The following is a 57,264-nucleotide window of genomic DNA, read 5'->3' as shown; positions in this document are numbered from 1 at the left end:
TCCTACCGGGACACAAGACGGCAGCAACTGGCGAGAAATGTTCGAGCGGCTGACGTCGACACCGAAGGATGGCAAAATATCCTACGATATTTCCTTAGCGGTGGCCGAAGTATCGAGCGCCTTATCGTTGGAGGTATGTATTTTTAAAAATAATTATTAAAAATTTTATATTCATAAAAACATACCACTGGCTATAGGTAGAACCAGAAGACCTCCTATGGAAAATGAAATGTTATCGCAGACGGGACGTCAAGGGTCNTATCGCAGACGGGACGTCAGGGGACTAGACAAGAGCGAATGGTGGAAGAGAGCGCACATCAAAATGACGGGGACGTGTACGGAGAGCCTTTCGGAGCAAGGGAAACTAATCGACCGTCTCGTTGCCTCGGTGACACGCCAGTTGTCGAACAATCCTGCAACACGTCGGAAAAAAATTATGAAATACGAAAGGAAATAATTGATTTGCTGTTAAAAACCGGTGGCTCTGCTGACAATACGTTTTTAAAAGGTAGAAAACGAAAACAACGAGAAATCGAAATTTTAATACGAATGTACCCGACATGTCCCATAAACGCGGTTAACAAAACAATCGAATTTATAAATAATAACCACACTAAGTATATTAACGGAAATGATCGCGATCTTATTGTAATAGTTAAAAATTGGGCTATAATATTGAATCAATGGAGCGTTCAACAATTTTGGGACTATTATTGTTCACCTGGTGTTCGACCGTATTTCAATCTTTACGCGTTTACAAATTGTAAATCTTTTTTTATTATACACCGGAGGAATCTCTCGATATAGCCGTCGAACTGTTAGTGTATCAGTTCGACGACGATTTCGAGAGAATACATAAATTTATTTACGATTTGTACGATGTGGTCGAAAAGAACGTCCCAAAACGCAATACATTATCGGTACTGTCTCCTCCTAATGCCGGGAAGAACTTTTTTTTTGATACTGTCTGCTCCTATTTTTTAAATTATGGCATAATTTCTACGCTAAACAAACATTCACCGTTTGGTTATCAGGACATGGATAACAGGCGGTTAGTGTTGTGGAACGAACCCAATTACGAATCGAACGAAACGGAAACATTGAAAATGTTGTTGGGTGGAGACAGTGCCAAAATACGCGTTAAATATATGAGAGATCNGTCTCCTCCTAATGCCGGGAAGAACTTTTTTTTTGACGCCGTCTGCTCCTATTTTTTAAATTATGGCATAATTTCTACGCTTAACAAACATTCACCGTTTGGTTATCAGGACATGGATAACAGACGGTTAGTGTTGTGGAACGAACCAAATTACGAATCGAACGAAACGGAAACATTGAAAATGTTGTTGGGTGGAGACAGTGCAAAAATACGCGTTAAATATATGGGAGATCAAGATATTCAGGGCCCACCAATTATAATTTTAACTAACCATTTTATACCGTTATTTTCTGATCCTGCCTTTGAAACTCGTATATGCCAGTATGAGTGGAAAGCTGCGCCTTTCCTAAAAAACTATAAGGGAAAATTAAATCCCAAAATGTTTTATTTATTGTTAGAAAAATATAAAATACTGTAAATAAAAACAAATTGTACATAAAAATTATGGCTTTTTATTTTTTAATAAATTATACAAAGGATTATACATTCCTTTTCTATTTACAAAATTATATTTATCGGCTAACTGATCGCCTGTCTGTTCGTTTGTCGAATACAGGGCAAATATTTTGTTAACCTCTTCCTGAGTGGCTTTTCTGTCATCCTTTTCCAGTCTTTTGCTTTTCCATTGACTTTCTGTATACATTCCCGCGTTTGATGGTATTGTATTGTACACTGACAAATACATGCCTTTTGGTGGAGGTAGTTATTTACCGCTTCCTAAAGAAATCGAAAGTAAGCATGCAACTATCATTGAAAGAAATGAAGATAACTGATTGCGCCTAGCAAAGTCTATCTTTAATTTGTGGTCACACTGATTGGTCGTTTTGTGAAGTAATACTGTTATAACGTTTATAAATTTAAAAGCAAAAAATGGAATCGCTAAAGCAAAAACTTCAATGTCAAGTGAGAAATAACGTTAAATCTATCGGTGACCTATCAATCAATAGAAAATATGCTATACTTGAAATGTGGAGAGTAGATACAAAATTTGGTCTATCGNATCAATCAATAGAAAATATGCTATACTTGAAATGTGGAGAGTAGATACAAAATTTGGTCTATCGATAAAATGTCGTCTATCTGATACTGGTGTAAATATTAATGCAGGTACTTATACAATTTCAATATATTTCATGATAAAAAAGTTTAAATAACTATCTCATATTTATAATATAAATATAATATTTTCAAAAGGTAAAACGTCTCTGAAAAATTTGAAAACAATTATGGATGAAGTTTTCGTATATTTGCCTAAATGTATTAATATAACGGAAGAAGACATTCAAAGTTTTAACTTGACTGCAGACAAGAAATTACATTTGATATACAAGGGGAATACGGATAACAACAAATTTATAATTGATTTTATATAAGTATGATGTTAAATTATAAAATGAATTTGTGTAATATCCGAACATTTAAAATAAAAGGGAAAATAAAGAGATTTCTACTCAGAATTTAATAGTTGGTGAAACGTGAAACAGAACTAACTAGTTTCATAAAAAATGTTTTCATGTGGTAAATGTGAAAAAACTTTTTCTGTTAAAAGAAGTTTAGTGAGATATCAAATAATAATACATGATGATGTGAGATTTCCATGTCATTTATGTAGTTCAACATTTTCAGAAAAAAATGCAATCCTGCGTCACGTTCAAAAACAATACCGTGAGTATTACAAATACATCATTATTTTAAAAATTATAATTTTGTAAATAATAACGTACTTAAAATATAATAGATCTTACAAAGTATGAAATTGATTATACATAACATAACGATAGGAAATCATGCTGATTCAGGAACTTTAATGTCATGCGGTATATAGATACAATAATTAGGTTAATATATATTGAGTGATAAATATATGGTGTGTGTGTGTTTATTAGAGATTATGTATTTTTATTGTAGAAAACGAGAACATTGTCATACGACCTAGTACTATTGGGATGGTTAGGAAGCGTCATGCAAGTATTAATAATGATAATTCAATTAGGAATAGACGAACAAGACAAAAAAGGTTGGATGATATTACATTGAATGATTTTAATGTAACATTGATGGTTACCAATCATTTGTATTCTAAATAAAAAACATATAAATAGAAAAATTGAAAGAATGTTTAGTTGACTTTGAAGCTATAAAATTCAATTTGAAATTACCAGGTGACTTATGCGCACGAGTTCCAACTCGTACCAGCGAAAGTTTCATTTAGTAGTGTAGTGAAGTTCGTGTGAAACATGTCGAAGTTTGTGCCAGGAAAGTATGATTTGCGGACAGCGTTGATCTTCTGTTTCCATCCGAAGAAAACTGCGTCAAAATCGCATCAAATGCTTGTGGAAGCTTACGGTGAGCATGCTCTGGGGAAGTCACAGTGTTTTGAGTGGTTCAAGAAATTTAAAAGTGGCGATTTCGATGTGAGGGATGCAGAACGAAGTCGACCACCGAAAAAGTTTGAAGACAACGAGTTGCAAGCGTTGTTGGATGAGGATGCAACGCAAACCCAAAAACAACTTGCAGATCAATTGAATGTGACCCGGGAAGCCGTATCCATTCGTTTGAAAGCCATGGGAAAGATCCAAAAGGTGGGAAAATGGGTTCCACATCAACTGACGGAAAGGCAACGGGAAAACCGACAAACCACTTGTGAAATGCTGCTCGCCAGGCACAGAATAAAATCTTTTCTCCATCGCATTGTAACTGGCGATGAAAAATGGATATATTTTGATAATCCTAAGCGACAAAAATCATGGGTAGCTCCAGGAGAACCATCAAAGTCGAGTGCGAGGCCAAATCGCTTTGGAAAGAAAACAATGCTCTATGTTTGGTGGGATTAGAAGGGTGTTATCTATTATGAGCTTCTTAAACCTGGCGAAACTGTCAATACTGAACGTTACCTACAACAACTGTCAAATGTGTTTCAAGCTTTGGAAGACAAACGGCCGGAACTTCAACGACGGCAACACCAGGTGATTTTGCTTCACGACAATGCTCCGGCACACAGGGCTAAAGTGGTTTAGGAATTAATCGAGGCGTTTGGTTGGGAGACTTTATCGCATGCCGCTTATTCGCCAGACTTGGCTCCTTCAGACTACCATTTATTTGCATCTTTGGGACACGTACTCGCTGAGCAGCGCTTTTTTTCCTACGAAGATGTGCAAAAATAGCTCGACAATTGGTTTGCGTCAAAAGAGCAACAATTCTTCTGGCGTGGAATCCATAAATTGCCCGAAAGATGGGAAAAATGTATAAGTAGCGAAGGGCAATACTTCGAATAGGATGTATAGTATCAGTTTTGTACGATAAACTAGTATTTTATGTCAAATAATTCCGGTTTCATATTTACACACCTGGTAGAAGCCACCTATCATATACCTAATCAGGATAATACAAAGGAAAATCGTTCGTTTAAAACTAGCGCGGTGGAATTATTTGACGCCAGCAATATCGAGGAGATAGTAGATATAGGGTTCGAAAAATTATATGGCGAACATGAAAATTATGCAGACAAAGGGAACAATTATTCGTTTAGAAATATTGATGGATTACTTCTAGATGTATACAAAGATACTCCACTGTCTGCTAACTCATATATTAAATTGCCAAGGGATATAAAAAATAAAAAAGCCGTGATAAACCCACAAAATATTGACAATCTATATTTTAAATGGGCGGTATTAACAAAAAGCGTAAAGGGAAATAATAAAAATATTTTTGGTAATAATTATAAATTATTAAAACATGATTATGATTTTACCAGAATAAAATTTCCAACACCTTTACATGAAATTAAAACATTTGAAAAAAATAACAAAAGTACATTTGTTAATGTCTATGGGTTGAAGTCCAGAAATAATAGTTACAATGAATATAGAGCATTTAGTATATCCATTAAAAGTGGTGCATGAAGAACAAGATAATCATATAGATTTATTACTAATATCTAACACTGTTGGCGGTAATCATTAAGCATACATTTCGGATTTCGGTAGATTGGTTCAAAGTCAGACAACAAAAAATACATCAAAAATGATTTTTTTATAAAAAATGCTTTTTAGGCTTTTCATAGTTAAAAAATATAAATTATATGGATTTGAAGCTTTAAAAGAGAATAAAAAAATCTGTGGTGTTATTAAAACATTTTTACCGGTCATGCCAGAGGAGGGTTCATCATTAAAATTCGAAGCGTATGAAAAAATGCAGGAGCAATGATTTTCAATATACTCTGACTTTGAGAGTTTACTCGTAAAATCCGACAGAAAAATTGGCCATAACATAAATGTTATTCACGAACATATGCTTTGTTTTTCACGTACTTCAAGTTGTTTGGCGTTGGCTATGGAATTCAAAATATTACATTTCATTGGAAAAACGTAAAGTCTTGATGAAAGAATTTCTTAAATTAATTAATGAAAACAATGAATACCAGGTGTATGCATAAGTCTTTTCCGGTTTTACTAAGAGATGGCGCCAACGAATAATACACTGCGCATCGATTTGACACTACGTCAGTTTGTTTACCTGACATTAACCTACAAACACGCAAAAGTTGAGTCCACCAAACAATAGCGTCTATGTTTTATCGTTCAGTGATCATGTCTACGTTTGTGCCTGAAAAAGAACATTTGCGGCACAAATTGCTTTTCCTGTTTAATCGAAAGAAAAAGGCTGTGGAAAGTCATCGTTTGCTGGTAGAAACATATGGTGAACACGCTCCATCGATTAGAACATGTGAGACATGGTTTCGCCAATTTAAAAGTGGTGATTTTAATATAAAAGACAGTACGCGCTCCGGTAGACCACAAAAGTGCGATGACGAGGAAGTGCAGGCGTTACTGGACGAGGACCCAACTCGTACAAACCGTTAATGCACAACGCTATCGTCAACAAATGAATAATCTGAACCACGCATTGATCGAAAAACGACCGGAATGGGCCAGAAGACATGGCAAGGTGATTTTGTTACACGGCAATGCGCTGTCTCACGCATCAAAACTAGTGAAAGAAACTTTGAAATCGCTTGGATGGGACATCCTTCAGCACCCGCCGTATTCCCCTGACCTGGCACCATCTGACTATCACCTCTTCGCATCAATGGGGCACGCGCTTGCAGAGCAACACTTCAGCAATTTCGAAGAAGTTGGAAAATGGCTCAACGAATGGTTTGCCGCAAAAAAGAAACAGTTTTTCTGGCAAGGTATTCATAATTTACCTGAAAGATGGGCGAAGTGTGTACAAGCAGATGGCCAATATTTTGAATAAACAAAAAATGATTTTCCTTTGAAATTATTTGTTTTTTTTTTACCACAAAAACCGGCAAAACTTATGCATACACCTGGTATTCTAATTGGATTAATTATGTTCAAAATTATTGGAGTTATAATGAGAAATGGTGCCTATGTTTTAGAGTTTACATGCAAGAGGTCATATTACAAATAATTATTGTGAAGTTGCGGTAAAGCTATTTAAAGACCATATTTTATGTCGGGTAAAAGCCTATAATGTGTTAGCTTTAATTGATTTGACTAGTACAGCATTAAAAAAATATTACAAACATAGGTTAAGAGAGTTTGCAGTTAGCAAAAATGTATCCTTTAGACTATTTTTACAAAAAATTGTTAAAAAAAATATATGATTATTCAAGAAAGTAATCACGAATTTTTAGTGTCAAGCGAACATGAAAAAAGCTTAATGTATTATGTGGATACTAATAATGGACTTTGTTCTAGTTCTGCTGCTTTAACAGGAAAATTTTGTAAACATAAATGTGCGATTTATCAACTTTTCGATGTTAAATCTAAATATTGTCTTGTTATAAAAGCATTAAATAAATCATTTTATAAACCATTCATTCCCCAAAATATTTTTGAAAATAGTCCAATATTTAGTGTTGAAGTTGAAAAAGTAAATTTATGCACAGAAGATAAAAATATGTTGAATGTAAAGTATACAACTGAAAATGAGAATTCTACCATTGAGAGTATAGTTGATGTAAACAAAAATACGAATCTATTCCAAAATGTAGTACAAATAATGAGTACTTGTAATGAAAAGTTTGGTTCATCTTCAAGTGGCCTAAAAAAATTAGGAGAATGTCTTAAAACATAATTGGTTCACACTGCATCATTCATAGACAGGCTTTAGCTTGCAAGACTTTACCTGANTTGGTTCACACTGCATCATTCATAGACAGGCTTAAGCTTGCAAGACTTTACCTGAATCACTAAACTCCGTTTTGAATTTGGCAATAAAAATTGTTAACTGTGTAAAATCTAGTGCTTTAAACACTAGAATTTTTAATGTTTTGTGTAATGAGTTGCAAAGTGACCATATAACTCTTATTTATCACACAAAAGTTCGTTGGCTGTCTAAAGGTAATATGCTTGATAGAATGTACAGTTTAAAGTCTGAGCTTGAAATATTTTTAATGAGTGCTGGGAAATTAGTTCTTTACTATAAGTTTACAGATGAAAAATGTATGTTTTATATAGCATATTTAGCAGACTTTTTTGGATTCCTAAATGTTCTAAATTTAAAACTTCAAGGACATACAAATATTCTGAAGTCGTACGATACAATTCAAGCTTTTTTAGAAAAAATATCATTGTGGCAACGCCGTCTTTGTGCGACCCAAACCTAATTTCTCATCTTTTCCACGGCTTAATGAACTTCTTGATGATACCGAAAATCGCATATTAAATATCGAGAATGAGTTTAAGGAATTGATTTCAGCACATCTGGTAACTTTAAAAGACCAACTATCAAAGTATTTTCCTGATATTTCTACAGAAAACTGGCAATTTAAATTAGTATTAGATCCATTCAAAATTGATGTGAACATACTTCCAGATTATCTTCAAGAGCAAACTATCGACCTTAAAAATGATTCACAAGCAAATGAAGACTTTAAAAATAAGACTGTTGAAGATTTTTGGCTGTGTTATCTCTCTATATATCCGGAAGTTGCCAATGAAGCTGCGAAGTTATTGGTTCAGTTTTCTTCCACCTACCTCTGCGAGTCTGGCTTTACGGCGCTTGCTTATATAAAATCAAAATATCGAGCACGATTGGACGTGGAGAGTGATTTGAGATGCGCATTATCACAGATGTCACCAAACATAAAAAAATTGATTAAAAATAAACAGGGGCAACCCTCTCATTAATTGTATATTATTAATAGTTAATATTAAAAAAACGTCATTTAAGTTGTATTCATATGAATCCAATAACCAACATTAAAGTATAGTTTACATATAAATGTTATGCATATATCAATCAATCTTATAGTAGTGTAGCGACCAAAACATACGCAACGAATATTCTCGAATGTTCTCGTTATCAAAAAACCTTCGAGAAACTTCGATAACGCCATAAGATAACCTACGCGGGTATAGAATATTCTAGAATTAGCGAGAGCCTTATCGGAGCTATATATATATCGGAAGAATCAGTCAGTTAGTTAGTTCAGTTCAGACTGTCTAGTCCGCGATACGCTACACGACCGCTACACCCCGCCGCTGTTGTCATCGTGTATTATGTTTACTTCGATTATTTTATTTTTCCTTACTGTATATACATATATTTTCTTTTAGTGTTTATACGTCTATTTTAGTGTTATAATTTTGTTTAATAAAAGTCTACCGCCATTTAAATAATTGTGTGTTGTAAGATATAACCCACAGTAGTGAGGAGGGAGGCGTGAACATATAAAATAGTTTGAAAGGGGGCGTGGACCTCAAAAGCTTGAGAACCCATGTTGTAATAGAACATATAATAGTCAAAGTCAGAATCTTTAAATTATTATTGAAATCATTCACTAGAGTTCAAATATTCCTTTGTGGTGGGTGGTTAAAACCCAACATATGATATCAAATATTAGACACTTTCCTTTAACACTTGATACAATGTAAATTTTATTTTATACTGGTCTATTATCTGTGTATAAATATACTATAATGTTATCTATCTACGTTATATATTGTATATTAGGACCAATTACAAAAAGGTGAACATTCGGCTGACAATAGGCAATAGAGTAATATTAACCCACATTTTTGCGTGTAACACAAGTGTTAGTCGATGTGCACTAATGTTGGGGGGATGTTGTGATCGGTCACAACGTAAAAAGAGGTATTTAGACATGAAAATACTTTGCTTGAAATATGTGACTTTAAAAGGGGTGGTGTTTACTACTACAAGAGATTACATATTTGGGTAAACTTCCATGATAAGCAAATTATGACACAGCATGTTATTAGACCTGATAACAATAACGATGATAATTATTATATAGAAATGTTGTTTAATTATTTATTTTCGTTAAATGAATAATATTAATATTTATAATTTTTATTTTTATTTTTAATATCATTACAATAATAAATTTTTGTGCATAAAAATAATTATGGTATAAGTACTCTAATTTATAATGACGGTAAGCTTAGATAGTAATACAGCCTATTAGATGCACTAATTAATAATGGACTTTTAATTTTCTTACTATAGCATTGTTAATAGTACATTCCAATTCATGTAGTTTTTTTTTTAATTTTCTGTATTTAATAAGACTCTGCACTCATCCTCCGTTCTGGATTCCAACACTAAATGGTTATTATTGCGAAACAGCGCTTAAAATATTTTTAATTCAGCGTCGTTGGTATAATATACTATTGGGTTTGGTTTTGATTCGCTAAATCACATATCCCTGTATACTAACCCTCACTTTAATATCTTAATAACTGAATTCACATGAAATAACAAACAAATATATATATATACCTATAATCGAGATTTATCAGGATTATGAAAATTGGTTCAGATAGCTTTCTGTTCTAACCGTCGCTCAATAGCATAATATGTCTAGTTATACTCTATTTAAACACGGCTGTATATTATAGATGTGTAATAGAACAATTATTAAATATTATCAGTAAATAATGTTTTGGACACTTGTAGTGTTTATACTGTTCATTCTCAATAATGTATATAGGCATACATATAGTAAGACAATTGCTAATAAATCAACACTGATCACACTTCATACAGCTAGGTGATGTTATCGTAGATACTTATGGTATGTCATAAGTATAATATACTAAAATGACTCGTATGTAAAACATATACTATATATGTGATTACATATTTTAGTATATTGATTTCGGTTGATCGATTCGATCTAACCCTATCGTGATCGATAGAGATAGAGTAATTAATTTTATAGATTAAATCTACGTTAGATATAAGAACTAAATAAATTAGTACAGGACATACATTTCTAAATATTAGACACTTTTTTTTATCATTTGTGTATTTTCACTTTAATATCTTAATAATCGCCTGATTATATGTATGTTTATTCACTTATAGAAGTTGAGATGTCCACTTTTTTTTCTGCTGATAGTATAGCATAAGCCTTGTAATATAAGACCAAGTATTTTTATTCAAGAAAATCATATATAGATATTTACATTATTATAAAATGTATATGTTAAGAAATTGGTATATTAGTAATTGTCAAGTAATGTGACTATTAAGAAAATATTGTTATACTACCCGTTACTATTAATAATGTAATCAAGTTTTTAAAAAATATTTGACTTTGACGTGATGCCGAGAAGGTATTAATGTTACTATGATGCGTTTGTTGTTTTATTTAGCTAAAAATTCATATATAATTACTGAATGTGTCATAGATTATTGTATATAACATTATACATTTGAGAGGGTGAAGTATAAGCTATGAACAGGTATAGATGAATCATTTGTTCAATTGTAACACTATGCTGAACAAGTACGCATACAAACTAACATTTAATCAATTAACCTGCGTATTCAATCATAAACAAAAAAGAAAATGAGTACGATCGAAAATTTGTACAAGAAATGTATTATGGATTTCAATGTCATAAGTGAGTAAAATAAATTGATAATAGTATTCTTCATACATCGCTAACATATATTTTTAATTTAAAAATAGGAGATTACAATTTTAAATATTGTAATTGTGAAATCAATAAATGTTATGATCATAGGGCATTATTAAGAGATGTCTACCATATCAGCCGAAATATCGACATTAGGGCTGATGTGGTAATCAATTATTTCGTTAATAATGCTGAATATGAAAAATATGTGNTATTAAGAGATGTCTACCATATCAGCCGAAATATCGACATTAGGGCTGATGTGGTAATCAATTATTTCGTTAATAATGCTGAGTATGAAAAATATGTGGCGATTATTAATGAATTAATTGAACGCTCATCGGCCGATCTGGAGATTTATTTGCGTGAATTATATGAAAGACTATTTATCGCAAAATCTGATTATGGACACCAACGTTGGCTTGATGGTAGAAAATTTATTAGTAATACTTATAATAATAAAATTAAAACTAAAAGTTATTGGACTAAACAAATTTTTTTTATAAAGGTTGAAAATTATGTTTACATAGATTATTTTAATTTTACAGAAAAACAAAACTTATTAGCAGGTATCAGTCAAAAGTTACGGATTGAATTTAAAAATCTTCGTGTGATATATCTTGTTTGCATAAACAACTTAATTGGATGGCGAGACTGTAGATGCATATTCAGAGTGGTATTTATAATTTGTAAATAATAATTTTATTTATTCAAAATGTATACAAATAGCATGCATCACTTCAGTAAAATCTTACCCAGGTATGGACATTATGTCTGATCACACATTCTTGGTGAGTATCATAAAATTAAGACTCAAAAAGTTAAAAAGGAAGACGAAGACATTTTTAACATGAGTGCTTTAAAAGATCCTTTAGTAAAACGGAAAAAGGAAGTAAAAATTAATGAACAAACCTATTAATTAAAACAACAGGTTAATAGTTTTCAAGAAGACATTACTTAGTTTGGAGAAATGGTTCAGAACATAAAGAAAAGAATTTTAAAATCAAGTAGAGAAATTTTGGACCTAATAAAAGAAAGAAGAAAACATAAAAACAACTAAATGGAGCTAGAGTCAACATTAGGTAAGCGGATGCACCATAATTCTAGCCGACAATAGTGCTGGACTACAAAACTTAATGGATCACATAGTACAGCACAGTCATCAGTTTGGACTCAGCATAAATGTACACAAAACAAAACAAATGGTCATTAGCAAGAACACTATAACTGGAACTCACCTGTAAATCAACATTTGGGCCGATGTATTGATCAATTATTTCGTTAATAATGCTGAGTATGAAAAATATGAGGCGATTATTAATGAATTAATTGAACGCTCATCGGCCGATCTGGAGATTTATTTGCGTGAATTATATGAAAGACTATTTATCGCAAAATCTGATTATGGACACCAACGTTGGCTTGATGGTAGAAAATTTATTAGTAATACTTAAAATAATAAAATTAAAACTAAAAGTTATTGGACTAAACAATTTTTTTTTTATAAAGGTTGAAAATTATGTTTACATAGATTATTTTATTATATAGATTCATTACCTATCGAAATTTTAATTTGGGTGGCGAGACTGAAGATGAATATTCAGAGTGGTATTTATAATTTGTAAATAATAAGTTTATTTATTTAAAATGTATACAAATAGCATCACTTCAGTAAAAACTTACTGATATAGATCTTTAAACATAAATTTTTTTATTATATAAAATATTTATTAAATAACACCCGGGACGGGTGTTGACNATGTATACAAATAGCATCACTTCAGTAAAAACTTACTGATATAGATCTTTAAACATAAATTTTTTTATTATATAAAATATTTATTAAATAACACCCGGGACGGGTGTTGACGCAATGTGATTTCTGTCCAGTGCTCTGAATGTCAACATGAAGAAATTCAAGCAAGCGCGGGTAAACGTGTCCAAGTTTCCCTCCTAGCTGGTGGTCGTCGACGTCCTTTGCCTGGATGACCGATTTTCCTTGCCGTTGTATGCGTCACCCCGAAAAGGTTAGCCCTGCCGGAGCGCGTGACAACAACAGGTGTATGGATTGCCGCAATGAAAGGTTCTGGCCGTGGCTCTAGCGAAGAGGTGGTCAAATAGCATTTGCTGGTCAATAAATTGGATTTGTTTCGGCCCTCGGCCTCCGTGGTTTACCATGGACGTCGGGGCCGGAAAAAGATCACCATATGACATAAATCTTTTTCTACTTGCTTTAGTATAGCCGCTGTGCATTTAGTACTTATAGCCCTACACACACTAGACTATAGATCCTAAACTGTTTAAACAAAATACTAATATAATAGAAGCTTATCAAGCGCACTATAACGTCGTCTGACCATATACGTGCTACGCCTTATCGAATCCGGTCGATGAGAAGTTCTCTATTTGTGACATCGAGATCAAAGTCACACTCCGACCAAAGCGTCTCCAACCGCTTCAGAAAAACGTCGGTCGATCCTTGCGAACCATTACCTTGCCCTAATTGTGGAAAGTATCATGGCAGAAGCAATCAACGTCCCAGCGTCATCAGCCCCCCAGGCTCCAGCGCCAGTGCCTCGAGCCACCCAGCCCAGTGGTCACACCCCGTCCCCTTCCCACGCCAGACCAGGCCTCAGCATCCCCTCGCTACGCGGCCAAGTCTTAAGCGACCGTGGTAGATTAGACTCTACGTATAGAAAAGTCGACCTAATTAATGGCCAAGAGACAATCGCTACGCAGACATACCACCAAATCATGTCGCTATGCCCCATCGGCCTCCCTATAGAGTTGGATACGAATGTGGAAGTCGAAAATACTTAAACGTGTACAAGATGTATACGAACAAGAAAAGGGTCGTAGACCCGATAATTTTATACGCATGGGCAGAACTTTACCAGTCCCTGCACCACTTGCTGACTTGTTGTATTCCCTCGGCCAATTTCACTCTCGCTCGATTGGGACCATTTATGATATTACCCAGCCGATCCGTCCCGCTAATCCTGAACCCTGGTGGACCATCTCTACTCAAATTCAAGATTCATGGGCCCTTACCCTATATAGGACTCAAACTCTTTATACGATGAGAGAATTTCCCGCGCCATCCGAGTTTAAGGATCGTAGTATCGTTGTCACTACCATTAATGATAGTGGCCCATTCCGCTCCGTTAGAAGTAGAACGAATGAACCCACACCAGTAGATGGGTATCTAAGATTAGACAATGACGAACTCTTCGTCTCGCCTATCCCATATGCAGACTGTGATATACGTATTGTTGAATCGTTAGAACGAGCCTCAATTGTACAGTCTTACGTCGGTTCTTACGTTATTTCGACACTTGCATAGTTTATTAATTTATTCGTTATATTTGTTATGTTTATTTGTGTTTTAAAATGAAATGTAGTACTTACTACATTTGTTTTGTTTTGTGAGTTAATGTTTATTTGACCACTTTCTTTTCTTTGTTATTTTTTAATAACAAAGTTTCACTTTACCGGTTTCCCAAAATTAACGCAAGATTTGAATTTGCCGCCATTTGTGCAGTGAAGTGTTGGCAACCCTGATAAAAAAGCAATTTGACAGCTAACAGTATAGGGTTATTAAAAATAGAGCGTTACACGATAGAACAACGTGTCTTCTTTATTAAAGAATATTTCAAAAATAGTGAAAGCTTGGCGGCTGTAGTTCGAAAATTTCATACAAAATATGGTCGGAATAGTGTTTTAACTTCGTCAACTGTGAAGAGATTAATTGAAAAATTCATGGAGACTGGATCCGTTGGAGACGCCAAACACACTGGTCGTCCAAAAACAAGCCGTTCAAATGTGAATATCGAAGCAGTGCGTGAGAGTGTTGCTGAAAATCCAGGAACCTCAATTCGACGTCGTGGACAAGAATTGCAAATTTCAAGAAGCTCTCTACAGCGTATACTCACCAAAGATCTGTGTCTTCATGCTTACAAAATTCAATTAACACAACAATTGAAGCCTAATGACCATGCACAGAGAAGAGAGTTCGTTGAATGGATAATTGAACATCAACAAATGGACCCTGATTTTTCGAGCAAAATCATCCTAAGCGATGAAAGCACATTTTCATCTTGATGGCTTTGTTAATCGCCAAAATTGCCGCATTTGGGGTTCGGAGAACCCACATGTGATTGTCGAAAAACAAATGCACCCACAACGCGTGACTGTATGGTATGGATTTTGGGCTGGAGGCATAATTGGGCCATATTTTTTTGAAAATGATGCTGGTCAAGCAGTGACTGTTACTGGTGCTCGATATCGTGACATGATTACACAGTTCTTTCTGCCAAAATTGGATGATATTGATGTGTCCAATATGTGGTTTCAACAAGACGGTGCCACATGTCATACAGCCTGTGAAACAATTCAATTACTGCAAGAGACATTTCCAGGTCGTGTACTCTCTCGTTTCGGTGATCAAAATTGGCCCCCTAGATCGTGTGATTTAACACCATTAGACTTCTTTTTATGGGGTTATTTGAAATCACAAGTCTATGTCAACAAGCCCACAATCACCCGTGCATTAAAGGAGGAGATTCAACGTTGCATCAACGAAATTCAGCCACATTTATGCAGAATGGTCATGGAAAATTTCGACAAAAGAGTGCGCATGTGCATGCAAAGCCGTGGAGGCCATTTGCCCGATGTGTTATTCCATACATAACCCTATCCTATGTACTTTATGAGTCAATAAAAATATAACTATCAAAAGACTAAAAACGGTTTTTTCTATTTAATTCAAACAGAGGTCAACAGGAACAACAGCTCAGTCAAGCAGCCACAATGTGGCAATGTTGGAAGGGACAATAGTATAAAGACCAGAAAAGCGTTGAAGGCCAAAGAGTATAAGCGTAATGTCTCTGAATGGAAACGTGAGCAAAAACGCGTAGTCGAGCGTATACTAACGGGGATTGATTCGGGAGCAGCAATGCTTCCGTTCGACGAGATGGTCAAATACAATACTGGGCACCTATTATCGAAAGTGCTCCAGCCCCTCCTCTGCTGCACTCAATGAGAACAGAGTCTCGGATACGCAATATGTTTGACCCTGTTTCGCCGGGGGATGTCGTTAAATCCTTCCCTTTGGCAAATACAAGTCCGGGCCCAGATGGGTTTAAGGCTCGGCTATGGAGATCATTAACCATACCTCTTATAACTGGCTTGTTCAACTTGCTTATCACCACGGGAAATCTTCCGGATATTTTTGTCCATTCCCGTACGATTTTCGTTCCCAAAAAGGGAAATGCCGGATGCCCGGGTTAACTATAGGCCGATTTCGATCGCGTCGATAGCCTTAAGGCATTTCCATAGGATTCTGGCTAGAAGGTTTGAAGGTCTGTCCATAATCGACGACAGGCAGCGGGCATTTAAATGCGCGGACGGGGTGGCGGAGAATCTCTTCCTCCTCGATTCGTTGGTGACGAATTCCCGCTCGTCTTGCCGGGGACTGTGTCTGGCGTTTTTGGATTTGTCCAAGGCGTTTGATTCGGTATCCCACGGTTCGATCTCTGGGGCGATGCGTGGCGTTGGGCTTGATCCTCGCTTTGTCGATTACATCGACCGCGTGTACAAACAGAGTAAGACTTTCATTCAAGTCGGTAAGAATTCCTTCCGGTCCTTGAGGGCAACGAATGGCGTTAGGTAAGGCAATCCTTTATCGCCGTTTTTGTTCAACCTGGTAAGACTTCAGGTCTGCGAGCAATCCCAGGCGCGGTTGGCTATATGCTGGGCAACGAGCGTGTGAATGCTCTAGCGTTCGCGGACGATGTTATTCTCGTGTCGGAGACGGCGCGGGGATTGCAGATGTCATGCGAAAAAAAGTTCACCGCACGATTAGCATTAGCTGGTTTGAGGCTTAACCCAACAAAGTCTGCTACTCTTACCCTGGTTCCTTCGGGGCGCGATCGCAAACTAAAGGTGGCCGCCACTTCTTATTCCCTCGGGGGTTCGTCGTTGACGGCGACTAAGGTAGGCGAGTTCTGGAGGTATCTCGGCATAGAGTTTCAGGGAAATTACCTATATGGATTCAAATGCGCGTCTCTTGTCAGCGCTCTGGAGGCGGTTTCGACCGCCCCTATGACGCCGCAAATGAGAATTGCAATCGCACGGGACTATGTGATACCAAAGTTTGTCCATGGGCTCACTTTCACAAAGCTCTCCGATTGTAAGTTGAAACAATTAAGTCACGAGACTAGACGCGCGATTCGGAGATGATTAGATCTACCGACTTCGTGCCCCAACTCGTACATCCACGTCTCCACGTCATCTGGGGGCCTAGGGATCGCTGACTTTGAAAGATTCGTCCCTAAAAATCGGTTCGCTAGGTTGACTAAGCTCGAACATTCGCAGGTTCCGGCGGTGCGTGAAGCATTTCGTCTCTTTGGAGCGAGTGTGGTAGCAACCCTAAGGCGCCATTTGTATAGGGTCGCAGCGATGACTAGTCACCAGGAACTTCACCATAGTTCGGTGGATGGAGCTGATCTTAAGCTTTGTCCTGGTAGCTGGGAATCGACAACGTACATGCGCAGGCCGGATGGTATAACCGGCCGTGACTTCAAGCAGTACGCCAAGATTAGGATTAACGCCCAAGCCAGCCGCAAGCGAGTTGGACGGGGGCGCAACATTCCGGTGTCATGCCGGGGTTGTGCTGCGCCCTCTGAGACCCTTGCAAGTGTGCCCTAGTGTTCTCCGACACGATCATATCGTGAAGCGCATAGCTGGAGCGCTTACCGAAAAAGGGTTTCGAGTAGAACGTGAGCACTTCTACGCCTTAAGGGATGGTAATCTCAAACCGGACCTCGTCGCGACTATCGATGACGAGACAAGAGGTACGAGATCCGTTATCCTGGATGTGCAGGTTGTTTCGGCCACCAACACCAAAGACTGGCACGAAGAGAAAGTACGAAAGTACGCCAGCCGCCAAGATTAAAAGTCCGAAATCATGGCGAGACATCAATCGACTGTAGTACACACAGTCGCTGCGACCATTACATGGCATGCCGAGGGGTATGGCTACCTAGCTCACTTGAGAGCCTCAAAACTCTTGGGCTAAGCCGTCAGCTCTTGGGTGGACTTGTAAGGTCAGTCCTCCGCGGTACACTGTTTGGGCGGGTTGGCGTTGGGTGAAAATCGCCGTCCCCCCGCGACACGGGAGCTTCCTCGTCTCTCAGGTGTGGGTCCCTTAGGCTCAGACCACTTTCCTTTCACTTGTTCCATATCCTGCTTCTCCGGGTCTAGGCTATTGAATGATGAGTAGCATCGGCCTACCTCCTTTTCCACTGGTTTCCACGGAATAAAGCCGCCTCATCCAAGGCGACCCGAGTAACTATGAGGTCTTGGGCCGTTGGGGCGTCTTTCTGATAAATATCACGTAAACAAGATGAATGTTCATTACCTATCGTAAATTTTAATTTGGATGGCGAGACTGTAGATGAATATCCAGATTTATAATTTGTAAATAATAAGTTTATTTATTCAAAATGTATACAAATAGCATCACTTCAGTAAAAACTTACTGATATAGATCTTTAAACATAGTTTTTTTTTATTATATAAAATATTTATCATGAAATTTACACATTTTTAACATATGATAATAAATACTGTACAAGTATGTGCAGTCCAAATCCATCATACAAATGACTTGTTATTTAGTCAACAAGTGTATAGACTTTACTTTATTTAAAATACCTTACAAAGGTTTTCGAGTCAGAAAAAAATGTTAAACTTATTTAATTTTTATCTCATTTAGATACAAGAACTTTAATGAATATCAAGCATTCCACCACCACTGCAGTCTCCCATCGTTATTCTTATTAAAAAAATTATATTCTGAAATTTCTTATTCATATTAATATTATAATACTATTTATTATTTTTTGACTCTCATTTATATTCTCAGCTCTTACTTGACCAAATGTTTTTAACGATACATCAAATGATCTCAACTATTATTTAGTTAAAGATACTTTAACCAAAATACACTGGAAAAATGATAATCCAAACTGAACATCCTTAACTGTATACACTCATAAATGAAAATTACATTGAAAAATTCAAATCAAAATCAATAGCAGCTTAAACACAGATTTAATGGCATATGTCAACACAAAATTTGTATAGGTGGATTATCATATTTCAAGATCACTATTGAACATTATTTTGAAACAATTTCCCCTTTAAAGAAAATTACTATTAGAAAAACTATAGCTACTATAGTAAATAGCTGAGGAAGTATTGAATAACGTCGATTTTAGTATAATACAAAATTTACAACAGTAGTAAGCAATTTTTGAATTCTTAAGCAATATAATAATGTCATATAAAAGGGAAATGCAGGGTAAGAAAATTAATAATGGTGGGAAAAAAATATAAAAGGGAAACATGAAAAGGATAGGGGAACTGGACGTTTTAACGAAGAAACGTTGAGTTACGGGTCAGAACGTTTGAAACGAGTAACTTTGTATTTTGTACGACTTAATTTATTTTGAGTTATATTTTTATATTACATTTTGACTTTGTGTTCATTTCGTTTCTTAAATAAAATAACTATTTAAAAACCTGCACTTTGCGTTTCAATGTTTGTCAGTTATTTGTTAACCCTCGTAAAGTCCTGCCTTCACCTCTACTGGTGTATCCTGGGCAACAGATCTCATTCTTATTCTGACCCGGTTAACGTTGTAAATTATATAGACCAGGTATGACCAACCTTTTTAATTTTGCGGGCTATTTGTCATTTTAGCAAAACTTAGACGGGTCACATATCTATGAAAATTTACATTATGGAAAATTTTTAATAATCTAAAATAAATCTATCCACATAATAAACATTATTAAATGTGGCTATCTATCTAAAATCTACCTTTATTGTAAACATTATCAAAAATCTAATTAGATTGTAAACATTATCAAAAACCTATTTAGATTGTAAACATTACCATATATGGTCATAAACGAGCTATCTATCTAAAATCTACCTTTATTGTAAACATTATCAAAAACCTATTTAGATTGTAAACATTACCATATATGGTCATAAACTATATAAACACAAACATTTGCCTACTATCAATTGATGCGTCCTTTTCACACTTCAGTCAGTTAGTTCCCTACTTATAAAGTGTGAGCGACTAGAGGTGGGCAAAAATCATCGATATTTATGGTCGATACACATCGATGTTTTAACATCGAGGTTTAGTCAATGATATATCGAAGAAAATATCGATGTTTTGAAATTTTTGTATTACAATTTTATCCTTTTTCCTTATCAATATTTACGAAAGCAGTAACAGCGGAATCTATAACAACAACTAGTGAAGAAAATGTTGAAATTGAAGAAGATCGCTCTGACTTTTATGACTTTGGTCCAGCAACACAAAATGACAGTACAAATACATCCACGTCTGCTGATATTGAATTATGTATATGAAATAAAATGTTTCAATTATAATTAATTTAACTATAGTTTTAAATGTATGTTCAAGATGTTAAAATATGTTGAGGATCCACGTCAACGTCTTGAATGTTTAAACAGATATCCTACTGTCAAAAAAATTTTCCTTGGTACAATACTCGTGTGGCGTCTTCAGATCCGGTAGTCTTTTCTCTTTTGCGACGATGACGATTTTACCAAAGTCAAATAGGTTGTCAGATGATTTATTTGAGTATAAAGTTATAATAAAATCAAATTTAAATTATGAATTACAAAATAGAAACTAAAAATTAAAATTAATTATTATTTTTGTCATGATTATTGTTACTATTATGTAAATTATTGTTATTGTTGTTATAATTATTTGATTTGTTATGTATATTATATTTTTATCATAATTTTGTTACACAAAAATTGGATATTATTCACAATTTATTTAACTAATTTATTCATAATAATCAATTTATTCACAAGTTACATTATTCAGAATAATTTTTATTTTTTATTTACAACTAAAATTATTTAAAATAAAATATTGTTCTTTATTCACAAATTAATTAGTTATTCATACTTTTAGTTTTTATTCATTAGTTTGATTTGTTTTTGCCTAACTCTGACAATACAGACAACACAAGTATAAACAGTATACAATTTATCATATACAAAATAAACCTGTGTTTTAGATGTATATATAATATTTTTCAGCAGTAGATGAACCTCAGGCGTTCAATTTGTGGCAAGATCATGCAAAATATGTTCAACAATCTACCAGCCGTAAATCTCATGGAGGACAGTTACATGATAGTGGCTTTCCCTCCAAATTAAATTTATACTTGAAAAGCAATCATGCCCGACAATCAGATGATATCCTTTACTAATATGGAAGGATATATGCAAAGTGTATCCTATACTATCAAAAGTGGCCGTTAAATATCTAGTACCTGTTGCGATGTCTGTCCCAAGCGAAAGATTATTTTCTAAGGCAGGATTGACATTAAATAAACAAAGGGATCGTCTAACTTCTAAACATGACACGGTACCGTATATTTTGCGATACGTTTAATACACGGTCACCTCGTCTCTTCCATCAGACGCCCTATTACATCGCGAGCCCAGCCTGATTAAAGTACTCCCGCTATCTAGCTAGGGTGCAAAGTCTATCTACTAGAGCGCGATCGACCACCGAGCGCCGGCGGTGAACGATCTATCTTGCCTTCGACGTCTTACGTGAACTAATGCCACCCGCCAATTACTTGTGACGTACTTGAAAGTAATTTTTTATATATATATATATTTTTTTTTTCTATTGCAGTAGTGTATACATTCTCAGTTTTTATTTTTCTACTTAATTTTTAAATAAATAAATATTCATATATATATATATATTTCTTATTTAACATTTTCTTGTATTTTTTTCTCTCTCTCAGCTAGTGCCACTACATCATTTGTTTAGACGGATTTTTTTTTTTTGTTTCCTAAAAGGAATAAATTTATTGGCACTTTTAACAATTCCGTGTCAAACATTTAAATCAACAATTATTTTTACAAACTTTAGACGATACTTTATGGTTAGGTTAGTCAGTGAACTTCAATTTTAAGAAATACATGTTACATATAATTATAATAAAATTAAATTAAATATTAGTTTAAGCATTGGGAAATTGATGTGTTAAAATTGAAAGTGATTATTGTATTACTATTACATTGTTAACCATTTTATAATTTATGCTACTCGTATATTAATTTTTATAATAAAGTTTCTATTGTACAAAAAGAACTTTTATTATGTTCCTAAAATAACCCACAAAATGAACCAAACCATTGAGAAAATTCCCAATTTCCCAATAAGCCAATCCACCACTAGCCATAACTGTAATTAAAGAACCATAAATTGGTGTACAAGGCACTGTATGACTGAAATACTGAATTAATAAAAAAAAGGATAGAAACTTAACCTTTAAAGAACTTTATTTCATTTAAATTTTTCCATGTTCTGAAAAAATTCTATGTTAAAACATCGATATTTTTCTCGAAAATTCGACGTAACGACAACATCGATGTTTTAAGTTTCGATATAACATCAATGTTTGAACAATTTAGCCCATCTCTAAAAAGCAACTGTATTATTCCAGTAAAAATGATATTTAATACGTGCATTGAATTATTGGTAATTAAGTTCGAAATCTAAATTTTAAATTAAACTATTAATATAACTGTGTGAATTCTTGTAATCCGCAGCATTAAGCATCTTGTAGTGCATCGTCGGGCAAACGAACTTCAATTGGGGTTCGGCTGTGTACTTCAACCAATGGGTCGAAGAGACACGTGCCCACTATCTTGCACAGCAAAGAAAAGCCGTTTGCGAACCGACTAAAATCATTGACTTGGGCTGGTTCGTCGATCGCGTTGATCTGATCGGTGCTGCCCTCAGCAGGGAGCCTAGAACTCATGTCCGTGGTCTCCGGTAGCGTATGCAAGCCGAGCCAAACGACCTTGGAATTAAAGGCATTTGATAAAATTGTGGAAACCTAGCTAATTTAAAAATACAATATTTAAAGAGCGGAGCAGTTAGAATTATTATGTTACGTTGATAATTTTAAAAATTTAAAACTTCATCAATAATAATATATCATTTTCAACTTGTCATTTTTGGGTGTAAAATGTTTTTCTTAGTATTTCATGAAGTATATTAACTATATTGAATGTATATTAAAATAAAGCTTAAATATATTAAGACAAGAAATAATTAATTTAAATAAATGTACTCTAAGAAACATTACTCTATATTATTTTTTTTGTGTGTAATTTGTAAATACGAGAAAAACGAGAGCTGATGAAAGTGATTGAATCAAGAAAAATAAAGTTAATCGAATTACATAATTATTAATTTGTTTTCGTAATACATTAAATCAATATTTTAGCGAGAAAATAATTGACACTCAAATAAAAAATATTATTAATAGTAACGTATTACTATAGAAATTAAATTCATATTGTTAAGTATTCTTATATAGTATTTCTCAAAAAAAAAAAAAAGTAACAATAATAAAATATTATTTTTGAATAATAATCTTATTCATTATGGATGTTTACAGATTAAATACCAAAAACTTAACAGACTACATAAATTTAATAAATCAAAATACAAAATTAAGATCGTTTAATGAAAAATGTACTCAAGAAAACTTTCAAACCATTGGTGAGTTCAAATTTTCAAATTTTTATTCTTAACACGCCATTTCATATTTTCAGTAAATTTTTAGTTTTATTTAATATTAAAAATTATATTCTAAAACAAAATAGTTATAAAACAGAACTTTTAAAATAACGAGTCATCAAATAAATATTAAATGTACTATCTTCTTAATTCGACTACTTTATCAATTTTTGGTGGCTACTGATACAATATAAAGATTCTTTTACATATTCAGTGAACATTTTATTCTTTGTTATCAGTATCTATGGTGTAAATATATACGAAAGCCTTTCCAAGCATTAGCTTATATTTTTTAATTGATCTCTCAATTATTTCAGTAAATAATATCGCAGTAAAATTACTAAAAAATTTTCAGATAGTGCATATATATCAAAAATATGTTTTAAAGAAACTTTAGACATAGAAGATGAAAGTGGTACACATATTGGTGAATTTTCTGGTAAAATACGAGAATCTTTTTCAAATTGCAATACCAAATCGTTTACAATTAGTATTCACTCATCAAAAAGTACCGAAAGTCACAAAGAGATCGAAATGAGTCTCTTTAGTAATTGCACCACTAACTTTCAATCTTTTGATGAGAAATGGTCACAGTATGTATTTGTTTTAAGGTTGTATGTAATTTGTAGGATATAATATTTGATTACTATTACACTTCATATTCAATATTTTAGAATATTCGTAGAAAAATGTTGTGGCATATAACAATATACAGGGTAAGTTTTTAATTACGCCTCGCGAAAGATATAAGAGATTATTTTTGTTTTATTTTTTAACAATAATGGTTATTTGTTGAGCTAGTTTACACAAAAAATTAATTGTCTGCTACCATCTAATACTAAAAACTCATATTAACTTTCAAATAGAAAGCTCAATTTTTTGATATTAGATTTTAAAAAATATTCGTTAAAAAATTATATTATTCCATTTTCAAAAATTTTTAGGAAGTCAAATACAAATAAAACAGCTTAAAAGATAAATATTAATAAAAGTTTTAATTAGTATCTCATATTATTTTAGATATTACTAATCGTCTGTTATTTTTAAACAACTCTGTATGTAAAAAATCCAGCAAGCGGTATTAGAAATATTTAATTTTAAATTCAAAAGGCACCAGTAGTCCTTCTTAAAAAATAATTCTCAGGCGTTATTGTCAATTAAAACATATAGAATTAAAAATTATATGAATACATAAAAACTACTCTTTTAGTTTATCGATGATAAAATTCAAAAATAATTAGCTGAATTATCTTACATTATAGATAGCATTTAAAATCATAATCAAGTTTTTTATAGAAAAAATAATACTTAGGGATAATTTTTAAAAGTAAAATGAGGAAGTAGGTATTATTGGAGTATTCATTCATAACAGTATGAATAAACTTAAAAATTAGTTATTAAAAAATGTACAAATAAAGAAAACATGAAATTTTGTTAATTTTTTTTTTTTTTTTTACCAAAAATTTAATTTAAATTTATAAAAATAAATTTTTGTAGTTGAAGACCAAAATTATAATATAATGTTATGTAAACATGTAAGTTAGTCATTTTAAATGAATAATTTTGTACTGCAAGTGTTAACTTAAACATAATTGTTTTTACGATTACTTTGATACTAATTTAATTTTTATCGAATACAAAAAAATATAGTTTCATAAAAGAATTCTTTGTAATAAATATTAGGCCTCTTAAAATGAAAAATAATGTTTAAACAATTTTTTTTTAAATATGCTGTTAGAAAAAAATTTTTATTTTCTTTTAAGGATATTCTATTTATTATATACAGTAGAGCCTCGATAGTCCGGACCCCCGATAATCCGGTGAGCGCGGTAATCCGGACGCCATAATTCCATTTGTTCTGTGTATAGATTTTAAGAGAATTCCCGTGACTTATTTATCTATGTGTAAGATATTGCTATCGACAATTTTGTTATTTTTATTACCAACTATTCCTAGCAAAGACTGATAGTAATAAATTGATGGTTAGTTCGTTTACTTCTCTTTTATCGAGTGGTGTGTTGTTACGATGACTCCGCGAAAACATATAACGTTAAGTTTAGCTCAAAAAGTTAAAATAATTAACCTTATAGATAGTGGCCATAACTATGGTATGATTGCGGAGAAATACGGGATAGGAAAATCGACAGTTGGTGATATTAAAAAAAATAAAGAAAAAATTTTGAAGTTTGTTAGTACAACTGAGAGTGGTTCGGGCAGACGTAAANTTTTTTTTTTACCAAAAATTTAATTTAAATTTATAAAAATAAATTTTTGTAGTTGAAGACCAAAATTATAATATAATGTTATGTAAACATGTAAGTTAGTCATTTTAAATGAATAATTTTGTACTGCAAGTGTTAACTTAAACATAATTGTTTTTACGATTACTTTGATACTAATTTAATTTTTATCGAATACAAAAAAATATAGTTTCATAAAAGAATTCTTTGTAATAAATATTAGGCCTCTTAAAATGAAAAATAATGTTTAAACAATTTTTTTTTAAATATGCTGTTAGAAAAAAATTTTTATTTTCTTTTAAGGATATTCTATTTATTATATATATATATATTTAAATTTTAAACAATCAACTTTTTTTATGTTGGTGAGTAATGGACCAACACAAACTATTTGTTATTTTAAATCTTAAATTGTTCCCATAATAAATTAAATAGTTATTTATGAGCCATTGGATTTATTAAATTATATTCTATATTTTAAATCAAATAATTAAATATCCAAATAATATACTTATTTTTGTTATTAAGTAATATTAAGTAAAATTAGCACATCATCAATATTTTTAAAAAATATTGATATAGCTGCAACAGTTTATATGCGATTCTATCTTTAAATTGTATTATTATTATTATTATTATTATTATATTTATAACTTTAATACTGTTAAGAACATCTGTATTATTAATAATTAATTATTTTTTTATTAATTTTCATTAATTATTAAATTGTATTTTTTTTTAATGCTTTAATAAAATAAATAAATCACCCATTAGTAATATAATTAGACATTAAAACATATGATAAATTACATACTAGAAATTTAGAATTTATTTATTTTTTCAATTATTTCTAGTAATTATACATGTTATAAGATCTCTCAAATAAATGAGTCAGTGCTTAAAAAAATAATTTATCGCAAATTGATTTTAGTTATTATAAAAATTAACTTTTTTAACATGATGTTTAGAGTCATACCTTATTCATAGAAAGACATCGGGGGAGGGCATTATGAAGGCCAGCCCTCTAGTATTGAAGCAGTACTCGAAATGTTATAGTAACTGTTATTTATTTTTACCCTACATATTTTTAATTAATTTTGTTATCTATTCTGATTTAATTTTTAAGTTTTAAAATATTCCGCCACAGATATCGATAAAAATTGCACAATGCCTGGGGTTAATTTGGACCAAGTACTCTTAACGAGTTACCTTACCAAGAATTATTCAAGCCTATGTAAAAATGGTTTTCTTATTGAATTTTACGTATTCTACAAATTATAAGATTTTTCACAACTTAATTATCTTTGAGAAATAATGTACTATACAAATTTATGAATATTAGTTTTAATTGAAAATTAATGTAAGCATTATAAATGTTTTAATAAAAAAAATCTTATCAAAATAAATTTTATTTCAAATCCTTTTCAATAATTCCTAAAAAGAAAAAAATTAATATTAATTACATTATTATTACGTATAGTATAAGTAAATACATTTTTCTTTTAGAAAATCAGACGAAAAATACAAAACTATTATTATTTCTCGCGAAAATAATGATAACATAACTAACGTTAATATCACATCGAATGAAGAAAAATTGAACCAGTCAATAAAATTTTCTTCTAGTGATACTCAGGTTTGAATTTTCGTTGAAAAATGTTTATGCCTGCAACGAACATCTAATGTGAAAATATTCCATACCCATCTATATAACCCACCTATATAGTTGACACCGTAAAATATACACAACAAATTTTTAATTTTTGCCCAAATTTGACACTTTTGTACCAGAAAAGGAGGTAGAGTGCAGTCAAGAAATGTTTTATAACATAAATAGTTATACTTGCGCCTCTCTCTTATCTAAATTAAAAAATCGTATCTTATCATGTCGTATCACTCTATAATCACTCTTCTCTAATTTATAGAACTTTAAATCACACAATAACATAATATTGTTTTACTTTATGAGAATAATTATTTTTTTATCTAATAGAATTTACTCACAGAAGGAATGAACTATGCTTATATGCGTTATCTAGCTATCATAAGATACAAAGGTGTAATCAATAACTACTCAGCTATTTCTATTAATGGAATACTTTACAAAACAACTTATGTAAAAATTTAACTATATTTATTTCAGTGACATAACTTTGAACTAACTTGTAATATTTTTATAGATATGTTCAGTAGAAGAAAAACATAAGGTTAGAAATATGAACATAGCAGTGTCAATCATCAAGAGAATATTGCAAAGACATGATTCACCTCAATCTCCAAGCATTAAAATGACTTCGTTGTTTACTCAAGCAGGTTATTTGTTAGAACACACGTGGGATGATAATAGCAGTAGAAAGTTGGTTATCAAACATTGTATGGTGGTTTTGGAAAACGGACAAGTATACACAGATTCGGCATTACGTTTACGGAAGTACTGGGATGAAGATATTAGATTAAAGTCAATGTTCCTAATGAAAGTTGTAAGTTATAAAATCTTTATGATTGATCTCATTCAATATTATTATTTTTCAACTAAGAGGTTTAATTTTTTAGTCAGAATTAAAACTTGAATATAAAAGCTATTTAAAAAATAATAGTGAAGTAAAAGATATGATTTTGGACTACATAAAGGAAATATTAATATTCAAACCTGAAGATGTATTGGCATTTTCTATTAAATACTTTGAAGAGATATTGTGAAATCTAAAAAAAGAATAAATATTTTCAAAAAAACATTATTTTTTTTACCCGCCGTTTTGTTGCGAACTGCGGCTAAATGATAATAAATATTATATTTTTATATCATTTATTTGGAAATTTTGTATTCATGTCAAAGGCTCAGAGCCTGGTGTAGTCGCACCTATTGTACCTCCCTTCCGCCGACTCCACTTGTTTGGGAAAGGAAGGCACAGTAAGAGAAATGAGATTTAAAGTTCTCTTCTTAATTAAATTAGTTTTTAACAATACTCCCTTATGAAATATTTAAACATTTAACTAATAAAAATTTGATAACACTGATAGTTAATGTTATACTATATAACATTTATTTAAATGTGTGTTATTGTGTTATAAATAATGCGATGTCAATTTGATTAGGAAAAGAATTGTCGTAATTTACATATAGTAATAGTAGATGGGTTATTTAATTATTATAAGAGTAATTGTAATAGTATTAGAGTATGGTGATTTTACACACAAAATATAATATATTATCAAGTATTCCTATTATCTACGGAATTTGTAAATATTTAATAGTTTATACAAGAAAAAATATTCGTGTTGTTTAGTATAATGATGCATAGTTGTTAGATAATATCTCACAATACTAATAAATAGCCATGAAAAAAGAACGTGAGAAAAGTAAAAGATGAATATTTATCGTTGCTCTTAATAATCTTCTCATTACGCTATACCGACATCCCTTTTTTTAAGAATTTTTGTTAGGGTTGTTTGATTTGTTATTAAAGTATTATATAGGATGGATTGTGACATTCAAATTATTAGGTCAGTCTTGAGTTTACATTCGTATGCATAGTTACGCAGTTACGAGTCATGTTAAACGTGTGATGTAATTGACAATTATGTCGTCATATAGAGATCGGTGAATAGTGGTTATTAAAAGATCCTATTCTCGAGCGCACGTGATCTTAGAAGCCAGAGATGACAATGCAACAAGCTCTAGAGTTTAGGTTCCCTGTCGGACAGGAAAATGGCGAACGGACGTTTTCTGTCCACGGACAGCTTCGAGCGGCCTCATTTATTCCTCTTACGGAAGACGACATGATTACCGCCCTGAAGTAATACCTAACGGTAGTTCCAGGGCGGTCCACACTTATGCCGGTCGGAGAAAAATAAAATAAAAGATCGGTGAATAGTGAAAGACGGATTAGACTTAGTTATCCACCTGTGGTACCTAACCATTTGAATGTTGGTGAAGGATCGGGATGGAGAAAAATACCTGGTAAGCCGATCTTGAAATCGAGCAATTCTGGTAGAAAGTTTACCCTAATATGGAAACTCAAGTTAACGACACAGCATGCAAGTATAGATCACTATGAGCTTTATTGTTGTAAAGAGACAGGAGCAATAGCTGATGTTACTTCATGGCGAAAGATATGTAATATTTTGCCGTTGAACTTGCCACAAGCTTGTGATGGAATATTGTGCGCTACAAGTGGCATGTATTATTTTGCATTACGAGCTACAGATGAATACGGAAGGAGCTCTCTTTTTGGAGAAACGCAATTACACCTCAATAGCATAGATTGTGATGAGATCTTGTAAGTTATAATAGTTTTGTTTGTTTTTGTGTAACAAATAATATTTTTTTATTATAGATAACCACTCTATTCATGCATGGGGATAATGTTAAATTAAAAAATTATCATATTTTAAAGAGAAAAATAAGGTGAATAAAGAGAGAAAAAATGAAATAAAAGTATATAATTATAATAATTGTATGAATTTATTATCTATATACTTTTAATAAATATATAGTTAATATAAATAGATATATATTTTTCATCTAGATGAATGTAAATTGTCAGACCGTGACAGTTTTTACAGTTCTTTGACAATGTCCACGATTTCCAAAGAAGAATATGATCACGAAAGAAAAGTGTGGAATTACTTGAGTGTAAAACATTGGGAGAATATAGTGATAAATACTTAATGGTAAACGGTTATTATTAAAACTCTTAGTAACATCTAGTTATACAATTATAATATAAAAAATTATTAATGATTTTTCAGATACTAACAGACTTATTTCAAAAATTCCGTTCACAGTGTATGATAAATTACAAACTCGATCCTGCTCATTATTACACGTGTCCCGGCCTTACGTTCGACGCAATGTTAAAGTATACTGGTGTTAAACTTGAACTTATTACGGACAACGATATTTTGTTAATGTTTCAATCGACTATTCGTGGTGGTCTTTGTCAGGTTGTTCAACGCTATAGTAAAACCAATCAGCCGAGATTAAATGACTACGATTCGAACAAGCCTCACAAGTATTTACAGTATTTGGAAGCCACTAATCTCTATGGTACAGCAACTCTTGTTATGGTAATAAAACAAAACACTTCTCGTTTTATTTTTATATATATATATATTAAACTATAAATTTTGAGTTTTCAGGTAAAAGCGTAACAATTTTTACGGATAATCTCGTAGCTGTACACATGTATAAAGAAAAAATACAATTTTTCAAACCGATATAAATTGGGCAAGCTGTATTGGACATTAGCAAGTGTATAATGTACCAATTCCATTATGAAACCTTGTTAAAATTATACAGTCCAGAAAAAATTTAATTAATATATGTGGATACTGATGGTTTGATATACGAAATTGAAACATAAAAATTCCAAGATGATGTACAAAACCATTTGTTACCATACTTTGACACATCAAATTACGATAAAAGTCATCCATGTTACAGTAACGCCAAAACCAAACAACCGGGTACGTTTACCGATGAAGCTGGCGGCAAGCATATAGAAGAAATTGTTGCGTTATCACCAAAAGTGTATGCTTACACTATAAAATCTGATGGCGATGAAAAAAACTTATGCGAAGTGAAGAGACTGAAGGGAGTGTCAATGGGTGTCGTTGCGCGTACAATTGGAATAAAACATTATTCAAAGTGTTTGAAAGAGCAATTATCAATTAATCGTAGAATGTCAATCAACCATTAGATCCAAAAATCACATTCTAAAAACAATAGAAATGGAAAAAGTTGCTTTAACCTGTAAATATGACAAACGTGCACTAGTCGGTGGTGATGAAAAATATCCGTATACATAAAAGCTTGGGGACATTATTATTCTTTTAAAAAAAAAAGTGAACAATGAATGAGTTAAAATAATTTTTTTTTTTTTGTTTAATATAATAATTTAATTTAAATTGTTATTATATATATATACATATATTTAATTTAGATTTACTAGAGAGCACGAGTCAAATTTTTGTGTACGATCTCCTGATTCACTAGTTTCAACCGTATGAAAAGTTATTACTATATAACGAGATCTGTCTATGTTAGAGGTTGATTTAACCATCCAACTTGTTCTTTCTGAATTCGGCAACTCTGGAAAAACCTCCCCAGGCTGAAGACAAAAGACAACGGATTTAGTCTTATATTGACATCGATCACGCGTGCGCTAAATGGTTTTCATGTGACATCCTTCCCAAATTTCTGTATGCGTGCTGTTCAAGATCAATTAACAATGGGATTGTACTGGGCCAGGACTCTATACAACACACTTTCTATGCGGGACGTCGTCAGCTCACTTGTAACCCTCCAAAGAAAATCGGAGATAGAACCTCTAACCACACCACTTCAATCCGAGCACTACCTACGAGACATGATAAAGAAACATCTGCCCCAAATCATCTAGATCAAGGCAGTAAAAACCCTCTTTGATTTAAGTGTCGATATTCAGAAGCAATTGCTCATTCGTGATCTGACAAAGATAAAGTCTTTCACCTACGTCTCGCGAGTAAATTATACTCTCTCTCGAACTTTGGTTTACAGGAGATATACAGGGTGGCCCACCACTCACTGACAACTTAAATAACTTTTGATCCAGTTAATATTTTTAGTTGATTTTTTTTTTAAATAATAGTTATACGTTAGGTCTATAGCTATATCTCAATAATTAATTTTTTTACATTTTATTAAAAATATTAATTATTTTTAAATTTTAAATAAAATGTAAAAAAAAAATCTAAGATAGCTATTTTGTAGAGTAGAATTTAAGAAAAATTTTAGTAAAAAAATATCTTATTAATATTCAGTAGTAAATATTCTGTAGCGTTTTGAAGTTTGTGAAAATTTGAATTTTCATGTACTATTTTACGGTATTAAACATTGAAATACGTATTGAGAAAAGGACAGAAGAAAACGCTATCTTTTCATGATTACTGTGTATACATATGATGATAGTGTGTATACATTACAAACTTGGCATTAATACCATGATAAGAAATTAGATAAGGCAATTATTACTTATCACTCTCATTCAAAAGTATATTGAAAAGATAGCGTTTTCTTCTGTCCTTTTCTCAATACGTATTTCAATGTTTAATACCGTAAAATAGTACATGAAAATTGAAATTTTCACAAACTTCAAAACGCTACAGAATATTTACTACTGAATATTAATAAGATATTTTTTTACTAAAATTTTTCTTAAATTCTACTCTACAAAATAGCTATCTTAGATTTTTTTTTTACATTTTATTTAAAATTTAAAAATAATTAATATTTTTAATAAAATGTAAAAAAATTAATTATTGAGATATAGCTATAGACCTAACGTATAACTATTATTTAAAAAAAAAATCAACTAAAAATATTAACTGGATCAAAAGTTATTTAAGTTGTCAGTGAGTGGTGGGCCACCCTGTATATAAACAAGTTTTCTGGTGTTCGATTTATTCAACAGGCCACAATAGACTAATAGGAGAACGAAGCGTCTGTACTTAGTTGTGAAAAGTCTGTGGAAAGAGCGAATTGTGTTGTTCTTGCAGAGAAGTGCAAGAGTGCGGGTCTTGTATGCAGCATTAGAACTAACCCTGTAATACACGCCTTGCGCAGAACTAACATGTTATAGAAATAGAAATAGAAATTTATCTACAGTTGGCACTGTTGTATTATAATTAAAAATTAAATAAAATATAAGAAAAGCATATTCAAAATGAATAATAATAAGTAACATTCAATCAAAATATTCAATGAATATCGAGGACCCTACATTGTAATCTCCAATTATGAGAAGAAATTTCTTATTCATAATAAAATATTTTACTATATGATTTTTGTGACTGTCATCCATTGTTTCAGCTTTCACTAGACAAATTTTAATGGCTAATATGTCAAAAGAACACGATTTTAATATTGTTTTATATATAATTATAAAAACATATAATTGCCGATTTGAAATTAATACGAAAAAATAATAATAAAAGTATCTCTTTTACTCTGATGAAAATTTTTTTGCAGACCATTTATTCATAATTAACAACAAATTATTATCTAAAAAGTTCTGTGTCAAACCCTTAAATTTTTATGTACGTTTATACAAGTAATAACTACTTAATATTTTTTTATAAATTCTCCAAAAAAATTACAATACTAAATTATTAAATATCAATCTCACACTAACTTAATTGCTATAATAAATATTTATTCATACACTACTAGGAATAGGATGCAATAGGAATGCATTTTGCTGTTGGTATAATCCACCCAACTTCTTAAAATTAAATACTATCTACAGATTTGAATCGAAGCGTTTCTTATGATAACTATTTTAATCACTCTCAGATATGATCTATAATTGTACCAATTATCCCACGTACATACTGTTCTACCATTTTTATATTTATTAATAAGTATATAAAAATAAATTATTCTCAGTAAATGAGTTTATTTAATTTTAGATTAAATTCTATTAATAAACTTAAAGTTACCATATCAATAGAAATGTATAATTTCAATTTACATACACATAATTATAATTTAAATAGTATTAGATCAAAATATATATAAATAATTATAACACATATACTCTGATACAATTCAATTTTATTTAGTTATCTCCGATTTAAAACTAACATGGCATTTAGTAAGGGTTCATCAACAATGAAAAAAAATTCTTCATTAGAACTTTTGAAATTATTTAAAGCACAACCTAATAACAATATTGTTACTGTAAATGATTTATCCAAAAGTTATGAAAAACCTGTCACTCGGCAATCAATCTCCAGCTCTAATATCAACCATTATTACACTTGGAATTCTACCAGGACTAATGCATCATTCCATAGGTGACATAGAGCAATTAACTTTCGTTCATGTTTTATAATTATCTAATTCATTTCACAAACATTAAGACACATTATTTTTAAAGTTTAAAAATATTGATTATAGTTCAATAATCTATAAAAAAAATTATTATAAATATTTAATTTGGATTGTTTCAAAGTTTAAATTAAATTTTGATAGTGGTTAAAACATTTCTCCATTTAAAGAAACATATAATGTATTTATATATTATATTTTTCTGAAAATATAGAAATAATAACAGTTATAAATAAGATCTTGATCTTTGTAACAATTAGAAAAATAAATATTGGCAAATAAACCGATAATTTCAGACTTTTAACTATTTTTTTTTTTTTTATAAGAGAAAGATCAGAAATTATAACGGGCTTACATTCATCGCCGCCTGTATCTCGATCCAACAGTTTTACCAAGTCCCACAGAGTGCGAGACATAGTTATGATGTGCTCAGACGCGGACACATCTTGGGCTTTGGAAGATTATATCAGCGAAAGCAGATGTCAAAACGAATATATTAAATCTCATAACATATCACGAGAATCGTCCAACAATTGGTTAATTTCTGGAATAACATCTGACTCTATTTCCCTTTCTAATGGTCAAAAAGCAATTAGATGTGTATCTTGTGTGGCCGTCAATAGTGTTTCGAATTTAAGTAATATCGTAGATGAAGTCATTAGTCTAAAACATTCTAGTAAAACACATCCTAAGTGGAAAAAAATATTCAAAAAAATATTCAAGAAAAAAAAGGAAATTAACACCGTTTAATATACCCACCAAAATATTTCTACAAAAATTTAAATACTAATTTAACTAGAAGATAAATTTTATTACAAATTATAAAATACTCAGAACTATTATTGAATTCACAAAAATATATAATTTATAATCATGGTATACTATCGAGTGATGATGATGTGAAAAAAAGGAAGAAAGAGTATTTTGTAAATTTTCGAATGAGTATCTGGTAGATTTAATTAGTGAGAAAGAGGTATGGGAGGCTGTGGCATAAATGAAAAAGAATAAAGCAGTAGGACCAGATGAAATGCCAGTAGAAGTATGGAAAATATTAGGCGATGTTGGCATAAGGTAGTAGGAGGAATCTTATTAGAAAGGAAAATTCCAAATGAATGAGGTATAGTATTGTGGTGCCGATATTAAAACTAAAGGGACATACAAGAGTATGTAAATTAACGGGCACACACACAGCTTATGATTTTTCAAATTTGTGAATTATAACGGTCATGGCATTCATAAGTCAAATTAATTTTTAATTTTATTCGAGTAATTTATTTTATTTAATATGTTTTTTTTTAATTTTAAGGTAATGTTTTTTTTTTACATTTGTGAAATTTTGTTACATTTATTCATTATAATTAATATATTACACATTTTAAATAAAAATAAATAATTAATTAATTGGGCTTAGGTAATATTTTTTACCTAAAATTATATTTCCAACTAATATATTTAATTAATAAAATAGTTTAAAAATAATTTATTCACCAAAATCACAATCGAAGTGGAATAAAAATTTAATAAGTTTTTTTTTTATCTAACAATGATACGGGCTCAATTCATAAATGAGTATTACATAGATAGTATTTTTAGGCTAATAAGCATAAGTGACATTTATATTAACTAATTTTTTTTCTGAAAACATGTGATTAACTTATAAATATTCAAATCAACCTAGTCTGTAAACTTTTGGTAAAATGTTACTTATGTCAATTAGCCTGCAATGGATATATTCTTGATATTTTTCACAAAGTCTAAATAAAATATAATTTTAAATCCATTATCGCGCGACTGTATAGTGATTTCAATTTAATAATCTGTCGGCAACCATAAATTTTAAATTATTACTTTCCGATAATGTGTATTATACCTTATAATACAACAGTCCACAAGGTAGGTAATCACTGTTTGATAAGAATTTGAACAAAAACCTATTGATTATAATAAGTATATTGTAAAGTGAATTAAGTATGTATATTTATACATATTTTAATAATATTTTTTATAATAATCAAACTGAAAAACAAATTACAGATGATTATAAATAAAGGTGGCATTATTATAAGGTGATTTTTACCAAATCATCTCCTAAAGCCGGATTCCCACGACTGGTGAACTTGCCAAGTATACCAATAATTGTATACTTACCAAATCATCCAATTATTAACAAGTAGAGCATTCCCATGATTGGTATACTTGACAAGTATACCAGTACCTGTACATTTGTACAAGTAATAAATAAAAGCCAAGTATACTATTCCTACGACTGGATCAAATGACAAATAATTGTATTGGCGGTGGGACCTGAAAATTATTAAGTCATGTATCATTTGCTTTTTTAGCATTGCAGTGTTTGTACGTTTCAGTGAGTGATTTAAAATACATTTTTTAGTATTGCTAGTTTTGATACTTTTTAGATTATTTTTTTTTTAGTTAAAATAGTTCTTTAACTTTAACTATAATTTTTAGTTTTTATTTATCTAATTAACCTTAAGTTAATTTAAATGGCTAGTGATAATGATAAAATGGCTATTTATGCTTCATACATAACTATGTGTGGAGAGTACTTAAAGTACAAACAATTAATTGCAAAAAAAAATGTAAAAATATGTTACCCTAAAATTAGACGAAGGTTTTACTAAACTTCACCAAACAATTGAACAGCCACCACTTCAAAATAGAGTTTTGATAGCGAAATGCATTCAATTTATATCATTAATACACTTATCTACTTTTTTTAGTAATTTGGCATTTCCAGTAAAAAAGCCTTTTATTTATTTACTACCTATATTCATTTTTCGCTTGCATTCTTATTATGATTACTTACAGGTGATACTTACTGATATAAACGTCAAGAGTTATCAGTATACTTAATTTCTATGAGCAGTGTTGGTTGCAAAAACAAAAAATTGGCCCATTAATTCATTTTTATTTAATTATAGCCATCGAAGTTTGAAAAAGAATTATTTTTACACACATAGTTCTAATATAACTTTATAAAATAGAAAATGCTATTAATAATATTATATAATAGGAAATTACAGCTGCCAATCTTATAGCCATTTAGCTACAAAAAATCAAAAAATCATAAATAATCATAAAATATCTTACACATAACAAAATTATTAATTCATTAATAAATTCTGATTCAATGAAGTACATTTGAATATTAAGTTGAAAATAAAGCAAAAGTTCAAATAATTCGAATGATAAATATACCAATAAATCTCATTATATAGTATATATATATATTTATACATATATTAAAATATTTTGAATTATAATCTAGTTTAAAAGAAAGTAATAGCAAATTTACAATATTAATAGTACACTTAATTTCCTAAATATTTAATATTCAGAAAAAATCAGAATCAATCAGAAAAAAAAAAAGTTACAGAAATGATGGTTAATAATCTAATCCAGTCAATACATATATAAAAACAATAACATGCATTAAAAAGAAATTTAATAGAAAACTAAATTTATAAAAAACCTCATTTTGACAAATTTAAGAATCACAATATACATATGCGCAGAAATGAGTCTATACATAAGCAAATATTTACTAAGGTGCACAGTACCGATATTCTGTACTGACATAACTCACAAATGATAACGCTTTCCTGTACAGACTGTCAGTACTGAGAAAGCATTGCCCCACTACCTCAGGTCAGTACGGATTCTATACTGGCTTAATAATAGTACAGATATACAATAGCTTAGTCCTGGTTTTAACCATAGTCGAGTACAGATTTGTGTATTACATTAGAACTACTAAACACTGTGCGTTTGTTAGATATTTTCCTTAGTTATTTATTTATATTATTATGTTCTTCTAAAAATATGAATATAATGTATAAATAGAAATATTGATAATCTTAAACGAAATAGTTAAATAAGAAACCACGATTGTTTGATAAAAACAATCGAACGGGGCGCATTATTTCACAGCATTACTACAAGATCGTTTGTCTAATTTGTGTGTGGGTGTACTACTACAAACCCATTTTTTTTTTTAACATAGCATTTGAAATACTATATACGGTTTTTATTGATGCGTACGTGTTGTACAGTACAAAATTTGTACTACAAATAGCCGTCGCCTGTTGATCTTGAAATGGATGAAACCAATACAAATACATATCTAAATCAAATGTGACACGTGTGACAATTATATGATAATAATATTATTGCACTGTCTTTCCGCGGTGGACGTCAATAGCACGAAATATTTACCACTGGGCTAAGGTATTTACAAGTGACCTGAAGACAACAAAAGTGACCTGAAGACAACAAAAGTGACCTACGTTTTGTACACCAAACACCACAATGGACAGTGATAGGGGCAACAGTACACAACCATCGAAACATTGTAGAGCATATATTCACAGATGGACCCTTCGCGTATCAGATTATTTTTTTGTATAACGACTGAAACAACCTTTTTGATTTTACTGCATTTTACACAAACCGTTGACAGAAGCAGATGTCAGATTTTGTGTTTTTATGGCGATTTCCATCATCTACTGTGTGTTCACGACCATTCCTGTATATTTAGCAGAAGTCATTTAATTGCAAGTATAATTTTTAATCGTCATAATGTCTGAACCCTTCAATGCATTTACTTATTTTTAATAATCGATAATACCAATAAATTTATAAATCGAAATAAATTAAAAAGGAATATATATTATAGTATACGCATATATTTTTTGTCACGTGATGCATTGAAGGGGTAAAATAGTGATTACAATTGTTGCCCAACTTTTGGATTCACCTAATAAATATATATATTAATATATGATTGTGTTAAACATATATTTTGCTACACGATTGTAGTCTGTACAACCAATGCTTGGTTAAAACTGAAATAATATTTTAAGTAATTTAAATACGAATTTTTAGGTTACTAGTACATTCAAAAACCAAAGCAAGTTATTATTCAGCCACCATTATTCGTTTCAAAATGAAATTACCAAAGAGTGAAAATAATGTCCAGCGCCTGGTTGAATACATGGAATTATTTGAAGTGTTGTTTTTTGGAAATAGCTAAAAATTTGAAAATTTTTAGGAACCACACAGCGTTTGACAGAGGAGTAATGAATGATGGGTTTATTATCCGCGATCTGGAAGCATTACGAACCGTTCGAAGCTGTGCCGATTGTACAAAAGAGATTCTGGCAGGTAACTTAATGATACTGTTCGGAGCAAAAATCTATTTTAAATTTATTTTTACAATGTTCACTATCCCGGCGGTATCTATTTGTCGTCGAGGCACTTGTTTTGTAAAATTTTCAAGTATTCAAAACCTGTACAGAAGATGATGGTGGTTAAGGAGTTTGTCCTCGACCCCTATTCTATGTACTATTTAATTTTCCATTTTCCATTTCACTGTTTGTGTAAATATTGCATTGAACAAATATTTACATGGACAGTGTAGATTAAATTTTGTAAATATATTTAAATATTATAAATAAATATTTTGAATTATTATTNGTAGATTAAATTTTGTAAATATATTTAAATATTATAAATAAATATTTTGAATTATTATGTTAAATAAATATGTAAATATGTTGTATTAATGGTGTGTGTGCACTTATTTTAACTGAAATATAAAAAAATGTATTTATTTCCTTATGAAATAATCTAATGGTAACAATGTATTTATAATCAGGTCGTTTGCCACATTTTTAGTCAGTATCATAAAAAGAAATGGTGATCGGGTTAGTATTTATTATGTTGTAAAGACTAAAAAATATCGTCTTGTGTAAACACGTGTGTATGTTGATACGCTCCACCACATACTCAATGATTTCTATAATAACTAATGGATTGTAAACAATTGTATTAAAAAAAAAAAACTCAGTTAATAAGTAATTAGAGGTGTACACATAGCTGTAGGAATTCATCGGCTGTATTGTAGTCCAGTAGTTGAACTTAAAAATATAATTATAATAAAATATACTTATATCTTTAGAACACCAATTTTACTAAAATACAGTTTAACCTAGTTAACATAAAAAAAATAATTATCTACGATTTTGATTTCTTTGATTCGCTGTTCTAATATTTAATACTCAAAAAAAATTTTACTCTACCTTTATCGTCATAACGCCAACGCATCCTCGAGAGAGCATAAATTCTAGAGGGTCTTGGTACACCCCACTTAACTTTTTTTTCTCAACCCCATGTTCTTGATGTCAACATCTCACTTTTTTGCATAATACACTCCCACTAAACGATCTAATTCTAACCATAGTATCAAAAATCAATATCGCCGATCATACAGCTTAATAAAATTAACTCTTGCAACTACCCTTAGCGATCAACAACCATCTACCTTTTAACAGTATTCAACATCTATCTACCTTCAGAATTCAGCCAGTTATTTAAAAAATTTCGATAAAATAAGTAAGTAAACAAAACTTCCTTTTATTTACTTTAAACTAAAATTTACTACATCTTGAATAAATTTGTTTTCTCTTTCTTGTATTTCAAATGAGTCTTCTCAAATTTTCAAAAATAGTTTTATTTTAAAATAATTTGGGACAACAATTTAAACGGTAATGCAATAGGGAACATAATTTATAATAATAAAAATAAAAAATCTATAATATTTTTCTATGGAGACGGATGTCACAAAAAAATGTTACATTTAATTGGACTGACCAAAATAAAGTCTTAATATTTTGGGTAAGCAACTTCCAAAAATTAGTTTGGATTTTTTTCTCCGCTTATTATATTTTAACGAGAAAATTATACTTAAAATACCACTACCTCCCATGGAAAGAATAGGAAACTTACTCAACCTAGTACATGATATCGTATGTCAGAGCACGCATACTGGATAGGCACATAACCACCCTAAACATGACGTACAAAAGGTCGAATGCGTATCAAAATTCGCATCCCGCACCATAGGATACGAACATTTTATAAACCTTATCACTTCTGAATTTTAAATTTAAACGCAATCATCTTCATGACACCTGAACTGTCTTCTTGTCGCTCCACACATCAACAGATACGTACGGTAATATACATTTTAGTTTTATCATTATTTTTCTACTATTGTCAATAAACGGCTCGATGCCATTCAAAACTATTCAAATGTGTCATTCAAGTAGTGTTTTCCACGCAAGAGTATATTCTATTGTGTTTTGCAAGAATCAAAACCCGATAACCATTTTTAAGGTAAGGAAATACTGCTGACATGTTTTTTACAAAAGACAGTGAAATTTTCTTTACTTTACCCCATACGCCGACGACCGAGTTGCAACAACGCCGTTAGCACACTCGTTGAACCTTTTCGATAAAACGGCTAAGCAGGTAGAATAATAAAACACCCTGTCATAATGCAACAATCGTTACATTTACAAACCTGGTCCAAAAAACCGTTAGGTTTATTATTCTCAATCACCACACGACAAACACATAAAAATTATCAACAATTGTATGTACCATAACGGTCCATCAAAACAGATAATAACACAAACGAGACGACATCTTTTGACGCTCATTGCGAGAATAGATAAACGTCTATTCTCGTAAACACGATAATCGTATTTCAAAATAAAAATACATCAGTTACCTTTATTAATCTAATTCTCTTGAAATACAATAGCGAAAAATAAAATAACCAACAAAACATTAGGTCAAATGAATCGGCGAAAATGTTTACGCTCCTTTAAGCAGCTTACTGGAGGTTAGATTAAGTCCACAGCGATCTTCGCTTAAGTCGCGTAGCTTTTGGGCTGCACAACACCACCTACGATATCACGACCCTATAGCAATGTCAGTCAGAGATCGAGGAACTCGAAGCACAAAATCTGAAACGACTTAATAGTGAAAATAAAAATATTTCACAATTAAGGAAATATTTCTATATTGTATAAACTACAAACTCGAGAATCGTGCAATCAAAACAAAAATTAAATAAATTAACTAAATTAATTAATTAACTAAACTATTTAAATTTAACTTCATCAGACACAAAGATGTCTTTCAATACTAGGGAATCTCATTACAACGATGCAACTATCAATGAGTTTATGAATCTCATTGTACGCAGAAGAGTGGGCAATATCTACGCTTTCGATACGTTCTTTATTCTATGCATTGAAATGAGAGGCACAGATATCATCAATGCCAAATTCAAACATGAAATCTTTACAAAAAGTTATTGATACAACCACTACATATCAACCACAATTATTGGAACATAACTATTGTAGATGTGCGCCAGAAAGAAATTGTTTGTTTTGATAGTTTGGTCTGTCACAAGTGCTAAGAATTTGAAAAATTACAATTTCGCGCGAACATGAACGCACAAAGTGTGGAACTACATCACCTTAATGTATTTTCAAAGGAGTAACTACAAACCAGGAAAACGAATATGATTTTGGACTATGGATTCTAGCCATAGCCGAAGAATATTCAGTGGTTACCCACCAATTCCAAATCCAGAACTAATGACAGGTATAAGAAGGCAACACGAAAAATCAGATAACATATTACACTACAACTATGATGCCAATCAATTTACTAACCCTCCACGACTATCACCGTTCACTACAACAAGCATACAAGTAATACATATTGACACCTGACCAATAAAAACAATAAAAAAACTCTAGAAAAAAAATTAACTTGGTTTAAAGAAAATTTTAAAACAAGAAAAACACTACAAAAAAGAAATCATCTTCACGTAAAACTGCAATAGTTACACAAGGTGAATTCATAAATACAAAAAATTCAATTAAAAGTCAATAGGCACACTAATATACGTGTTGTAAAAAGTTCGTATTCAAAATAAAAAAAAAAAGAAAACAGAAAACAAAAAAAAAATATGAAAAAATTTGTAATCCAAAATTAAAGGAAATCTTGTTAATTTAGAATTAGCTTTTCTTATTGAATCAATTAATCATATTATAAATATCAAAAATTTCAAAAAAAAAAAGGTTATTTTTTAATATTTTAAACATATAATCATGTTAATCAATCTATTCTAAAATTCGCTTTTAACGTAATTAAGTATTATTATTATTTTAAGAACTCAAATAGTGTACATTTATTAAATTAAATTAAAATAACCCGACCAGCTGTGGGACATGTGCAGTGATTATTACATGAATATTTTAAGTATTCAACAAAATACAGTTTATATGTACATAACAAACTGATTTGTTCTGTATAAAACAAAATTAAAAAAAAACTTTTAACTAGAAGCAAGGCAACATATAATCCTGAGTAAAAATTACTTAGTTAAAATAAAAATACATAATTTAAAAATTACTACATAATACATAATTAATACCTGATATTTTTTTATTTTTTATAGAAATCAAAATCAAGAACTTTGTTTATTACTGTAAAAGCTAATACATGCATTCATATTATGTGCAAAGTATAATATAATTTATAACTTTCACACAATACGCAGAATGCACATACTTGGAGCATGGTAATTTTATTTATAGTCAAATTATTCTTTCAAATTTTAAGGATACTGTTGAATATTGAAGACTTTGATAATAATTTAAACTTTAATTTTTACTAACATTAACAGTAAATGATAACACAATTCTTAAGTGTGCATTCATAAAGGATATTATAAACATATTACAATTAAATAACTATGATAAATGTACAAAGTACACATATAAATACACTATCATTCTTCTGAAGAATAATAGTGTATTTTTAGCTGTGAAGAATTTCTTCACAGCTATTAACACAATGAAGTAGCAATTTTCTTCTATTTAATTATTTAAATATTACTTTAACATTATTTTTCTTTTTATTAATATATTTCAATATATTATACCTTATCATTTTTCTTGGTTCTTATAATATTTAAAGTATTAATTAATGATTGGTAAATAAAGTGATGTTGTCTAGTAAACGATGAGAACAAGACAGAGTAAAAATGACTATTACTTGATTTATAATTGAGACATGTATACATATATATATACCTAAACAGTATGCCTTTGTTGATTATTTCTCTTAAATGTTTATTTAAATTTTTTTGTTTAAAAAGTATTATATTCTTCTAAAAATATGTATATAATGTAGAAATAGAAATGTTGATTATCTTAAACGAAAAAGTTAAATAAGAGACCATTATTGTGGACACAAGCAGGGTAGCTTGGAATTATCACATATTATGGTAGTGATGAGTAGAGATGAGTCTTTCGCCAACGAACGGATCGCATTGAACGGGTCAAAATAGTGAACAAAATGATTCAGATTGCCGAACCGTAATAATCCAGGTGCCCCAAATACCTAATTTTTTCCCGTATAAATCACACTGAACCGATTCGATCGCTTAACAAATATTAATGATAACATGATAACATATTCATATGTCATTTGTTTATACGACACATCCCTAATTCGAATCGCCAATCAAGAATCGTTAAATAACCAAGACTATACACTAAATGTTCAATCCAATTGACTCAAAATATCTTTTAGATCGTGAACAGGTCTTTGAACGGGATCTTCCAGTTGACCTGATTCGAATGAATCGGATAACCAAGGTGAACCATAATTCCTATCTCTAGTAACGAGCATATTACGACTCGTTTTTATGCTTATTTCAATGATACAAAAATTTTAATAACTACCGACACAGAATAGAACATTAGTTGTATAACAAAAAAAGTTGTTACCCGATGATCAAATAATCTATATAAATAATATTAAATTATGTGATCCAGATAACATCATTAATAATCTTAAGAACAACAACAACCAACATAGTAATAATTCACGTTAATATTGCTGTTTAATGTCTTTGTCTTGAATTTAAACTGTTAATTTGTTTTTATTTTATTTATTATTATTGGTAATGACTTTTTAGATAGAAATAATGAGATCTAAATTATGATTAACAATTTTTAATTTTATATAAAAATCAATTAGTACCTGATTATCATAAAAAAGAATTTAACGTCAATAAAATAAATTTACATTTTATCGAAAAAGCAATAGATTTGTTTATTGCTGATGATCATTACTCGTTTGCATTTCTATAAATTTAAAAAATCTATAGATGGAAAAAAGAACAAGAGCATAGCTTTACACAATCGCAATGTTTTAGTAATTCTTTTATGTCTTTTTGAATTTAATCATTTTTAGATTTAAATTAATAATATTTTTTATATAGTTTTATTTTAAATAATATTAGCCACAAGTAATCAATTTTAATTATATTGTAATAAATGTTCATAAACTTTATATTCCTTCGAAACTATTGGGTTGGCTAATGAGCATTTGAATTTTAACAATGATAAATTGTCAAACAAAATTTAAATTTCAATATTTAAATAATTAATTCATTAATCTTCATTGTAAAATTTTATCTCGTTAAAAGCGCGTACCAGCGGCATCAATTTCCTCTGATGCTAGCAAAGTACAGCCCGCTTATTTTTTCACAACAAACTTTGTAAAACGCGTACTGGTGACAAGACTTTTTGTACGAGTTAGCCAAGTACTGCCCGTTTATTATCTATGTTTAATGATAAATTCATCGTTGTTGCGTCATGAGGAGGTGCAGTGGATCATTCAATGGCGTTTCTCTCAACTATAATGAGATTGCGTCAGCTGTAAAATTCCGTTAAGTTTNCTGTTGAATATTGAAGACTTTGATAATAATTTAAACTTTAATTTTTACTAACATTAACAGTAAATGATAACACAATTCTTAAGTGTGCATTCATAAAGGATATTATAAACATATTACAATTAAATAACTATGATAAATGTACAAAGTACACATATAAATACACTATCATTCTTCTGAAGAATAATAGTGTATTTTTAGCTGTGAAGAATTTCTTCACAGCTATTAACACAATGAAGTAGCAATTTTCTTCTATTTAATTATTTAAATATTACTTTAACATTATTTTTCTTTTTATTAATATATTTCAATATATTATACCTTATCATTTTTCTTGGTTCTTATAATATTTAAAGTATTAATTAATGATTGGTAAATAAAGTGATGTTGTCTAGTAAACGATGAGAACAAGACAGAGTAAAAATGACTATTACTTGATTTATAATTGAGACATGTATACATATATATATACCTAAACAGTATGCCTTTGTTGATTATTTCTCTTAAATGTTTATTTAAATTTTTTTGTTTAAAAAGTATTATATTCTTCTAAAAATATGTATATAATGTAGAAATAGAAATGTTGATTATCTTAAACGAAAAAGTTAAATAAGAGACCATTATTGTGGACACAAGCAGGGTAGCTTGGAATTATCACATATTATGGTAGTGATGAGTAGAGATGAGTCTTTCGCCAACGAACGGATCGCATTGAACGGGTCAAAATAGTGAACAAAATGATTCAGATTGGCGAACCGTAATAATCCAGGTGCCCCAAATACCTAATTTTTTTACGTATAAATCACACTGAACCGATTCGATCGCTTACCAAATATTAATGATAACATGATAACATATTCATATGTCATTTGTTTATACGACACATCCCTAATTCGAATCGCCAATCAAGAATCGTTAAATAACCAAGACTATACACTAAATGTTCAATCCAATTGACTCAAAATATCTTTTAGATCGTGAACAGGTCTTTGAACGGGATCTTCCAGTTGACCTGATTCGAATGAATCGGATAACCAAGGTGAACCATAATTCCTATCTCTAGTAACGAGCATATTACGACTCGTTTTTATGCTTATTTCAATGATACAAAAATTTTAATAACTACCGACACAGAATAGAACATTAGTTGTATAACAAAAAAAGTTGTTACCCGATGATCAAATAATCTATATAAATAATATTAAATTATGTGATCCAGATAACATCATTAATAATCTTAAGAACAACAACAACCAACATAGTAATAATTCACGTTAATATTGCTGTTTAATGTCTTTGTCTTGAATTTAAACTGTTAATTTGTTTTTATTTTATTTATTATTATTGGTAATGACTTTTTAGATAGAAATAATGAGATCTAAATTATGATTAACAATTTTTAATTTTATATAAAAATCAATTAGTACCTGATTATCATAAAAAAGAATTTAACGTCAATAAAATAAATTTACATTTTATCGAAAAAGCAATAGATTTGTTTATTGCTGATGATCATTACTCGTTTGCATTTCTATAAATTTAAAAAATCTATAGATGGAAAAAAGAACAAGAGCATAGCTTTACACAATCGCAATGTTTTAGTAATTCTTTTATGTCTTTTTGAATTTAATCATTTTTAGATTTAAATTAATAATATTTTTTATATAGTTTTATTTTAAATAATATTAGCCACAAGTAATCAATTTTAATTATATTGTAATAAATGTTCATAAACTTTATATTCCTTCGAAACTATTGGGTTGGCTAATGAGCATTTGAATTTTAACAATGATAAATTGTCAAACAAAATTTAAATTTCAATATTTAAATAATTAATTCATTAATCTTCATTGTAAAATTTTATCTCGTTAAAAGCGCGTACCAGCGGCATCAATTTCCTCTGATGCTAGCAAAGTACAGCCCGCTTATTTTTTCACAACAAACTTTGTAAAACGCGTACTGGTGACAAGACTTTTTGTACGAGTTAGCCAAGTACTGCCCGTTTATTATCTATGTTTAATGATAAATTCATCGTTGTTGCGTCATGAGGAGGTGCAGTGGATCATTCAATGGCGTTTCTCTCAACTATAATGAGATTGCGTCAGCTGTAAAATTCCGTTAAGTTTCTAAAGCAGAGCCAACCCCACATAGTTGGATAGAAGGTTTATTAATATGATAACCCTGGATTAAAACGTTTGTATAAAATAATTTAAAACCTTAAAATACTATTTAAAAAGAAAATTATATTAATAATATTAATTTAAAACTAAAAAATATTAAAAATGTTAACTCAAAAAGCCATAAAAATATCTAAAAAATCAACGATACGTATTTCGGGAACAATGTTACCATTATCAACGTTAAACGCACATACTGTCATTACACATATTTTTTTGAAACGAAAATTCAATTTTATTCATTTAAAACTAAGAGGAATCATCAAATAAAAATATTTATTACTCGGTCACATAAAAGTGTACTACAAATTATGTATAAAATGCCTGGATGACTTGGTTGTCTTTAAATAAGTTATTTACAGATCAATATTACTTACATTGTAAATCCAAAAATTCTCCTAATTAAAACTATACATACAATATAATTTTCGGACCTTTTCCGTTAATTCACTACCACTTGTTTTATTTTGGTTTTTCCACACCATCCGTCCGGCCGATAATGGGATTGTGCGACGTCAAGCGTAGTTGTCGGATTGTTATTATTATAACAATAACGATCCTAATAATTTATTTGAAACAATGCTATAACATATTGCACACTTTATACCTCCAGAATAAAAATCGGAAAAAATAAGTTGTAGTGAATTAAGGGAAAAGGTCCACAGTGAACCGAACCACTGATCTATCTACCAAATGTTCGCCAACGAGATCCTACTAAAGCGGTTGGCCCATATAACTAATAATAAATAGAAAAAAATAAATAAATTCATAACCAAAAATTACTATTCGTACTGTTCTTATTCTTAAATATTATAAAATAATTCTTCAAATGTATAAATTTAAACCGGCCGCCGCCAAATACAAGAGTATTTAGATTTAATAATAAATAAATTTACATACATTAATATGAATTAATACAACCTGTTCAATCCACGGATTCGACTGTTACCACTGGATAAAGCTTCTAAATTTGAATATTGAGGTAATCATGGAATAAAACCGGAGTCTAATTATTCAATAGTTACACGGAATTCTGTNTGTTCAATCCACGGATTCGACTGTTACCACTGGATAAAGCTTCTAAATTTGAATATTGAGGTAATCATGGAATAAAACCGGATATTCAATAGTTACACGGAATTCTATNAACCGGAGTCTAATTATTCAATAGTTACACGGAATTCTGTAGGTTCGCAGCCTTCATCACAGTCTTGAGACGAATAATGTTCAAGGATAAAGTGTATATAAGTGCGGCTCACTGCAATGGGACTAAGAAGAACAATGCTCAATACAAGGCACACGCATCAACCACAACACGTCGACAATAACTAGTCAGCCGACAGACTGGTTACCGGCAATAATAACTGAATGCTGGTCGTTGACCACCTCCACTTCCATGACAAACCAACCAGCGTTAACATCAATTTTAAATAATGTTAGCCACCACCAGTGATCAAAATATAACTACAGCTCGACCTTTTTTTTTATGTTGGTGAAAAAATAAATAATTTATATTTTTGACCCCCCACTTCTACTAAAATCTACAAGGTGTTTTTTTTTTGCATCATTTTTCATACAATAATAGTTTAATAGAAAAAAATCATTAAATTTTTTTTTATGAACAAAATTCTAAGTGTAACTTTTGGCAGCTCAAGTTAGCGAAAGTGTTGCAGCTGGAATGGAGACGTATCTAGCCACCAATATATTACATACATTTTTCTGTGTTCACTAGATTTTATTAGAAATATGGATAAACTTTTTGATATTTTCAATTCTTCTAAACAACCGGCTTCAAAAAATTTCAATCGGCCACTTAAATTAAATTTGAACAAGATAATCATTTAAAATTAATGTTTAATTTTTTTCTAATTTAAAAGTAATTGATAAAAAAAGTGGTAATGATGTTACAAATCGTATGAAATTTATAAAAGGTTAGTTAATCTTCATATCTGGCTTGGTTTTACTATGGAAGGGTTTGAAATAGTCCAAACCAACATTTCAACAACAAACCTACGTGCTTTACACTGGAAGAATAAACCAAGATTACCTTGAAAACTTATTTTGTACTTTTCGACAGCAAAATGGAAACAATACAAATCAAACACCTTATCAGTTTTTATATTCCTTTAAAAAAATATTTTTACTTAATTACTTTTAACATTCAGAAAATGCTGATTGTATTAATGATTTAGATGAAATATAAACTCAAATTCCAATTCAATCAAATTTAGATGTTAACAAAATGTTTTCATATAATTATCCTTTTCAATTTAAGAAACCAACAGCCTTTAACATTGAACCAGTTTATTATAGAGATTTAGAAATTCCAGATCAAAATTCATTCATTTATGTTTGCGGCAATATTATGAAAAAATGTAAAATTCTTGTAAAATATGTGTAGAATATGCTAAAAGTCAAAATAAATTACATAATTCGTTTTTATTATGTTGTTTTATAGCTTATGAAAACCAAGAAAAATCATTATTCGGAAATTTACAAATACCTCATGAATATTTTTATAATTACTTGTATAAATTAGAAACCATTTTAATAGAAAGGTTTCCTATTTTATTTGTTGAAAAAGGAGTCAGTGATAAACTTAAATTACAAATGCTAAATATTATCTATGAACATCCATGTACTAATTTTGACAATGATTACCTTATAAAATTGTTTATTTGTTTCAGGATTTATTCTACAATAAAATTTCTAAATAGAAATTTAGTATCCGAAAAAAACACTTAAAAATAGAAAACTTGCAATTCTCCAGTATTTATAAATTAACTTTTTTTCATCAACACATACATATTTTTAATTCATAATTAACTTTAAATTATTTTTCTATAAATTAATAATATATTTTTTTATTCGATAAAATAATAGTTTAAATAAATAACATTTGTTGTTCAAATTAATATAGAATTCCTTATTTGAACTTTTACAATTTCCTATAGAGAACGAATAAATAATGTGTATTTGACTTGATTGATCAATAAAAAACAGCAAGTACATCCTTAAAAGTTAAAATTTAATTTAGATTGTACATCATAATGATACAAAGTGTATTTACCAAAAATTACAGCTTCATATATTATAGATAAAACTAACTAAACGTAAACAAAAAATGTATGAAATAATAAACTTTACACAAAATTTCAACTTTCATACAAATTAAACACAATATTCATACTGTCAGATAATATTAAAAAAAAAACATTTTAATTAAGCCAAAACTTTATTAAAAAAATAATAAGTATACGAACAGTCATAATTAATTATCGTTCAAGTATTTATAATGCAATAGTGTTTCAAATTCCAAAATCATTGATAATTTTTGTATTTAATAGAGATATTATACAATATTATTGTAAAATATTAGCACAATAATATGAAATTGTACAACGTTCTTACTGCTTTGTCTTCTGCCCAATCAGAGGGCTTGATTTTTTTTTCGTTTGTTCTCGGCTAAGTTATATATATAGAAATGATATGACTAGGTTCGAATGTAATTTTAACTATCAAAAAATCGAGTTTTTAAAAGTGAAAACCTTCCTGTAAAAGTGGACAGTTTTGTTGAAAAATTAATCCATTACTATAAAGGTGATAATTTACTTTCACAGAATACCCTACATATAGTATAAGAATCTTTTAATGACAGTTTACATAATCATAAAAATCTGAAAAATTCAGATACATTACAATTGGAAATATTAATACTTCTGAAATTACAAATAATGCAGAGTGAGTCCGACACCAGTATCATAAATTTAGCTTCTCTTATTAACTTCGATGCGAAGCTGAGAAGATATTAATTGTACTATGTAGTGTTTTTTTTTGTATGTGTGTGTTACCACCTCTACCAATTCTCACCGAACCGATTTCTTTCAACGATACGTCAAAAAATCACAAATTGTAAAATTTCCAGACTGCATATTAATCTTAACAATACCATTTTTTAAATTCATATTTAAAATATTACCGTTAAAATATCATTCAATTATCACCCTTCACAGTAACTAAATGTTTGTAATATGAATGTCTCATTTATGTTTATCAGTAAGTAACCTCATTCGGCTCAACGCATACGCACTGGAGTATAACCCAGATGATCCAAATGCTAGAGAATGATGACCGTTAGATAATGGAGATATTCTATGCGCACTCATAGATGAGCAATATAATAGTACAACAATACAACTTTATATACTTTATTTGCAGAAAAACCAATCATTTCATACCAGTTATTTCAATTATAAGAGATAAAATTCCCCATTATTTTGGAAAACATCAAGTATATTCTATTAAAAGAGAAGAAATACCCGTTGTAGTTTATTAGATCAAATTTCCTTTTTTTTTATTATTTAAGTTATTATTAATTTATATTTTTCTTCATTTATATTAATATTAAATTATATTGTATTAGTATTAAATTAATCATGCTAATTATTGCATTTCACGTTATCAAATTTTGTTTTATGTTGCTTAATATATTGCTTCTTATTAAAAGAATATTATTAATGTCAGCTGTTACCATTACTGTGATATTACAAATAGTTAAACATTTAATACATTTATGAACAATAATTAATATAATATAAAAATAATAGTAATTTTAGAAATACTAGATCACTACCATATCACATTGACAAGTTTAAAGGTTGACAATCAATTTAAAGACCCTCTTGAACATTTTTTATTTAACTGTAGTTAAGAAAAATCGTAGTATAATAATATGCATGACAAATGTGTAGTACTGTATTTTTTTATGCTTTCCAACTCTATGACAACGCTGATAATTGATAAAATATTTTATTTTCATTTTTACATTATTAAATAATATGATTTTTGGTTGTTAATGTTACTTATCTATAAAAATGAATACCATTTATCTGAACCCTCACATTAACAAATTAATTTGTTGAATTATTTATTTTTAACGTTAGTTTAATAAGTACACATATAAATTTCAATATTTTGTTAATAAATAACTAGTCAAAAACTCTAATTAAACACTATAATACTGTACAAAGATGGATAATAATGATCCACCAAAACTACCAATAAAAACAAATAGCACATCAATTGAACAATTATTGGATAGAAAAATACCGTCTAATGAGTCCTTATCGTCATGTCAATCTTTATTCCCTAGGCCTCGAACGAAATGTATCAATGAACAGTACGCTGAAGGTCGAGCGATGGCAAAAGTTTTAATGTTTTTAGTTGGTAAGTCTTTAAAGTATGCAGCATAACAAAATGTTGAAAGAGATATTAATTCTCTTTTCTTAAAATTATTTTAATAAAACTGATTTAATTTTTCTGAACTTTATAATGGGGGCTTATCTTAATTAATAAGCAGTTATACTTTTTGAGTACCTATTGATAGNTTGGTAAGTCTTTAAAGTATGCAGCATAACAAAATGTTGAAAGAGATATTAATTCTCTTTTCTTAAAATTATTTTAATAAAATTGATTTAATTTTTCTGAACTTTATAATGGGGGCTTATCTTAATTAATAAGCAGTTATACTTTTTGAGTACCTTGACCTTGAGTGTATCTATAGGAGTTCCAGAAAAAAAATTAAACATCAAAATATAACAGACTAATACGAGGTGTGTTCAGAAAATAACGGGAATTTTCGTTTTTAACACGCTTATATTAGTTTCACATGTATTTTGTATGTTGTAAGTTTGTAACTCCACGCGGCACGTGTTATTATGTCGCGTATGCCGTCGTCTATAACCTTGAGACTAGACCGTCGTAACGCATTCACCCCACCCCGCTCACCAGTCGGCGACAACACTATTTTTTTCTGTATAATTTTGAGGATTCGACTGACCAACACCGCGCGTTATACGCCACGGTGCAAAGTCCAGCAAGTGCCGCACGGCCGACGACGTACCCCCGCTAATGATACCGTAGTATTCTTCCAGTCATAGTGATGGGAATTTCGGACCAATCGAACGATCCGAATCGTTTGAGTCGGATCGTTCATATAACTCGTTCTTTCGTTCACTTCTTACGATCGGTCACGGTTCTTATCAATTACTCCTTACTATGGTTTTCCTGAGCGAGTCGTTCAAATTCGCATTTTCACTATGTAACATTACCGCGATATTAGAATTTTTACTCAATACACTTGTATAATCGGGTTACANACCATGTAACATTACCGTGATATCAGAATTTTTACTGATAATACACTTGTATAATCGGGTTATATATTATTTTTTCAAATACAAATTACTTGAAATAACATAATATGCTGTTATACACGAATATTTTTGTATAGAATAAAAACAAATAATTTATACTAGCGGATGAGTTGCGGTACATAAATCCATAGAATTTGTTTCTATAATAAGCGAAATCATTTAAATTATTTGTTTTCATAAAAGGAGTTTTATAGAGAAATTAATTCACCTAAATCAGATATTACAATTTACAGCAGCTATGACCAGATTATAAAAGAGTGAGGTGGTTTAATACCTCTCACAACAATTATATTAGTCTAATAGTCAATTTTTGTCCTAGTTGCTAAATTCACTAATTTATAGACCTATTTTCGCTTATAAATAATTATATGAATGTAATATTTATGAAATAAATAGCATTATATTGATAATCAAAATCGTTCTTCAAATGAATAATATAGTAGGATACTTGAAGTAATCTAACTGTTTTATACCTGCATGATTATGTTAGTAGTAACATGTCACAACTTTGAAAATTTAGTCTGCAGACCTACAATAAAAATGTTTTTATCACAAACCAAATAGAGTTGCTTTTAAACTCTCATTGGCAATAAGTATTTTTTTATTTAATTTTTTAAGAAAACATAATAAGTATATACTTATAAAGAATATATTCTTCGTTTTTTTTTTTTAATTTTATATTATAAGAATATAAGGTTAGGCATAGGTTTTAACTGAAGTGCAGGTAAACGTTCAGTAAGTGAACGAATCATGAAACAGAGTGTCCGATATATTGCGTGAAACGAACGAACGAACGTATGAACGATATCTATTTTTTTTGCGATCCGGATCAACTCGTTCACTGATATGACCCGTTCAAAAAGATCCGTTCGTTCGTGAACGACCCATCACTATCCTGTTGTCAAAGTGGCAACGTCAATAAACCGATCTCCACTCGCGCACCGTCGCCATCAACGCTGCTAACCTTTTGACGCCCGAGGATCACGCCGGACATCGCGTCGTCGACGCCAACGAAAGTGCCACGATATTATGCGAAGATTATATATTCTTACCATCGCCGCTAATATTAATATATATATACATATATATATTATTATTTATATATACGTATATGTTAATATTCATTTATATATCCCTACAGCCGACGCCGCTGCCGCCATATATGCCTCGCGCCCCGCCCGCCAACAAAACACAGCTATACCTCGTGCATGATACGTTTACGTACTTAAGTCGCTTTACATGTATATATATATATGTATATATTCTAATTACTATTAAAATTTATATATTAATACGCTTTATTCTCATTAAGAGATATATAGGGTATTTATTCCGATTACAAAGGATGATACCCGTATCGTCATCTTACGTCACTACCTCCACGTTGCGCGCCTGCTGTTTCCTTGGATGTGGTAGCCGTTTCTCAGACTCCCTCTCCGGAATCGAACCCTGATTCCCCTTTACCCGTTACAACCATGATATTGATAATAACTACTATCATAACATGTAACTAAAAAGTTAAAAATTATTTTTAACTTTTTAGTTCGATGTTCTTTAAAAGTGTGTTTTTTAGTTTTTTTAAACTATATTTATTAATTAACACGCTTATATTAGTTTCACTTGTATGTGTGATGTGTGTTTGTAACTTTCAAGCGGCACGTGTTTTAGTCTCGCATACCCATCGACTATGACCTTATGACTAGACGTCGTAACGCATTCACCCCACCATGCTCAACACATGACGGATACACTAATCCAATATAATTTTATATTTTTGGTTTCGTACCCGTACACGATGTCTTCAATTATATATATATACAAATTTTTTTTTTGACTGACCAATACCGCCCGCGTTTAATGCGCCTTACATATATATATTCATATATTCCTACCGCCGCTGACGCCGTATATACTTTAGGTATAACGTTCCTCCCGCCCACAAAACAAGGCTATACCTAGTGCATTATACGTTTACGTACTTAAGTCGCTTTACATGTATATATATATTCTAATTACTATTAACAATATATATTAACACGCTTTATTCTCATTAAGCGATATAGAGTGTATTCATTTCGATTACAAAGGATGAGTTCCGTATAGTCATTTTTCGTCACTACCTCCACGTTCCGGGAGTGTGTAATTTGCGCGCCTGCTGCTTTCCTTGGTTGTGGTAGCCGTTTCTCTGACTCCCTCTCCGGAATCGAACCCTGATTTCCCGTTACCCGTTACAACCATGATAATGATAATAACTACTATAGTAAAATGAAACTAAAAAACCCAGCAAAGGAGGATCGCGGCACAGTGGTAACGTGGCATAGTTGGATCAAGTATAATATTATCTGACAGTGATTAAAATCACTATCAAAAAAAAA

General features: G+C 30.6%; 2 protein-coding genes across 2 annotated transcripts in view; both read left to right on the top strand.

Moving 5' to 3' along the window:
- Positions 1–21,382: 21,382 nt before the first annotated feature.
- Positions 21,383–28,732, top strand: LOC126898256 (ciliogenesis-associated TTC17-interacting protein-like). Its single transcript, XM_050672196.1, has 6 exons — positions 21,383–21,434; positions 24,109–24,350; positions 24,428–24,469; positions 27,987–28,109; positions 28,174–28,473; positions 28,547–28,732. The coding sequence occupies exons 1-6, from the start codon at positions 21,383–21,385 to the stop codon at positions 28,691–28,693; spliced, it is 906 nt and encodes a 301-aa protein (XP_050528153.1). The 3' UTR covers positions 28,694–28,732.
- Positions 28,733–53,704: 24,972 nt separating this feature from the next.
- The window catches only part of LOC126898255 (uncharacterized), a 7,437-nt gene continuing 3,877 nt past the window's right edge, over positions 53,705–57,264 (top strand). The window contains exon 1 of the mRNA XM_050672195.1: positions 53,705–53,913. Within this exon, the coding sequence (XP_050528152.1) occupies positions 53,705–53,913 (209 nt within the window). The remainder of the gene's footprint in view (positions 53,914–57,264) is intronic.

Source organism: Daktulosphaira vitifoliae, unplaced genomic scaffold (assembly GCF_025091365.1).
Source record: "Daktulosphaira vitifoliae isolate Bord-2020 unplaced genomic scaffold, ASM2509136v1 Scaffold_2, whole genome shotgun sequence".
NCBI classification, from domain to species: Eukaryota; Metazoa; Arthropoda; class Insecta; order Hemiptera; family Phylloxeridae; genus Daktulosphaira; species Daktulosphaira vitifoliae.
The sequence above is the reverse complement of the archived record's forward strand: the minus strand, read 5'-3'. Positions and strand labels throughout refer to the sequence as shown.

Coding starts and splice junctions, on each gene's coding strand:
- LOC126898256 (XM_050672196.1), top strand. CDS start 21,383: ATGCCCGACAATCAGATGATATCCTTTACTAATATGGAAGGATATATG. Junction 24,470..27,986: donor GGCATATAACAATATACAGG/GTAAGTTTTTAA, acceptor TTTATCTAATAG/AATTTACTCACAGAAGGAAT. Junction 28,110..28,173: donor TACTTTACAAAACAACTTAT/GTAAAAATTTAA, acceptor ATATTTTTATAG/ATATGTTCAGTAGAAGAAAA.